This window comes from Impatiens glandulifera, chromosome 8 (assembly GCF_907164915.1).
Source record: "Impatiens glandulifera chromosome 8, dImpGla2.1, whole genome shotgun sequence".
Lineage (NCBI taxonomy): Eukaryota > Viridiplantae > Streptophyta > Magnoliopsida > Ericales > Balsaminaceae > Impatiens > Impatiens glandulifera.
Window position 1 is genome coordinate 19,382,137 of NC_061869.1, and position 72,089 is coordinate 19,454,225.

The window sequence follows — 72,089 nt, forward strand, 5'->3', positions numbered from 1 at the left end:
TTAATGTTGATTGTATATTTTATGGCTTCGATCTGCTTTCCCAAAATATGTTCCACTTGCTGTGTTATAGGAGAGAGAAGAGTGTGGAAAGAGGAAAAAGAAAATTAAATATTAAAATAAAATGTCATATGTATATAATTTTTTAGGGTTTAGAATTTAGGATTTAAGATTTAGGGTTTAAGGTTTAGAATTTAGGGTTTAGGGTTTAGAATTTAGGTTTTATTTCATATATATAATTTTTTATTTGTCTAATTTATCAAAATTATGTTGTTTTGATGAATGATACAACAAGTGGAACATATTTTGGGACAGCAGATCCTTACCCATATTTTATTTAGTTATAAATATTTAATTTTTTATATTATTTAAATATATATATTTGTATTTTAAAATTAATATATAATAAATATTTATTATTTTAATATAATTAAAATTATATTTATAAATATATATATATATATATATATATTAGTAGAGAGAAAATAATTAAGATTGAGAAATTACTTGATAATTAGTGGTATTCATCGGAATGATTTTCGGTTTATTCGAGTTTCTGAATTCGATTTATTCCAAATTTTAAGGAACAATGTAGCCGTACATAACTGATCAAAAAACCGAGAGTGAGTCTCATCATAATTTTATAAAAATATAAAAATATAATTTATCTTGTATAATAATAATAATAAAAATTAATGATTAGTTATAAAAGGAACCAAATTAAAATTTCCAAAGATGGGAATATAAGGAGTCAAAGTTAAACACGTGTTGTAGACTTTGATGAGACTCGGAAATTGCGATGCCGACCAATTACCAAAGAAAGCAAACTAGTCAGTCATCATCATATGATAGCTCTTCTTCTTCTTCGTTCCTTTTCTATTACATTTCTTTATGGGTTTGTAAATTTGTGTGTTTTTGTTAATTAATAGGTGTTTCTTACTTCAGTCGGCTTCAATGGCCGCCGGTTGTGCTGTTCAAGGTGGCTGTCCGACTGATTACATAGCCATCTCAATCTCCATTTTGTCTTTCCTACTGTGAGTTCTTTCCACCCCAACCCATCTCTTGTTTCTTTAAATATCATCAATGATTTCTTCAGGCTTCAATCAATACTAGCTAGGTTCTTCTAGCTAGCTAGTTTGTCGATTCCAAAATGTTTTCTTTGTGATTTGTATGTGTAAGATCTTATTATGCTTCTTTTAATCAAACAGGTGGTTCTTAAGGATCTGTATTAATGGGTTCTTAATTGATTTCTTCTCACAGTCTACTTTCCTGGTCATCTTTACCTTTCCTTATTCACAAGGTTCCTCGTTCCAAGGGCAGCAGCTTTTGGCTCCCAGCAATTCAAGTTCTTGCTAGCTTTAACCTTCTCTTATCCATTGTGGTATGGAAAAGGTTTCCTTTCCTTTCTAGCTTCTTTTTTCTTTCTAAATTCAAGTTAGAGGTATATATGAATGTTACATTCAACACAAGATCCAAAACCTGATCAGTTTGATTACATGTGGGCAAACAATAACTCATCAAATAAACAAAGGATTTAGATCTGGACCCTTAATTCCATTCGAACTAAACATAGCGTAAATGGCATGTAGCGAAAAGAAATGGTTTCATTTATATAGGAAACATCATATAGTCTTATTATTTGCGCAGATGTCCCTAAATTTTGTGAAATTTAAAAGGCATCACTGGTGGCAATCTTGCTATTTGTGGGCAGGTATCTCATGTTATCTTCTGTTTGATGATCACTAGTACTAAGTACTTCTCTGCAATATTTTGGTTTTTAATTGAAGTACAAACATGGTTTCAGGTTGGATTGAAGGTCCTTTTGGATTTGGATTGTTACTTAGTTGTCGCCTTGTGCAGGCCTTCCATTTGTATTATATATTTGTTAGGTAATACCTCTTTGAGTATAAAGAACGTGGTTATTTCAGAAAACAAAAGAATTATTGTTCTAATGAAAAAGAATATCAATTCCAGAGTTTTCGTCTCATTAATTTCTGTTGGATATTTCAGGAGGCGCTTACCGCCTATTAGGTCATATGCTCTTCTTCCATCAATTCTTTTGCCTTGGGTGGTTGTAGCAACATGTAAGAATTAAATAAAGCATTCTTTTATTGAAAACATATTTTGAATACCTTATTACTGATTTGTTCTGTATTATGTTGTCTATGCTTCATTTGGTGTCAGCAAACCAATATCATTTCCATGTTTTCATTAATTCCTAATAAAACTACAATAACATAGTCTATCATTATTTGTCATAATTTTCCTCGTACTTCAAAATTTGTAGTTTGGTACTGCAAAATGATGTGTTTTTTCTAATTACCATTAGATGTAAATTTTAAACCATTTTTTGTATTGATGTGATGACGATTGTTAAAGAAGAAGCTGAGATGGGACATGTTCCTGAGCAAAGTGAAACAAAGTTAAGTCGAGTGATAATGCTGCAAGATAACACAATTGAAAACACCTATAATTTATGTTTATGTTTATGTATCTGGATCCAGATCTTGTGAGAAACAACAAATTGCTCACTAAGTTTAGTTTTCAATTATAATCTCATCCACCACATACGTTTCTGGATCCTGAAATTTTTGTATCCATTTTTTTCCACAATTAGCAGATAAAGATGATGTTTTTGATTCCACTTAGAGGAGTTTAACATAATCTATTAGGGAAATGTTAGGGAACGTCTTCATACATTACGGTGGAAAACATGCAATATATTATTTCCTAATTAGTCTTTCTAAGTTAGTATATTTTGTTCTTTTGTATTTTCTTAATCAGTCTTTCCTTCATGTGCCTATTTAAGCCATAGTTTCTTTACAATGTAAATGTTCAAGAAATATAACACACCTTCTTTGCTAAATTCTACACATATATTGAAACCATCAGCAAATCTGCTACTTTATTTATTTGTCTTCCCTTTTTTTCTGTAGTGATTCATATAAAGAAACCTTTGAATTATCATTGCCACATGAGGAACAGATGGATTATCCCAATTGTTTCTCTTCATGGACTTTACATTGTTGGGCTGATTGCTTTTACAAGAGCCATTCATCATGTAGAATTTAGGTTTCATGAACTCAAAGACCTATGGCGTGGAATACTTGTTTCAGCTTCATCCATCGGTATGCTTCTTTTTTGGACTTTCATATCCATTCGAGTTTAAGTTCTCCAATGTCGGCTGTAATGTTATGTTCTAGGGGATATAGTAGTAAAATAGTTCAAAGGGTAATATTGTAATCAGTATAGAAGGTTAAGATACAAATAGTCGAGTAGTGCATTGCGGTAGATAGAGATACAAATGAAATGATAGGATGTAATGTCACGAGTTTTCGTTTTCTCCTCTATCTGAATTTCTTCATTATATCTTCTCTAAATCCAAGATCTCTAATCTAGGTATGTGACAGTAATATCTTTGGGTTTTTGGTAATTCTTTTCTCATTTGAATTGCTTCACTTTATCTTTTTAAATCCTAAAACAAAATTTTTTTTTCTAAAACAATCTTGTTTGATTTAAAAAGTGGCTTATTTGAACCCACTGGTGTATCTCAAGTGGCAAAAGTTGGTGCCTAAGAGATCAAAAGTCACAAGTTTGTTTCTCATTTAAAACCCCTTAAGTTGATGTGGAGGTAATGACTGTGGGGGGTCATGCTATCTTCTTACAATAAAAAAAGTGTTTTATTTGGTCGATGAATTGAATGATATGATTGTTGTTGTTCGTTCTGCTGGTTGCAGGATTATGGGTTGTTGCTTATGTTTTGAATGAAATTCATGAAGAAATTACATGGCTTCAAGTTGCATCAAGATTTATGTTGTTAGTTATGGTATGCTATGATAGTTGATAGATAGTCAGTTTCTACTAGTTTTTTGTTGTCACTTTTCTTTTTTTCTTTTTTTCAGACAAGTATATTTGTTCTGGCGTTCTTCTCCATATCGATTTCTCAACCTTTACTCTCACAAATGAGCTTGAGGAGAAGGGAACATCCGGAATTGAAGACAATGGGGCAAGTTCTAGGTGTGCCTGATAGTGGCTTATTGGTACCTGTGGAATCGAATCTACAAATTGACCCAAACCAACCTTTGGATAAACTTCTTCTGAATAGAAGTTTCCGCCAATCTTTCATGGCATTTGCTGATAGGTATATTGATTTTCCCTTTTAAATGTTTAAATTTGCTAGGTTCGTCTTTGCCTATTTTATATTCTCCGTTGCAGTTGTTTGGCGGGAGAAAGTCTCCATTTTTATAATGAAGTTCATGAGCTTGATAAAATACCCATTGAAGATATTGTACGAAGAATTTACATGGCGCGTCATATTATTGAGAAATTTGTTGCTGCAGGTATGCCTTGTCAATTTCCTAAACACTGCACATTTAGAAACACTTTTTTTCTGTCAGATTTCTAGTCTAGATCTGAATCCAGAAATAGAAAAGTGCTATGATTTTATTTGATTAGTAACCTTGTAAACATTCTTTTTTTTTTTTTATCAATAGTGTTTCCAAATATGTTATAATGTTTTCCAAATAGACTCGGTTTGGTTTGATTTGATTTGTAATCTAGCAAACAATCGTTTATCTTAAGTAGGTGCCACGATGGAGGTTAATCTTTCGCACAGGATTCGTCAAGAAATCTTAACGACTGCTGATCTGACGGATCCTAACCTTTTCAAAAGTGCAGTAAATGAGTTGGTGCGGCTAATGCAAATGGTAACTTCTTTAATGATTGAAAATGGTAATGATTTCATTAATTAATGCTTACTAAGAATTTCATTTTGTTTTGAAGAACTTATTGAGGGATTATTGGTCATCAATGTATTTCCTAAAATTCAAAGAAGAAGATGTCATGAGAAGGGTTGGTTCCAATTTGGAGCAAATGAACAGTTGGAACTTCTCCCCGAGATTGAGCTCTGTTAGGGGCTCAGATGACCCTTTCCAGATAGAAGTTACCTCCACAGAAGTCATGAAATGAGATAGAAATTGCTTTAACTACCACATGAACTTCACTAGAAAAATCCTAATCCACTGTGACCTTGAGGAGCTCAGATGACCCTTTTCAGCTTAGATTCCCTGTGTTCTTCAAAATCCTTTAAGAAAAATGGTTGGTTCATAGCTATAGCTATAGCTTCTGCTGCTGCTTCTTTAGAGCTCAATCACTAGTGCAAGAATTGGGAAGGCTGGGGTTAAAAAGAAGTGTTAGGAATGGATTCATATGTGCAGGCAAGTAAATGATTTAATATTACTCAATTTTGCTATCTTATGGAGAAATCTTACTATACACTTAAATAGAATTTTATTATACAAAGTATGGTTGCAAAGTTATTCACATGTTTTTTTTTAAAAAAATATTCTGAATGTGAAAAACTCGAACTTTATGACCTTAAGAAAATGATATAATGAGTATTATTGGGAAAACAGTTTTTATGTTTTAACAAAATCTATAGTTCTATTTAGAAATGAAAGCTAGTTAAGTAGCCTTCACCGGTATGCAGTCGATCCACTTGAACTTGGGATTTTTTGTTGATAAATCTTAAAAAATCCACATCTAAGAGCTCTTAATGTTGATAAAAAGAGCTTATTTGTAGGATTTTTTGAAAAAATATTTGATAAAAAAGTATGTTATTTTAAAAATTTAATTAGATGAATTATTATAATATTTTTTTATTTATAATTTAAGAGTTTATTTGATGTTGAGATTTTTTTTTTTATATAAAAAGAAAGAAAGTAGGTTATTTTAAATTGGTTAGAATTATTATATATTTTTTTATTAGGTAGTGTAATGATAAGAATCTGTTTAAGATATCAAAGGCATCATACTGCCGTTCTTTAATTCAATATATATATTTTATAATTTTTAATTGATTAAAATTATTATGATCTTTTATTTATAACTTAAATTTTATGAAAATTAAATAATAATAATATATTAATTGATAAGTTAAATGATTTAGTTTGTTAAAAATAATAAAATATAATACATGTTTTTTTTATAGAAAAATATCAACCAAGTTATAATATAATAAATATGAGAATAATTATAATTTATTAACAATTTAAAAAAAAAATTTATGATGCCTCACATTTATTTTTATTTTTTATAAAAATGTAAATAGTGTAAACATAATATTAAATATGTAATCAATGGTTTTGGGTCATTTCCTAATGTGATTTTACCCATCCATCTCTAGACTTATAACCATTGGACAGGTATCCACAAATAAAGAGGTTAAAGATACATTGTCCTAATGAATTGGTACATAACTCTTAGGATAGTAGAGTAAACAAAATTAATTTGTAATTACCCAAGGTTTAAAAAGTGAGTGTCTATAACCCTTATCGATCGACAATTAATTGAGATGATATGTTTTAGTAAGAATTGACCAAAAAGTAGCAAACATATTTTATTTGATGACGAACAAAAAAAAATGTATCTAAAGCTTCAAAAAAATGTAGCAAAAAAAAACTTCAGTTATTGCTTGTTGCTTGACTGTATATCTGCTGAAATTCCGGCGTGATAAGAAAGTTTTGAATTCGATTGGAACATTTCTTTCGAGATCTGGACCAATGTGAGAAACATAATTGCATCGGGTCAATGTGAAAAATATAATTGTATCTATATCAATTTTTATATTCGCATTCACTAAACAAAATGCTTCATGCATGCAGTTTTCAGTGGGTAATTCCCTCTTTGCCAACCGGGGAGCATGAGAATTAGGTGTGGACAACGAGAAGAGTATAGTCTAAAAACCCTCAGTCAATGCCTTAGTATTATTGATGATATTTGTTGTCTGATCTATCAACACTCAACTAAATTATCATTTGATAGATCACTAAAGAATTTATACATTACATCAATTTCTGGACAATTTTACTGTCAAGACATTACCCGATTTAAAATATCCGAATCCGACCATTGTGTACCAACGGTATCGGGTACTCATTGTCAACACATTCTGCTTTAAACTGCCTCTCTTGTTGTCCTAGTCTCCCCATTTGGTCATTTAATCCATATATCTCAGCTTTGGAAATGAACAAACTGCAGTCTCATCAGCTGCATAATCAAATTTGCTTATATGTTCATTCAAAGTTTTCAGAATACCCAAAATCTCTGTATTTTGTAAGACATAATCATCATAACAAGGAAAAGACCATAACTGTCTCTTATCCTCAATCCAACTACATCCTTTTTCTTTTCTCGCTTTCCTTTCTTCAATCAACATCCTTGTCCTCTCGGCTTCGCACCATCTCCCAGCCTCGACTTGCAAACTCGACAAAAGCACAACATCCGAACCTTTACAAGGTTCAATTTCAGACAACTTTTTAGCAGCAACTTTTCCCAATTCTAAATTCTTATGCAATCGACAACCACTAAGTAAAGAACCCCATATTCCAACACTACCCTCGGTTTTCATTCTTCCCACCATTTCAAAAGCCTCCTCCAATCTTCCTGCTCTTCCAAGCAAGTCGATTACGCATGCATAATGCTCTTCCAATGGTTCCAGCCCGTAATTATTCAACATTGAATTGAATAATTTCAAACCCGAATCGATTAATCCAGAATGATTACATGCAGATAGTAGCCCGAGAAAAGTTACATGATCCGGTTTAACTCCTTCAATCAACATATCTTCTAATAACATTATCGCGTTCTCTCCACACCCGTTTAAAGCATACCCAAAAATCAAACTATTCCACGCTATTACATCGGTGACGGTTGTTCCGATGTCGTGGAACACGTTTCTAGCAGATACAGCCTGTCCACATTTAGCGTACATGGAGATTAACGAGTTGCTAACAAATCGATCGTTCGTATATCCAGTCTTCAAAGAAATCTGATGTAACTGTTTACCAAATTGTAAAAATGCAAGACTCGAGCAAGAACTCAAGGTCGAAACAAACGTGGACTGATCAGGCTTCATGTCATCACGAGCCATCAAAGAAAAGATTCGAAGAGCGTCTTCGCACAAACCGTTGTGGTTAAAACCAGAAATTAAGGAATTCCATGAAACTATATTCTTTCGCCCCATTTTCTCGAAAATTTCTATTGCTTTATTCATTTGCCCGGCTTGTGAATATCCTGCAATAATGGTATTCCATGTAACTATATCTTTACGATACATTTTCTCGAACAGGAAGACAGCTTCATCCATTCTTTTGTAATGAACGTAGCCGGCGATCATTGTGTTCCAACAGACGATATCTCGGGTATTTATGTTGTCAAATGTTTTTCGCGCCTGATCCAACATTCCATGTTGAATATATCCCGATAATAATGTGGTTTGAGCTTCAATATCTTTATATGGCATCATGTCTGATAGTTTCTCTGCTTCACAAATCTTTCCTATGCGAATGTACCCGTTAATCATAGTTGTCCACGAAATGACGTTTCTTTGAGGCATTTCGTCGAACAGACGAACTGCTTCGTCAATTTGGAAGTTATTTACATAGGCCGATAACATTGCATTCCAGGAAACTATGTTTTTACTTCTCATTTGATCGAAAAGCTTACGAGCTTCTGTTGTTTGATTGTTCTTCGCAAATCCACACATCATAGTCACGTAAGAAACCGCATTTGGATTTGGAATATTCTGAAAGAAATCCCAAGCTGAATTCAGGTCCCCGATATCAAGAAATCCATCCACCATTAAATTCCACGAAACAACATCCTTGTGTTGCATTTCATTGAAAAAATTTACAGCAAAGTTCATTTCTCCATTAGAGGTGTATCCAGAAAGCATGGAATTCCATGACATAAAGTCTTTATTAGGCATTTGATAGAGAATTCGTAATGCATCATCGTACATTTTGTTCTTCGAATACCCTGCAATCATCGCATTCCAACAAGCAATATTGTTCTTATCAGGAAGCAAATTGAACAAATCTTTAGCTTTGTTAAGTTCCATATTACGAGTGTAGCATGTGATCATTAAAGTCCAAGTATAGTTATCTCTCTGCGGCATTCTATCGAACAGTTCACGGGCATTGGTAACTTGGTTGTTATGTAAGTATCCTGCAATCATGGTGTTCCATGAAATTAGATTCTTGTGGCGCATTTTGTCAAACAGGTGGCGTGCATCTCCGATTCTGCTGTTCTTTGCGTATGCAGATATCATTGAATTGTAAGTTACAATATTTCTACAAGGCATTTGGATGAATACCTTGATCGCTTCTTCAATTTTACCCAGTTTACCCAGATGGGTTATCTTCGTGTTCTGCTGAAAAATATGGCTTGTTTGAACGCCGCCGATTTCACACAACGATTTAAGCGTTTGATTCATGATCGATCTCAAATTTACTATACAACACTCTCAAATCTCTTTACTGATATTATCAATGTCTTCCAGCCGTAAACAAGAATGCTTCTTTTTTTTCTTCTATCAATTACATATCAAACGAAAATGATCAATGATGAATGAATTTGAAGTTCCTTCACTTTAAATTTTTTTTTATTTTTTTTTTAAGAAATCTTAAAATTTTAATTATAATTAAAATAAAAATTGGAATTTTATAGAAATATAATTATTAAAAAATAAAAGCTTTATTGACATATTTTCAGTTAAATTAAAAAAATTTCTCATTGATTAGGTTCGAAAGTACGGCGTCAACGTCGAAATCCAAATCATCTCGAAAATCATGAGCTCCGAAATCAAAGAAAGTCGCAACGTTATTAAAGAAACAACCTTAAGGGAAACAACTCATACGCTCAACTCCAAACTCAAGTCCAAAAGGGGAAAAATGACAAAGAAAAGCTAGCAAAGACGAAGAAGTCGAAATTTTATCCGAAAATATATCCTTAAACGACCTAAGGATCACAAAAAAGAAAGAAAGAAAGAATAAGGGCAAAGACAAGAGAGACGAGTCCGAGGAGATTAACCTCTATCGTCTTGTTTTAGTTGATTGATTGTTAATTTCATCCTTATTCATTTTTGTACTTCGATTTCATGTTCGTTTGCGTTTCTTAGGTCAACTGTACATTTCTCGTGGGCATCGTGTGTTGACTTTGAACAAATGGTTGTAAACTCAATTTCAACTCTTATACCTTTTTTATCCCATTTATAAAAAAAAAATAATTATATTATATATATTTTTTTTACTAGTTTAACATAGATCCAATTTAGAAAGCTCGGGAATTCAATCTGAGTTTGAGAAATATATATATATATATATATATATATATATTAAATTTAATTAAAAACTGTTCCAAAATTCAAATTCAAAATCAAAATCAAAATCAAACTTAGTTCCACCAGACATTTTCAAACAAGATCTAACTTGTTTTAAATTATGTAAACTCAAGAACCAACTGATGTGTCAAGGCCCAGGGACATCGGGTCAGTTCTTGCTCAAGCTATGATCAAGTCATGATCCGAACCCCATTAATTTTTTTTTCTTTAAATTTGAAGGACTTATTTAATTTAATTAAACATTTAAAAATATTTTTTTACCAATTAAAGTTATCTGTTTTACTTAGAGATTCCAATTTGATAAGAACGTCCCCACCCCACTACCTTCTGACTTGATAATGACAACACCCATAAATATGTGATTTCAACTTGATAAGAACGTCCCTATCCCCACTACCTTCTGACTTGATAATGACAACACCCATACATAGAGATTCCAACTTGATAAGAACGTCCCCACCCCACTACCTTCTAACTTGATAATGACAACACCCATACATAGAGATTCCAACTTGATAAGAACGTCCCCACCCCCATTACCTTCTGACTTCATAATGACCACACCTATATTGAGAGATTTTCAATATAAAAATGGTATGCACATCATATGATTTCTCACTTAAAACTTTTCAACTTTAATCTTCTTCTTCATATCATCATATGAATATTCCCCAGACTCTTTCAATCTCAAAGAGATTCAACAACAATGGGAGTTGGAGCAATCTTTACACAAAAGGGAAAAAGAACTTCTCGAAGAGCTTCAAAGGCGAAACAATCGATCACGTAAAAGAAATTCTATAAACAGGGACCATGGAGCTGCCCATCAGAGCCTCATGGCCGACTATAATTGCCTCGTATTTTTTGTAAAACAATAATTGCCTTGTTTCAAGATGAATACTTAAGACGACCAAATGGGGAAGACTTGCAGAGGTTACTCCAAGTTGGACAAGACTTGATAATGACAACACTCATAAATAGAGATTCCAACTTGATAAGAACGTCCCCACCCCCACTACCTTCTGACTTGATAATGACAACACCATACATAGAGATTTCAACTTGATAAGAACGTCCCTACCCCCACTACCTTCTGACTTGATAATGACAACATCAATACATAGAGATTTCAACTTGATAAGAACGTCCTCACCCCCATTACCTTCTGACTTCATAATGACCACACCTATATTGAGAGATTTTCAATATAAAAATGGTATGCACATCATATGATTTCTCACTTCAAACTTTTCAACTTTAATCTTCTTCTTCATATCATCATATGGATATTCCCTCAGACCCTTTCAATCTCAAAGAGATTAAACAACAATGGGAGTTGGAGGAATCTTTACTCAAAAGGGAAAAAGAACTTCTCGAAGAGCTTCAAAGGCGAAACAATCGATCACGTAAAAGAAATTCTATAAATAGGGACCATGGAGCTGCCCATCAGAGGCTCATAGCCGACTATAATTGCCTCGTATTTTTTGCAAAACAATAATTGCCTTGTTTCAAGATGAATACTTAAGACGACCAAATGGGGAAGACTTACAAAGGTTACTCCAAGTTGGACAAGAGCGCGATTTTCCTGGAATGATTGGAAGTATTGATTGCATGCACTGGGAGTGGAAGAATTATCCTAAGGCTTGGCAAGGACAGTTATTAATGGACACAAGGGCACATCAACAATTATCTTCGAGGCAGTGGCATCTTATGATTTGTGGATATGGCATGCTTTTTTTGGCATGCCCGGAACATTGAACGATATTAATGTATTAGACAGGTCACCAATTTTTGACGACATTGAGTCTAGTGAAGCTCTTGCTGTGAACTTCACTGTGAATGGTCGACAATACAATCTTGCCTACTATCTTGCTAATGAAATCTATCCTAAATGGCCCATATTTGTCCAATCAATTCAAATGCCCCAAGGAGACAAAGCGCAGTTGTTTGCAAAACAACAAGAAGCATGTAGAAAGATGTAGAAAGTGTATCTAGGGTACTCCAAGCACAGTTTGCTATTATTCATACTAGGGCCGATCTACGTGACAAAGCACAACATATTCAATTGAAGAAAGATCTTGTCATGCACATTTGGAATAAATTTGGAACAACTCTCGATTAGAGTTTTAAAAACACTACTTAACAAATTACCAATGTTTAGAGTGTTTGTTTTCTTCTTCGTTTTAAATAATATTTGTATGTTTGATTTACAAAGTGATGAATAATATTATTTGTGGTTTAAAAAAATAAAATTATGTGTGTATATGCTTAAATGATGTGAAAGTGAGAAAAAGTGAAAAAAATAATTTTGATACTTTAAATAACACTCTGCTTAACACTCTGCTGTAAGACATGTCTAAAAGTGAGTGTTAAAATAAGTGTTAAGCTGATGTCATGGTATTAAATGAAAAAATTTAATACCCTATTGTGGAAAATCTTAGATATTTTTCAACTTCCACCTCCACCTCCACCTCCACCTCAACCTCAACCTCAACCTCAACCTCAACCTCAACCTCAACCTCAACCTCAACCTCAACCTCAACCTCAACCTCAACCTCAACCTCAACACTTATAATTTTTTAACTCTTTATGCATGTCTTTTACCACTTTTTATTATCAATGATTGCAAACTTTAGAAAGAAAAAAATTTATATTAAAATTTATAAAATCATGTTCATTTGAATTCCATTACAAAAATCAAATTTCTATTTTCAAACAAAAAGGAATTACCCAAATTCAATTCTCCCTTGGGAGTAAAAAATACATATACAAAAACATGATCCTTCAGAATAATTTTTTTTATTTTGACTGTTTAAATAATAGTTTAATTATTAATTTTGGTTAACACTATTTTTTGTTATGATTAAAGCCCTTTTATTTTATTTTTATCAAACACTACCTATTTAGCTAAATGAGTATAAGATTTAAAACAATCAAAATTAAAATTATTAGAATAGAAAATTAGCATCACCCACAATTATAATTACTTTCACTTCTATTTAAAAATATTAATCATATTATTATTATTATATATAATATAAAAATTATAAATACAAAATCAATTACTTGAATTCATTTAAAATAATAATTTTAAAAAATAAATATAAATTCACTTTATTTATGTAAAATCAAAATATTTTTTAACTAACAAAATTATAAATTCAAAATCATAAATATTTAACTAAGTTTAAAAAAATCACAATTTTAACTAAATTTACCTACCATGTAAAATTAAAATTATATTTATATACTGTGAAGCTACTACTAACTTCCTAAATAAATAAAAATTATGTTTGTCATCCTTCTTTTGGAAAAATAAATCAGATGATTAGAGAAACATTAAAATTAATCATTAAAACATAACAAACATTGCAAGAACATACAAAGCTTTATTTAAATAGTTATTAACTGAAAATTATATTTTCAAGTTTTTTTTTTCTCAAATCCCTCACTCACTTCTGAGATTTGAGTTCTTGCACATAATCTTCTGTTGCCTTCAATGCCTTCCCATAAATACTTATTAACTGAAAATCACATATAATAGAAAATTAGCTTCTTTTTTTTTATTTCCTTACAAATTGCATCAAAACATTACCTCCTCAGTTTCATCAGGAGACATTATGAATGGAGGAGACATCATAATGTTATCGCCAGCTACTCGCACCAACATCCCACGTTTCTGACATTCCGCTCCAAAATATGCACCAATTCCTGTTTTTTATTTACACGAAAATAAGCTTGGAATTCTAATGAAAAGAATGCAAAGACAACTTCTCATTACCCCATTTAGGTGGGAATGGATCGTTAGGGGACTTGTTATCGGTGAATTCTGTTCCAATAATCAAGCCAGTTCCACGGATCTATTAAAAGGAAAGATAATCTTATCACAGTTATCTTGCTGAACATATTGTGATTGTAAATAAATGGTCAAGATCATAAAAGTGTTACCTCCCCTATGATTGGGCTGTTTGAGAAGGCTTTTAACCCTTCTTGAAATCTCGGAGCAATGCTGTTTACTTGCTTGAGAATATTTCTATCCCTGAAATCAGTTAAAAAGACATTCCATTTCTTTGCTTCATATTAAAACTGTAAATCAGCAGACTGATAGACTTTCTATTCGTAGATATGATCTTTCCTCCTTAAAATTTTAAAGATGAAAGGGAACATACTTGTAGATCTTGAGAGCTTCTAGTGCTACTGCACAAGAGACTGGGTGGCCCGAATAGGTAAATCCATGAGAAAATGATCCTACAGAAGAAAACACGAATTAGAATATACAGAAAATAAAATCCAGACCTAAGTACAAGGATCATGGGGATACCAAGATCTTTGCTTTGAGAATTTATGACATCTGCAACTTCAGGGCTCACAAGAACTGCTCCAATAGGCATGTATGCAGAAGAAAGTGCCTTTGAAATTGAAAGATCGTTTACAGCAATCAACAAAACTGGATAATTAGACATTTTAATCCACAATAAGGAAATTCTACCTTTGCCAAGGAAACAAGATCTGGTTTGATATTGTACTTATCGCAGCCAAACATAGTCCCGAGCCTTCCAAAGGCACAAATCACCTTTCACACAAGTTTAAGAGTATCAAATACAGACGAACTTTTAAAGCCAGAAAAGGAAAATAATCAAAAACATACTGCTCAACAACCACCAAGAAAAGGATGCACAATACCTCATCAGCTATGAACAAAATGTCGTATTTCTTTACAACAGCTTGAATCTGAATAATATAAAGAGAAAAAATATCAATAATCCATCATAATCTTTTGATCATTTCTCGTAACAACAGATAATTATTTAATTGATTAGATTGCCTTATCAAAATAAGTTGCAGGTGGAGGTATGACACCTCCTGCCCCCATTACTGGTTCCGCAATGAATGCAGCAATCTGAAAGGGTTGTTAAGTAAAAAAGTTCAGCAAAATGAACCAACTCTGAAACAGAAATCCCCAATTATTTAAGCTACCGTCTCTGGTCCCTCTTTCAAGATAAGTGTCTCCAAATTATTTGCTAGTCTAGTTGAGAACTCCTCCTCTGACTCACCTGCCAACATGCAATAAATTCAATCAATCTTCTGAAAATAAACAAAATTTGACAGCAAATTATAGGCTGAGAATCAAATTTGCTGACCTGGAAGGTGAAATCGCCAGTAGTGAGGGCAGTCAGTATGCAACACAAAAGGAGCTGGGATATCAAATTTTTGGTGAAGTGGTGGAAGCCTGAAAAAAAGGGGAAATTCCCACTTAGCAAGAACTTATCTGAAATCAACGAGTTGAATGAAGTAAAGGTGAATCATATCTTACCCAGAAAGACTTGCTGATATAAGGGTTGAACCATGATATCTTTCACATCAACCAAAATTTTTTTAAGGATAATTATTAGTGAACTTTTAATGGAAAAAAAAAGATGATTAAATAAAAAAAATACTGAAATTTAAACAGAGAATTACGATTTTGATCTAGCAATAAACTTCTTCTTGTCTGGCCTTCCAAGCGCATTGTTATAGTACCAAACAAGCTTCACCTGTTTTGCCATATTAGTGTTCAGTTTTAACTTCCATCTATATTCTTATCTGTGTCAGAATGTAACAGAAAATAGTGAACCTGAGTATCATTGGCTTCAGATCCACTATTAGTGAAGAACACTTTTTCCATCTTGTTTGCTGTAAACATTTCTAGAAGTTCAGCTGCAAGGTCCTGGAACATTACAAACCAAAATCTATATATGTTAATTCAGTTTTATGCAACAGAATAACAGTGTTTATTGGGCTAAGATAAAATGATTAATACCAAAGATGGTTTTGTGGTCCGATTCCAGAAAGAATGATAGAATGGCAAAGTATTTAGTTGTTTCAGTGCGGCAGCAATAAGACGAGGTTCATTTCCTCCTATAGACACATATTTGAACATGTGACACATAAATTAGATAAATATATATATGTATTTTAAGATGCAAAAAGATCGGAGAGTATACTTATCATTTTGCCATTCTACATACCAGATAGTTTAATTCTTATACAGAACAAATTGAGCTGTCCAAATTTAGTTAGCGAATTGTTTAGTAGAATTTATATCTCTCTTCTATAGGTTGCTCTCTTCCCATTCTATCTTCTCATCTCAAACTCAATTCATTGTTCAATTTGAAGTTCTTCATCTAATTCATGTATTGTTTCAGTTCGGTTTAAGCCTAATTCTAGTTAAATGCTTATCATTATGTTGAGTCACGCTATGATCACAGAACCAACCACACATTCATACCAATGGAAAATGTACTTGTTTCTTAAACTGAGTCTATGATCTCAACCACACTTTTATACCAAATGAAAATGTATACATTTTCCAAAATAAATCAGTGATTTCTTAACCGGACCAAGCCACAACTACAAATTTATTGTCCATATCAATACCAATAAAGAATAGTCTGAGTCTGCAAAGGGCACCATACCTAAAGCTGTACACCACAGACCAGCAAGGGAGTCAAGGTACTTTTTTCCATTAGAGTCGTAGACATAGGACCCCTAAGATATAATAGATACAGAAACAAGGTCAAATAAGCTCATCAGGTAAGTACAAGAAATGTAATGTAAAAGGAACAAACAAGCAGACACAACCCATCAAGAGACAGGGGAGGATAACAAGAATACAAGATTACATTTGCTACTTAACAGCATAAAACTCAGCTAAAATTTACCTCAGATCTTTCTATTATTAAGGGATTCGTCGATGACTGCCCACCAGCAGTGAATGGTGCCAACATCCCATGCCCCTTTGACCTGTAATTCAAAAGGGAAAGTATGCAAATTGTAAATGCATCAGATGTAGAAACAACATAAGTAAAGATAGAAAAAACAAATCAAATACTCTTTATCAGTTGAGACATCTCTTTGAGAAGATGCTTGTGAAGTACTACATCTGGTTAGTAAAGGAATCTGGAATAAATCTCTCCTTGAACTCCCAACATTATTCCACGAATTAGCCTGCAATAATTAAAGGAGAAGCATTACAAGTTTAGAACCAAAGTTCACCTGAAAACAACAAAATGCAATCTGAATTCCATTTGTTTCAATAGGTAGAAGCAGAAACCAATATGTTTCGAATTGAACTTAAAAATTCAAGCTTGAGAAAGAACCCATCGAAAATCGAACATAACTATCCAACTCTAATACCCTTTATGGATTAATAGTGCATCGATTTGGCTAGAACTGAAACGGTTACAAAACAAAAAGGATTTGGAACATGATCCAGCAAATTCATTCATTTTATCTAACAGAAAATAAGCAAATCAAAGTGGAGATGAAGGATCTGAATGAAACCTGGTTATATCTACGGAGAGCGGATCGAAGGAGATGACGAGTGACCATTATTGGTTTTATCTTCTTTGAATCCTCGATCAAAAACTGGAATAGTCAGTGAGTGATTATAATGTTTATAAAGGGAAAAATATCAGTCAAATCCATGATTAGGAAAATGGGTCCATCTAGTTCCGTATGATTTTATTAAGGATTTAATAAATATATGCTTATCTTAAAATACTCATTTTTCTTATTATTGTTTTTGGATAAGGGCTTGTTCGGATTGCGGTTTTTTTAAAAACTTAAAGGGAGAAAATAATAATGATGGGTGATGATTTTGAGAAAGTGATGATTATTTTTGGTAAAATAATTTAAAGGGTATTAATATATATAAATAAAATAAAAAACAATAATTTAAAATAGAGGGTATTTTAATATTTTGGTTAATGAAATGAGTGATGTGATTGTTGAGAAGTGATTGATTGGAAAATTGATTTTGTTTGGGTTTTTTAAATAACCTAAGGAGAACAAGGCCTAAGAATAAGTACTTATTTGTTTCAAATTAGGGTTATTTTAATAACTTATATATTGAAAAAAAGTGAAATTTGAATGATTTTGAAAAAGTGATAATTATTTTTTATAAAAAAAATTAAAGAGTATTAATATATATATAAATAAAAATAATAATTTAAAATAAACGGTATTTTAGTATTTTAGTTAATGAATTTAGTTATGTGATTAATGAGAGAGTTAAATGATGTTTGATTTTATTTGGATTATTAAAATAATCCAAACCAAACCAGTATTCCGAACAAAGTTTTCACTTTCGTCTTAAAATATAAATAATATGATAGAGATTACGAAATATAAAATATGATTTCATAATATATTTGAATCGATCGACTACACATGACTTACACTAAAATTGTGGTTATCCCTTTGTGAGATTGAATTGAGAGTGGGTATGAATGTTATTTGATTTGGGGCTTGTTTGAGGAAAGAGTTTTTTGGGTTTTATCCTAAAAACCCTTGTTTGATAAAAACTAGGAAAAAACTAGTTTTTAAAATTTGAAGACTAATTTACTCTTTGACGTTAGAAGATATGGTGTAGGTGAGAGAATAATGGTTCAAAGAGAGAATAAAATTAGAGGACAATTTTGATATTTAAATAATAAAATTATTTGATTTAATGCTTGATAAGATTTGTGAGATTTGAAATAAAACGAATTTTATCTCAAAAACCATTTTATAAAATTGAGGCCTCGGAGAAGAAATGGTTGTAACATTAAATTAAATGAAGGTTTGTGATGATTTTTTTAGTAATGGTAATGATGAGTTTATAATATATTATAAGATGTACAAAGGTGGATGATGATGGTGACGGATAATAATAATAATAATGATAGTATATAATATATTATAAGAATATTTTATATGATATAATCTTGTATAAATTAGATAAAATATTTATAATATATATATATATATATATATATATATATATATATATATATATATATAATTATGCTTAATTTTTAAAGTGTCCAGTCGGTTCGAGAGCTGTGATTAATTTGGATATATATGTATGAGTAAATGGATACTTGGGTCGGATTGTGGATTGACCCGCCCATAAACTTAAAACGGTTAAAAATAAAATTAATTACAACATAACAAAAACAAGTACAACACTTTAACCAACTAGGCTAATAACACTTTATATTTTAAATTCAACATCAAATTTAATGAATGCAGTGGTTTATCAATAGTTTTTAATCGGTCATAATTCTCTTTTGACTCTGCGCTATAGATTTTACTATTATTAGTGAGATATAATGGAAAATTTTCGTCATATTTATAAAGATGGAGGACATAATTTATATGAATATAGTAAGTCTCGCATAGGCTACTTTAATGGTAATCTTTATATTTTCCTTTTCACTCGTAGTATGGGGAAGAAGTGGACTCTAGATGTCAAACTAATTGAGTTGTGGAATCAATCGGTATCAATTATTTTAGGGATCGTTCTATAATGTGAGGGTAATTGGATACTTGGGTCGGATTGTGGGTTGACCCACCCATAAACTTAAAACGGTTAAAAATAAAATTAAAAATGCTATAAGTATGGTTCAAATTTGCAACCTAACAAAACAAGTACAACCCTTTAACCAACTAGGCTAATAACACTTTATATTTTAAATCCAACACCAAATTTAATGAACGTGATGATTCATCAATAATTTTTAATCGGTCATAATTCTCTTTTGACTATGCGTTATAGATTTCACTATTATTAGTGAGATATAATGAAAGAATTTCGTCATATTTATAGAGATAGGGGACATAATTCATATGGATATAGTAAGTCTCGCCTAGGCTACTTTAATGGTAGTCTTTACATTTTCCCTTTCACTCGTAGTATGGGGAAGAGTGGACTCTAAATGTCAAACTAATTGAGTTGAGGAATCAAACTTTATCAATTGTTTTAGGGATCGTTCTATAATGTGAGGGTAAATGGATAATTGGGTCGGATTGTGGGTTGACCCGCCCATAAACTTAAAACGGTTAAAAAAAATTAAAAATGCTACAGGTATGGTTTGAACTTGCAACCTAACAAAACAAGTACAACTTTTTAACAAACTAAACTAATAACACTTTATATTTTAAATTCAACACCAAATTTGATGAAGGTGGTGGTTTATCAATAGTTTTTAATCGGTCATAATTCTCTTTTGACTCTGTGCTATAGATTTCACTATTATTATTGAGATATAATGTAAGAATTTCGTCATATTTATAGAGATGTGAGATATAATTCATATCAATATAATAAGTCTTGCCTAAGCTACTTTAATGATAGTCTTTACATTTTCCTTTTCACTCGTAGTATGAGGAAGAAGTGGACTCTAGATGTCAAACTAATTGAGTTGAGAAATCAAACTGTATCAATTGTTTTAAAGATCGTTCTATAATGTGAAGGTAAATGGATACTTGGGTCGGATTGTGGGTTGACCCGCCCATAAACTTAAAACGGTTAAAAATAAAAATAAAAATGTTATTACATTTTTACCGTAATATTTTTTTCACGGTTTTTTATATTATTACTCGTGTAAATGCACATGATACATACTAGTATATTTAATCTCAATATTAGATATAAAATACCAAATTTTTATTTTTATTATATATATAAAGTAAAATACATGATGATTAATTATAGATTTGGTAGGTTGGTAAATGGTAAGTGAACTATTGTTTTGACATGAGTCTATTGTTGAATAACTTTAATTCCAATTAGGGAAGATCAGTTCAATCTATATTTATAAATCTTTTTTTATTTATTCATATTATAAAAATAAATAAATAATAATATATCAATATATAAATATGTTATATATTATAAAATAAAAAAATTACCGGAAGAGGGAATTTGAGAGAACGATGGTGTAAATGACATGACGTGGCATAATTTGATTAACCGAAAAAATAATAAAATTACTCTATTTTTCCTATTTCTTCATTTTTTATCATTTTTTCAACTAGTGATATAGTGATACATTATTCTCTCGTTCCTTCTCCCAATTTCTCTTTTATATATATATATATTTTAGACTAATTTTTTTTTATAATATTTTCAAGTTTATCTAGTTCATTCATGCATATTTACATTAATTATATTTGAGCCTCAAATTTTATTTTTTTATATTCTACAATATTATAAACGTATGCACTAAAAACAGAATGATACAAAATTAGACACATACTTATGTTTGAATTACTTTTATACGCATATTCTAAGATTTGATAAATAAATAAGGTATAAAATAATATTTTTTTAAATAACCAAAAGTTTAAATAGAGACTGTAATATGACAGACACGTGAGATATAGCGCGTGAGCCCTTTCTCACGTGTAACTAAGCACCGAACCAAAAATATAATATCTAAAATACGTTTGAACACGCAAAATATTTTTCTTTCTTAATTTTTTAATAAGTAATTAGGTGGCGACTCTAAAAAAGTCAAAACTATTCTAAATCGACGTTTTAAATGCGTTCTAGTTAAGGCTATCATTTTGGTTTCCCGTCTCACTCGAGACTCGAGAGAAATTTGAGTTATAAAACACAAATATCGAGTAACGAAAATCCTTTCTCGAAAAGGGTCGATATTTGCGTTACAACTTTCTACTGCTGTGTGTTTGAAGCTTTGAGTGGTAAGATGTTTGAAATGATAATGATAATAATAGTATATAATATATTATAAGAATATTTAATATGGTATAATCTTGTATTAAATTATATAACATTTTATATAAAAATAATATATATATATATATATTTATTGATAATATATTTAATCTCAATATGAGATATAAAAAGCAAAAATTATTTTTTACTTTATTATATATATAAAGTAAAATACATGATTAATTATAGCTTTGGCAGGTTGGTAAATGGCAGTTCAGATCTTCTGCTACCGATTGCCGTGTTCCCCTGTGGCGGACCAATCAGATTGCAGCATTATTATTTTAATAATAAATCAAACTGGGTAGGGAGTATCCGAAATCCGGGTTTCGGCCCGGGTTCACACAAGACGCCGTTAACGGCAGCGCCTGTTAACGCCAGGAAATTATATAATATCCATATGACACCCAAATAAGATATCTTCGCTCAGGGCACCGTGTCAGAGTGAAGGGTGAGATGTGATGGGAGCGAAGATCTACACGCCCGTTGCCATGACCCTCATGTAAACCCCGCATACCCACCCATGAGAAGACCGCCTGCCGTTCATGAAAATACACTTACACGTCTATGTAAAGACCGAATTGACAGGGATATTATATTTACGTTTATTAAATATTAATTTAATTTATTGAAAAACACATGCAGCGATATAATATTCGCTTCAAGTAATTCATTCATTTATTTTCTATGAATTTTTATTTAATTTTTGTATTTAATTTTTTTTGCCTCGAGACTCTCTGGAGCGAAGATATATTTGCTTCAATTAATTTTAATTAAAACCTCATGTAAAACCCCCATACCCACCCATGAGAAGACCGCTTGCCTACCATGTAAAGACACTTACCCGTCTATGTAAAGACCAAAATGACATGGATTTTATATTTCCGTTTATTAAATATTAATTCAATTAATTGAAGATGACATGACATGCAGCAACCGAACAATTCTTCGCCTCAATTACTTTGCTATTTTTATTTATTTTTTATTTTATTTCATTTTTTTTGGCTGGAGACCTTCATGAGCGAAGATATATTTGCTTAAATTAATTCTAATAAAAACCTCATGTAAAACCCCCCTACCCACCCATGAGAAGACCGCTTGCCTACCATGTAAAGACACTTACCCGTCTATGTAAAGACCAAAATGACATGGATTTTATATTTCCGTTTATTAAATATTAATTCAATTAATTGAAGATGACATGACATGCAGCAACCGAACAATTCTTCGCCTCAATTACTTTGCTATTTTTATTTATTTTTTATTTTATTTTATTTTTTTTGGCTGGAGACCCTCATGAGCGAAGATATATTTGCTTAAATTAATTCTAATAAAAACCTCATGTAAAACCCCCCTACCCACCCATGAGAAGACCGCTTGCCTACCATGTAAAGACACTTACCCGTCTATGTAAAGACCAAAATGACATGGATTTTATATTTCCGTTTATTAAATATTAATTCAATTAATTGAAGATGACATGACATGCAGCAACCGAACAATTCTTCGCCTCAATTACTTTGCTATTTTTATTTATTTTTTATTTTATTTTATTTTTTTTGGCTGGAGACCCTCATGAGCGAAGATATATTTGCTTAAATTAATTCTAATAAAAACCTCATGTAAAACCCCCCTACCCACCCATGAGAAGACCGCTTGCCTACCATGTAAAGACACTTACCCGTCTATGTAAAGACCAAAATGACATGGATTTTATATTTCCGTTTATTAAATATTAATTCAATTAATTGAAGATGACATGACATGCAGCAACCGAACAATTCTTCGCCTCAATTACTTGTTTGTTTTTTTCTTTGTTCTTTTATTTCCGTTTAATAATAAATGTTAATTCAATTAATTTAAAATGACATGCAGCGATATAATATTCGCTTCAATTAATTCATGAATATTTTTTTTTATTTAAATTTTTTTGCTGGAAGAGAATATTTGTTCGCCTAGACCATGTTCAATGTAAAATGGATTGAATAGTCGCTTCTCGAAAGAACACTTATTCGCCCCTGGTCCCTGTGTCATGTTACATGGATTGAATAGTCGCTTTTCGAAAGAAGACATGTTCGCCCCGGTTACATGAATATATATACCCCCTAATATGATTATTTTATAATCATTTCCGCCCGATTCATCTCTCTCTCTTCCTGCCTCCTTTTCACGGCGATTCGTAACCGGCTCCCCGTCGACCGAACCTGAATCCACATCTTCACGACTCCACAATGGTACGTATTCCTGAATAGTAACTTTTCATATTTAGGATTATGGAACTACTACACTAGATTCTGTTATGTGATGTTGTTGTCTCTTTAATTTTTAGGAAACCCTACTCTCAAAATGTCACCTTCACTGTAAATCAATGTTATTTAGGAAAAATGACCTAGAGTTATGTTTTGGGATATTATTTCCATGAAACCCTAGTACATACTAACAAAGACCTTTTTTTTTTCATGCACGTGCAGGCATCCGCCTCAGCATCCGTCCAAAACTTTGGCAAAGACTGGATTTTATGCCCAAATCAATTAACAAGTGAAGAGATAGTACTCTTCGTGACATTTCTCCCTTTTTTTTCCATATTGTTTAAGTTTTCATCCTGTTTAACTGAAATATTTATGATTGTTCTTAAACAGCACTTGATGCAACAATATGCTAACACATGTGGTGCCACGGTGACAATGAGGTGGCGAGACGATGTGACCCACGTCATAGCATCCACCGATTCTAATGGTGGATGCGGTCGCACTATCAAAGTATTGAAGGGCATATTGAACGGGAGTTGGGTCCTTACCATTGATTGTGAGACTCTGATATTCTTAACCCTTTACTGTTAACTCAATATTCATTTTCACATATATGAAACTAAAAACACCTATTGCTTTTATACAGGGATAAAATCATCAATCAGATTTAACTGTTACGTGGACGAGGAACCATACGAGGTGCAGCGAGATAATCATGGGACTGTGGGCGGTCCAAGAGCTGGCAGAATGCGGTATTTGAACAATGTAAGTTTTGTCTTATTCCTACTCCTCCATATGATATTCAATTGTCCATGATTACTAATAATGTTTTGTATTTTCTTTCAGCTGCCGAAACTCTTCGACAGTTACACCTTCATATTTGCAGGGGAATTCATCCCGGCTTACAAACTGGATCTTATGGGGTTTGTAATTGCTGGAGGAGGTACAACTAAAGAAATGGAGAATCCATTTGTCGAGCCCGAGGACGACAAAACTATAGTTGTATACGACAAGTCTCGGCACGATGTTAATGAACTTGTTTGGGTATTTGAGGCAGAGAATCCTCTGAAGACATATTTGGATGTGTTTGGTGTTCCTCACACAAGCTTGCTAGAATCCATTGCTGCTTGTGATTTGCAGCCTTTGTTTTTGTAATAGACATGTGTTGGTTTAATTTGTTACCTAATATTTGAATATTTTGCATTCTTGAAAATTCAATGTCATATTTGATTTCAGATTTATCTTTTTTGTTCTTCGAATTGTTTTTTTTTTAAAACATCAGCCTTATATTTAACTAAATCTTGAAACATTAAGAAATAATGTATAACTTGAAGTATAAATTTGATAAATAATTAATATTTTTTAAAACTACTGTCAAAATAATATTTCTAAAACAATTGTCAAAATAATAATGTGAAGAAATCTTCGCTTACTGATTGATTGATTGATTTATTAATTTTATTTCATAATAATTTTTGTCATTTAATTATTAAAATGAAATAATTTTTTTAACAAGTCACCTCACCGCCACCTAACACCTGCCACCTTTTCATTAAATGCTGCATGCAGCAAGCCATGCTGCTAGACAAAGTTTGTACTATTCTCTCTCTCACCTGTACGACCATTTCTTCGCCGGAGTTATACTACATTGTCTACCATCGACCTCTCCTTCGCCGGAGACTTCATTATAATATCAATCCATCTTCCTAAATTATAAAATGGTATGTTTTTGAATGTCATCTATACCTTCTTTACTTTTCGTCCCAACCTTTTCTATGTTTTTTGAATACTCGACATGAAATATTCTGTTCTGTTTGATTATCAGGAAGGAACACATATCAGCGAGAATGATATGGACGAGAATGATATTAATGATTTAAGGTAACATTGTTTAACTTCTCCAATATTTTTAGTGCACATGTAAGCGAAGATCTCTTCACTAATATATTTTTAGATAATATCTTATAAAGCGAAACTATATTCGCCTAATATTACAATCTTCATACTGTTGAAGTGAAGCTTTCTTCGCTTATATTGTTTTCATTTTCCAATAATCTACAAGTTCTGGTTAGTTGAACCTTTATTTTCCACGTGTTCAAACTGAACAGCGAATCTGCTACTTGTCGTCGTCAATTGAATTTCGATGGAAACGGCCAACCTTTGGAGGATATCGAAGCCAACTTAATTCCACTTTTAGGTAGAGAATTTGAGAGTGAAGAAGAAGGCTACGTATTCTACTTAGCATACGCTAAACTAATAGGATTTGGTATAAGGCGCAGTTCAAAACATGTAGACAAGGAGGGTAAAATACTGGATAGAGTTTTTTGTTGTAGTGCACAGGGTGAACGGGGAAAGGACAAACGTGATGTCTATGTGAAACGTAGACGTTCTGTGACTCGGTTCTGTTGTGAAGCGAAATTGAGGATAAAGAGGGCAGACAATGGAAAGTTCCAAGTGGTAAATTTTATTAGTGATCATAGTCATCCTCTTGCAAGTCCAAAGAAAACTCACCTGTATAGATGCCATAGGAATATTTCTGCAGTTGCAGGCTTACATATCGAGATGGCCACTAACGTGGGAATTCCTCCTAAGTCATCACATGCTCTAATGTCTAAACAAATCGGTGGAAGGGAGAATCTAGGTTTTCTTCCTGAGGATTACAAAAATTACCTGCGCACGAAAAGAACCAGAGAGTGTAATTTTGGGGAAACAGGGGGTGTATTAGAGTATTTGCAGAAAAAACAATCCAATGATCCTGGTTTTTATAATGCTTTTCAACTTGATGCGGACGATTTGATAACGAATATTTTTTGGTGTGATTCCAACATGCGGTCCGATTATTCATACTTCGGAGACGTGGTCAGTTTTGACACCACATACAAGAAGAAGAATGAAGGTCGTCCAGTTGCGCTTTTTGTAGGTGTCAATCATCACAAACAATCAATTATTTTTGGAGCAGCTCTATTATACGATGAAACTGCGATGACTTTTGATTGGTTGTTTGAGACTTTCACCAAACCTATGCATGGGAAAAAACCAAAAACCATTCTTACAGATCAAGACGCGGCCATGGCTAAGGCCTTGGCGTCTACATGGCCCGAAACAAATCATCGTCTCTGTATTTGGCACATATTTCAAAATGCAGCCATACATCTTAGCTCGGTGTTCCATAATTTCAGAGATTTTTCTAAGGATTTTTCTTCGTGTATATATGATTTTGAAGAAGAGATAGAGTTTGTTGAAGCTTGGAATCAAATGTTGACAAACTACGGGCTTGAAAACAACGATTGGTTGAAACGCATGTTTAGCATCAGGCGAAAGTGGGCATTAGTCTATGGACGACAAATGTTTTGTGCTGATATGACGACAACACAGAGAAGTGAGAGTATGAACCACTGGTAAAAAAAGGATCTTTACCGACGGTTTTTCCCGAAGGTTTTCTAAACCTCTCCTAAATACTCCCGAGAGGAACAAATCCTTCGGAATTAAAAATAGATTCCGAGTGGGGTGTAAAACCTTCGGGTTTATTAATTATTACCGAAAGTTCTACAAAGAACTTTCGGTTTTTAACTTCCCCAAAAACCCAAAAAAATTCTAAGTCTTGGGTTTGAGTTATATGCGAAGGTTTTAGGAAAAACCTTCGGTTTTGAAATCCCTTGGTTTTTTAAATGCGAAGGTTATTCAAAGACCCTTCGGTTTTGCCTTTTTTGAAAATTTCATTTCCGAAAGTTTTACAAAGAACCTTCGGTTTTGCTAATAAAAAAAAATTCAAATTTTTGAAATTGGTTTTTCCGAAGGGTCTTTAATAAACCCTCGGTTTTGACTAATATCAAAACCGAAAGTTTTATGAAAACCTTCGGCCTCAACCTCTATAAATACAAACCCTAACCCTTCTCTTTTTCATTCCGCTTCTCTCCTTTCTCTCTCTTCCGCCGCCGCCGCCGCCGCCTGCCTCCTCCAAGCCGCGGGTTCTTCTCCTCTCTTCAGGTAATTTGTTTGATTTGGTTTTTTTGTTTTGTTTATTGTAAGATTTAGATTTTTCTTAAGTTTGTATATATATATATATTATAGATCTAGATTTATGTTAGTTTTACGTTATTTTGTTTGATGAATATATATATATATACATATATCTGAAATGCATTTAGGATATGGGTGATGATTCGACATGGAAGAGACTTCGGCGTACACTGGAGAAACTGCATCCGTGTTACCAGAATCTGATAACACAATCTGAAATTGCGGCACGTGAGGAAGAGGTCAGAAAGATGACGCTGGAAATGGAAGAAATCCGACTAAGGGATGCCGAAAGAGGTCGTTTGCTTAGTGAAATCAAAGCGGACTGGGCCGAAATGTCTCAGAGATTAGAGAATCTCGAACAGGAACTTGTCTTGTTGAGGAGTCGACTGAATCAACCACCCCCTCCTTCCACCCCATCTAATAATTAATTTGTAGATTTATTATGGATTTATGACAGTTATGTTTTAATATTTATGAATTATTGTTATTATGTTTGTTTTGTTTGGTTTAATATGTTTTTATTAAATAATTCTGTTTTGTTGACTTTTCACAATTTTTTTAAAAAAAAACCGCATCGCCTAAACCGAGGGGTTTATTTGAAAACCTTCGGTTTTGACCAATTTTTTTTTTTAAATTGGGGTAAAAACCGAAGGTTTTCAAATAAACCTTCGGTTTTTACCTTACATTAAAAAAAATCAGATTTTTTTCTAAGTATGGGGAAGGGTAAAAACCGAAGGTTTTCAAATAAACCTTCGGTTTTTACCTTTCTAAGTATGGGGAAGGGTAAAAACCGAAGGTTTTCAAATAAACCTTCGGTTTTTACCTTTCTAAGTATGGGTAAGGGTAAAAACCGAAGGTTTTCAAATAAACCTTCGGTTTTTACCTTACATTAAAAATTTCAGATTTTTTTCTAAGTATGGGGAAGTGTAAAAACCGAAGGTTTTCAAATAAACCTTCGGTTTTGTCCTTACATTAAAAAAATCAGATTTTTTTCTAAGTATGGGGAAGGGTAAAAACCGAAGGTTTTCAAATAAACCTTCGGTTTTTACCTTACATTAAAAATTTCAGATTTTTTTCTAAGTATGGGGAAGGGTAAAAACCGAAGGTTTTCAAATAAACCTTCGGTTTTTACCTTACATTAAAAATTTCAGATTTTTTTCTAAGTATGGGGAAGGGTAAAAACCGAAGGTTTTCAAATAAACCTTCGGTTTTGTCCTTACATTAAAAAAATCAGATTTTTTTCTAAGTATGGGGAAGGGTAAAAACCGAAGGTTTTCAAATAAACCTTCGGTTTTGTCCTTACATTAAAAAAATCAGATTTTTTTCTAAGTATGGGGAAGGGTAAAAACCGAAGGTTTTCAAATAAACCTTCGGTTTTTACCTTACATTAAAAATTTCAGATTTTTTTCTAAGTATGGGGAAGGGTAAAAACCGAAGGTTTTCAAATAAACCTTCAGTTTTTACCTTACATTAAAAATTTCAGATTTTTTTCTAAGTATGGGGAAGGGTAAAAACCGAAGGTTTTCAAATAAACCTTCGGTTTTGTCCTTACATTAAAAAAATCAGATTTTTTTCTAAGTATGGGGAAGGGTAAAAACCGAAGGTTTTCAAATAAACCTTCGGTTTTGTCCTTACATTAAAAAAATCAGATTTTTTTCTAAGTATGGGGAAGGGTAAAAACCGAAGGTTTTCAAATAAACCTTCGGTTTTGTCCTTGGTAAAACCGAAGGTTTTCAAATAAACCTTCGGTTTTGTCCTTTCATTAAAAAAATCAGATTTTTTTCTAAGTATGGGGAAGTGTAAAAACCGAAGGTTTTCAAATAAACCTTCGGTTTTAACATTACAAAAACCGAGAGATATATTTAAAACCTTCGCAAATACACATCAAAAACGAAAGTTCATTTTATAACTTTCGGTTTTAACACTACCTAGTTTGTTCAATTATTTTGTTTTTAACCCACTAATCTTAACTTCTAACTAATATAATCATTTTCGTGTTCTATTTTAAAAATTAATATTGTGTTTCATGTTCAAATATTTATGATTGTGTTTGATTATTATAGAGAAGTCTATATGAATGTTCATGCATGTTTGATTATCTTATGAATGTAGGTAATGTTTGATCATATGGATTGTGCAATTTTTTAAAGACATCAAATGTGGTAAATTAATATTGTTATAGGTCATTAGAAGGTGAAAAACCAAAGAATTTAACAATTTGTCAAGTGCTAATTCCGAAAGTTATATAATTAACTTTCGGAAATAACCATCAAAACCGAAAGTTTTCTATAAACTTTCGGATTTTACATTTCTCAAGAACGAGGGTTTTAAATAAACCCTTCGGTTTTGATGTATATTTCCGAAAGTTAATTATATAACTTTCGGAATTAGCAAAATAAACCCTTGACAAATTGTTAAATTCTTTGGTTTTCTACCTTCCAATCTAGACTCCTAAGTGATATAATCAAGTGTGTGTTTTTATTTTAAAAATTTAAATTGTTTTTAATGTTAAAATGTTTATGAATGTGTTTGATTATATATAGAAGTGTATATGAATGTTTATGTTTAATCCTATGTATTTGTGTAATGTTTGATCATATGGATTGAGAAATGTTTTAAGGATATCAAATGTGCTAAATTAATGTTGTTCAACGTTATTAGAAAGTGAGAATTCAAATAATTTAACAAGTTCTCATGTTGTAAAACCGAAAGTTAAATATATAACTTTCAGAAATATGCATAAAAAACGAAAGATTTACCAAAGCCTCTCGTTTTTGTGTATTTAAATTTAATTGTAAAAATGTACTTAAACATTACAAACCGAGAGTTATATTAAAACTCTCGGAATTTGAATATTATAAAAACCGAGAGTTATAGCAAAACTCTCGGTTTTTGAATATAATAAAAACCGAGAGTTTTCATATAACTCTCGGTTTTTATTATATTCAAAAACCGAGAGTTTTGCTATAACTCTCGGTAACCAAGTATTTAATTAAAAAAACCCTCTTTCTCTTTTCCCCGTTTCTTCTCTGCTTTCTTCCTCTCCAGCCGCGCGCCCTCTCCAGCCACTCCTCTTCTCCAGCGCCGCCAAGACTCCGTCCGGTTGAAGAAGACGACGCCGCCCGGTTGTAGAAGACTACGCCGCCAAGACCCCGGCGCCCCTGTTGAAGCCTCGAAGACTCCCTCCGGTTGAAGATCTGCCGCGGATCCGGTTGAAGAACTGCCGCCGCACCTCCGCCGCTCTCAGCCGTGCCTCCGCCGTCCACCTGATTGAAGGTAAGTTTCTTAATTTAGGGTTAGTTATTAGTATTTGTTAGATGTAGGGTTAGTTTTTAGGATTTGTTAGATTTAGGGTTAGTTCTTACAATAATAAATTGATTCAAAATATTTGAAGCCTGCCAAGTGTTTGACAAAATGTCTGTGAGAGCATTTGGTTATGTATATGTTAGATTCATGTTATATATGTTATATTTGGTTTGTAATTGTTAGATTTAGGTTGAATTATGTTAGATTTTGTTTAGATTGTTATTTATTAGTTTAGATTGGCTTGATTTTGGTTATTTTGAGGTTTGATTGAGGTTTGATTTTGGTTTGATTAATGTGAAAAATTGGTTTACATTGGATTTGATTTAGGTTTGGTTAATTGTTTTGATTGATGTTTATTGATTTTGATTTAGGTTTGGTTATTAGGTTTGATTGATGTTTATTGATTTTGATTTAGGTTTGGTTATTAGGTTTGATTGATGTTTATTGATTTTGATTTAGGTTTGGTTATTAGGTTTGATTGATGTTTATTGATTTTGATTTAGGTTTGGTTATTAGGTTTGATTAATGTACAAAATTGGTTTATATTGAGTTTGTTTTTAGGTTTGGATATTTGGTTTCATTGATATTTATTGAGATTATGTTAGAATTGAATTGTTTGGATTAGATTGGGATTTTGGTTATTAGATTTGGTTTGAAATTGTTTGATTAATGTTAGATTTAGGTTATATGTTCAATATTTTGGTTAGATTTGGTTTTTATATAGGTTTGTTAGATTATATTTTGTTTGGTCTATGATTTAGTTTGAACTTTGGTGGATTTAGTTTGAACTTTGGTGGATTTATGTCAAATTTAAGTTTGACATTATGGTTTGATTTTGTCTGATTTTGGATTAGGACCGTACGTCTCTTGAAGATCGCCGAGGTTATTCCACCTTCAGCTGCCTCCTCCACCGTCGCCGCCACAACTGCTGAAAAAGGTCAGTTTTTAAGGATTTTCATGTTGTTAGGATTATATTGGATTTTAGGTATGAATTGAATTGTTTGAATTAGATTTTATTATGTTAGATTTGGTTTATGTATGAATAAATTAGATTTTAAGTTAGAATTGCATTGTTTGCAATATATTGAATTTTAGGTATGAATTGGTTATTTGAATTAGGCAAGATTGAAGAATGCCGTGCTAGATTGGTTAGATTAGTTATTTGAATTGTTTATGATGAAAAATTGTTTGTTTAGGTGGAATTTGGCTTGGATAATGTTAGATATTGTTGAAATGTATATGAATGAAATATTGTTTGTTTAGGTTGAATTGGGCTTCGATAATGTTAGATGAAATTGATTATTGGTTGGATAATGATAGATTAGATATAAATTATGTTAGCATTATGTAAGCCTAATTAATTTAGTGAAATATAAGTAAATAATAATGCGGGTTGTGTTCCATTTTATTAGAAATATGGAAGTACCCGATAAAAGCTGGATGACCTTACGTCGAGATCATCCAGATTACGAGGAAGGCGTTGACAAATTCCTCGAGTATGCTGTTAGGAGTACATCCCGACAAACCGTGAAATGTCCCTACGTGAAATGCTTGAACACGCCGTTCATGGAAATAGACGAAGTGAAGACTCACCTCATTGTTTATAGAATAAATGTGCATTATCAGTATTGGTATTTTCATGGAGAAAAAAGACGTACTACTCAAGTGGTGAATGACGATGTCGATGAAGATGCCGATGACTTCGATGATGATGATGATGACGATGATCAGTCGGAGGATGCCGTGCCGGAATTCAACGATGCGAGACCGGAGATGAATAATACAGTTAATGAAGAGGTCAACGAAGAACGTTATATGCACGAATTTATAAACGATATGTTCCCCAACGTTAATGACGGTCCGGATAACGATGAACCAGTCGAAGATGCGCATAGATTTTATAAATTGCTTGATGATTGCAAACGGCCATTGTATGAAGGTGCTCGAATAACGAAATCATCGGCACTACTGAAACTACTTCACATAAAAAATGTATGTCAATGGACGAATTCTTCGTTCGATATGTTGCTGCGTCTGCTTAAAGACTACATATTACCGATTGACGCTCAATTGCCAAACTCGTACTACGAAAGTAAAAAATTCATTACTGATATCGGGCTAAAATATGACAAGATAGACGCATGTAAGAACAACTGTATGCTATTTTGGAAGGACGACATAAATGAAGATTCTTGCAGAGTTTGCGGTCTTTCAAGATGGAAAGTCGACCAAACAAGTGGGACAGTTCGGGAGAAGCAAAACGGGAAATTCATTCCAAAAAAGGTGTTGAGATATTTCCCTTTAATACCAAGACTGCAAAGACTATACATGTCCTCAAAAACGGCTCCAATGATGAGATGGCATAAAGAAGGAAGAGTTGACAGTGATACGTTGAGACACCCCGCTGATTCCTTAACTTGGAAGACGTTTGATGAAAATTATACAGATTTTGCTTCAGAATCCCGAAACGTAAGACTTGGTTTATCAAGCGATGGATTTCAACCATTTGCAAATGGGAAAAAATCATACAGTGTTTGGCCGGTAATTCTCGTCCCTTATAATGTGTCACCCACGACTTGCATGGATTCTAGCAATTTCATTTTATCTATGTTAATTCCGGGTCCAAAGAGTCCGGGAGATGCAATTGACATATTTGTCCAGCCATTGATCGATGAGTTGCATGAACTGTGGCAAACAGGTGTGAAAACGTTTGATGCACACACCTCGCAATACTTTAACATGCGAGCGGCATTGTTGTGGACCATTAACGACTTTCCCGCATACGCGAATTTATCAGGCTGGAGTACGAAAGGTAAATTTGCTTGTCCTTGTTGTAACAACGACACGGTATCCCTTCGATTGGTCCATGGTTCCAAACAATGTTACTTAGGTCACAGACGTTTCCTTCCACCGAAGCACAAATACAGAAGGGATAAAGAGTCGTTTGATGGTCGAACTGATTATAGGGATCCCCCTAGATTGTTAACGGGCCAAGAAAGTTATGAGCAAGCACGAGACCTAGAAGACATTATTCTTAGTGCGGATATGAGCAAGAGAACCAAGATATATCATGAAACGCGGGGCGACAATTGGAACAAACTAAGCATTTTCTTCCGTCTACCTTATTGGAAATCGCTATTATTGAGACATAATTTGGATGTGATGCATATTGAGAAAAATATCTGTGATAGCGTGTTGGGAACAATAATGAATGTGAAAGAGAAGACTAAGGATGGTCCTAAAGCTCGTAAAGACTTAGAACTCTTGGGCATAAAATCATGGTTACATCCTATAAATGATGAAGGAGTTGTTCATTATCCAGAAGCGCCTTTCACTTTGACATCCGAAAATAAAATACGTCTTTGTAACTTCTTGAAAGATCTCAAGTTGCCTGATAGGTTTTGCTCAAATATCGGGGGTTGTGTAAATTTGGAAGAGAAAAAACTTTCGGGATTAAAGAGTCATGATTGTCACATTTTGTTGGAATATCTAATTCCTTTAGCAACTCGTGGATTGCTTCCAGAGTATGTGTATGATGCGTTAGTAAATTTGTCTCGTTTCTTTCGGTTGTTGTGCTTCAAAGAGTTGATTCAAGAGGACCTGGAACAATTGTACATGGATATTACATTGACACTTTGCAAATTTGAAATGATTTTTCCGCCTTCAATCTTCGACATCATGATGCATCTCCCGGTTCACTTGTCATTTGAGGCTTTGCTTGGAGGACCTGTTCAGTATCGATGGATGTATCCCTTTGAACATTACATGGGTACAATGAAAAGATATTTGCGGAATAATAACCACCCCGAAGCCTCTATAAGCGAGAGTTATCTTGTTAACGAAAGTATTAGCTTATGTGCCAGGTATATGGAGGAACAAGATCAAGAAAATGCACAACCTGAAATCTCGGGGATTTCAATATTTGCATCATTGGAAGACCTATCCAACGGAAAAGTATACAACTTGGATTATATAGATCGAGTGACAGCTCATTCTTACATTTTGAAAAATTGTCCCGAAGCAGAACCTTTTTACATGTAAGTTTCAAAGTTGCTGTTACTAATTAGCATTAAAGAGTGTTACTAATTAGCATTCGATCTATTTGCAGAGATTATAACAACGAGTCCAGTGGAGAAACGTTTGCCGCATATTTCAAGCATCGAGTGAGTAAATTACAAACCATATATCCTAACTCTTTTTATTCATATTAACAACTACATTTCGGATACATATATAGGTCGCCCATTTAGCAGAAAGTAACGACATATCAAGAGACCTCAAGATCTTAGGAGAAGGTCCAAGTATGTACTCGTCTATGTATGTTTGGTGTAAAGTAAATGGATTCAAATTCTGTACAGAAAAACACGACGAAGGTTTGACAACTCAAAATAGTGGGGTGGTTGTTGAGGGATACAACGGATCTGAAACTATGTCATACTACGGAGTTTTGACGGATATAATCGAATTACAATACTATTCTCACAAACGAGTTGTTTTATTCAAGTGTAAGTGGTTTGATACACACTCGGGGGAACTAGGAGTGAAAGTGGATAAACATGGCTTCGTAAGTGTAAATGTAAACCGAATATTGAAAACGCAAAGTCAGGACCCGTATATATTGGCGAGTCAAGCAAAACAAGTATTCTACGCCCCTGATATGTCAGCCCGACCCGGTTGGAAGATTGTGACAAAAATAAAACCGCGGTTTACAAACATGTAGTTCAGATTAATTAATTAGGTAGATTTAATTATGTTTTTAACTTTATATTCATTTTTATTACTACTTTATTTCAAGTATTCACTCATTTTTATTAATGGTGTGAATTAAGAATGTCTGAAGGTCCTAAAACAACTTGGAAGAGTATGAGGAAGACACCCAAGAAATTGGATAAGAGTTACCAAAACCTACTTGCCCAATCCGAGTCGTTAAAGCAACGAGGATCGTCTTCGAGAGACCAACCACCGATTCCTGTGGTCCCGATAGCTACTGCACCTCCCCGAACATACGAGACTGAAGACGATATTGATGACATCGCAGAGTATATAGAGAGCACATTCGCTGATAACCTGCCTAGCGATGAGGCTGAAGACGAGGGTCTTGAGGAGCCTATCGAGGAGCAGGATGACGAGGAGGAGCACGGGACCACTCCCGACCCATCATCGACAGGTATTTCGTTTACAAATTAGTTAGTGTTTCAATTGATTGACATATTTAATTAAGATTTTGATAATTTTGAAGAATCTTCTGCCCGCAAGAGACGGGGGAAGAACAAGAATATTGCGCTGTCTAAGAGGCTAGCGGGGACGAGGATCCCTCTAACGTTTAGAGAGAAGGATGGGAGGCCAGGCGGTACAGACGTGGGAAGGACACGGTGGTCTAGACATGTGGGGTCGATTATCCAGAGCCCCGCAGCCGTCTCACACCGTCTTCTCAAGTGGAAGGCTTTAAGTGAAGACCAATTGGATTCACTGTGGACTGCTATCAAGGTTAATAATTATTACTTGATTATACATTACGTCATTAAATAATTATTTTTCACATTTGGATGTTATTTTTTTCAGGATCCGTTCGAAGCGACTAATGGTGACATTGAGTCTTTTCGAACGACGGGGTTGGGACACGCCAATCAGATATGGGATAGATGGCGGTCGGATTTGAACAAGAATTATATCCGCGTCCACAAAGGAGACGAGGCGGCGGTACTGGCTAATCCTCCACCGGACTACGATCGAGATGATTGGGAGTTTGTGTGTCGCAACCATTTCTTCACAGAAACGTTTAAGGTACGGTTTCATAATTCAAATAAGAGTTGATATTAATTAATCTAACTTCATTTGTTATTTCAAATACAGAGACACAGTACTACAAATATGAAGAATCGGAAGAATCTGAAATTCCCGCATCGAACGGGAAGTAGACCGTTTGCACAAATTGAAGACGAGTTGGTAAGTACATTATTTGTAATAACTTAATATAAAGATTGTTATTAATTATATAAATCATTTATTTCAACAGGCGATTGAAATGGGACGGCCACCGTCTGTAATTGAAGTATTCAAGAGGACCCGTACACCAAAACCGACACAAGAAAACCCAACACCCGTCCCGGACGAACACGTGCAAGAGAAAATTGTAAGTGAATTGAATATGCCTAGTTTTTTTATTATAGAAATGATATTTTATTTGAATTTTGCAGGCTGAGATGGAGGAGGTTGTTAGTAACGAACCGGGAATATCTGATTTTGAATTGACGGAGAGGGTGTTCGGACAACAAAAACACGGGGTCGTCTTCGGAATGGGATCAGGCGTCCGACCCACACACTTTCGTGAGGATCGTCGTTGTGGAAACAGTTCACAGCGAAACAATGAGCGATTGTTAGAAGAGAATCAAATGATGAAGCTCAAGCTGGAGGAACTGGAGAAGAGGGATGAAGAAAGAAGGCGCAGAATGGATGAAATGAAAGCGGAAAATGAAGAAATTGTGGAAAGAATGGAGAGGGAGAAGTCAGAGATGAACGCAAGAATGGAGAGAATAGAATTGTATATGAGGCAAGGACCACCTCCTCCCCCCACAAGCTAAGGTAGTTTCGATTAAAAACATTTTTTCATTAGTGGTTGGATTTAGAACAGATTGTTCGGAATATTAGTTTGGTGTCGAATTTTGTAATGTTCATGATCAATTAATGTGATCGTTTAATGTATGTTGAATTTCTTTTATCATTGATATATTGGTTTGGTGGCTGAACAGGTTTTGGTTGCAAAAAAAATAATCGGCACATTTTTAAAAATTTACATGAAAAAACCGAAAGTAAAAATGAAATCTCTCGGGTTTTCTCTTTGTGGAAAAACCGAGAGATATTAGAAAACTCTCGGTTTTTAGCCGAAGAGAAAACCGAGAGTTCTTTGTAAAACCCTCGGTTTTTCCACAAAGAGAAAAACCGAAAGTTCTTTATAAAACCCTCGGTTTTTCCACAAAGAGAAAAACCGAAGGTTCTTTGTAAAACCCTCGGTTTTTCCACAAAGAGAAAAACCGAAGGTTCTTTGTAAAACCCTCATTTTTTCCACAAAGAGAAAAACCGAAGGTTCTTTGTAAAACCCTCGGTTTTTCCACAAAGAGAAAAACCGAAAGTTCTTTGTAAAACCCTCGGTTTTTCCAAAAGAGAAAAACCGAAGGTTCTTTGTAAAACCCTCGGTTTTTCAACTAAAGAGAAAACCGAAAGTTCTACGTAAAACCCTCGGTTTTTCCAAAAGAGAAAAATCCGAAAGTTTTCATATAACTCTCGGTTTTTCTCTTTGTGGAAATCCCGAGAGAGTCAATACCGAGGGATGGCGAGAGTTACTAAAACCTTCGGTAAGGTCTCTTTACCGAGAGTTATATGCTCAAAACCGAGAGTTTTAACTCTCGGTTTTGACCACTTTTTCACCAGTGAACAGTATGTTGAAAAGGTACTGCTCCTACAAACACAAGTATTTAGAATTTTTCAAACACTTTGAAAGACTACTCGATGAAAGAAGGTATGATGTGTTGAAGGCTGATTTCAAATCAATTACCAGCCAACCAAGTCTTAACTATCCAGTTTTGATCTTAAAGGATGCCTGCAAAGTTTACACCCCAGAGGTCTTTAAGTGCTTTGAACAACAATGGTTTATGTCGCATGATTGTGGTGTTGAAATGTTAGAGGATGTCGACACACACAGAAAATACAAGGTAACACCCCACACTAGGAGATGCTCTCATACAGTTACAGTTCATAAGAATGACGATAAGAATATCGAGTGTAGCTGATGTAAATATGAATTTGGAGGGATTTTGTGTGCTCACATCCTAAAGATTTTCACAACGATTGACGTGTTGAAGATTCCTCCGGCGTTGATATTGAAGAGGTGGACAAGAACAGCCAAAGATGGAATATTTGGAACTGATCCAATCGTGGACAATACTAATGTTGATCCGAGTGAGCTTCATAACATAAGATACAGAGATTTGTGTGGGTTGTCCATGCATTTATTTACCAAGGCAGCCGAAAGAGATGACACTTACAATCATGTCAAAGAAATCATGCTGAGCCAGTGCACGTTTGTGGATAAAAAATTACAGGAGAGTATAAATATGCAAACTCCACCAACCGGTGTATCACGTTCTGCCGAGGGTGCCCCTGTTCAAGCAAAATGAATGAAAACTAAGAAGCCCACAAAGTCTGGTAAGAGAAGGAAAGGTGGACTGGAGAAGAACTCAAGAAAACGAAAATCAACAAGAATAACTAGTGAATCACATATTCCGGTATGAAATTGCTGACTTACCTTCTTTACTAATAATTGTGTTATTAATATTCATATAATAACATACTTTTAAATAAATTTAATATTCCTTTCCAGCCATCAAGTGCAATGCCAACGACAACTCCTCAGTTCTCAACTCCTCAACAATGGGACGAAAGTTTCAGCATGGACGCCAATACTCCGTTCACTGTTCTTTTGTCATCTCAACTATCGAACTCCAGTTTCATGTGAAATCTGATATGTATATAGTATTGTATGTATGTTGTATTTGAAACCAAGAATAAGGTCGAATGTATGCATGCGAAGTTTTATGAAATACCAAATGAATGACCACACTAATTCATTTCTAAAAAATTAAAAACACCCAACTCAATCGAATATTTATTCGCCCCCAGTCAACTAATATTAAGTATCCTTTTAGTTACAAATGGAGAAAATGAAACATACAAAAGAGGCGAATATGTGTTCGCTTGAACCTCACCACGTGTCTCGGGCGAATATTTATTCTCCTTATATTTGTTTGATGAAATTGATATTTATGTTGAAACTGGTATTTACATGTCGGGGTAAGTGCAGTGACATGACAAGTCATCCCGCTTCTCATGGATGAGATGGTGGCTTTACATCATCATTTAAGCTGAGGCGAATATGTATTCGCTTCAGCTTAAATGAGGCGAATATTTATTCTCTTCATATTTCTTTCATGAAATTCGAGGCTTCACATATTCTCTTCATAATTGAACAAGTGTTTGAAAATCAAATTTCATAAAAAACAATCTGAATGTACACATCTTCATTAGTGTGAAGATGTGAAGTACAAATTTTTGAGAATTGAAATTACACAACATATTCTTTATTGTAACAATAAATCATTACAATTATAGGAATAGTTTAATTACCCCATCTGTCTATGATTACATTATTGTACTCATGTGAACTAAAATTCTTTGTAAAATTTAATTACACAATATGTAAACAGTTCCTAATTCATTGACTTATCCATTTACGGCAGGAATTGTAGACCTTGCTCCTGGCCTTGTTGAGCTCCGATCCAATGACACGCCAACAATATTCCATCCTCAATGTCTTTATTTGGTTCCTTACATTTCTTTTAACGCCAAAGCCAGTTTTCCACCCCTTCACCTCACCTTCATACGTCTCCATGTGTCTCATGTAAAAAATGCCGCAGTCAGTGTAATTCTTTGAATCTTGCCATGGCAATTTCAAACAAATCTTCTCCAAACCGCCATACTTTTTAGCAAGAACGGGGTCTACGTCGTTCATATATTGTTGAATGTAGTCATCCTGATACATCATTACAAACAACATTATGTAATGTATTTTATTGCTACTAGAATTCCAAAATTGAACTATTTTAAATTTTAATTGTAGTGTCATACCAAGATTTGTGCATTCTTATATCTTCTTTCGAAGGGCGATTGCATAGGTGACTGCCGGTTATCAATTACTTGAAATTGCATTTGTATGAAGTTATAGCAAACCAGGTAGAAATGTCTGTCATCAATGATTGGGAAAAACAACTGTGGATAGAATTAAAAAAGATTAGATTTGAACTGAGTGGTAAATGATATTATAAGGTATCACACCCAGAGATGTACTTACGAGGTCCACTTCCAAGAGGTCCATTTTGGAAATTTGGAAAGCCCGAGCTTCTAGACAGAACCTGTCATTGAATTTGTCTCGGGTAGTTATCCCACCTTCACGAAAAATCTGTTTACAGCAGTCTTTAGTCTCACAAGAATAACATAATTGATAAATAACAGTGCTAGTACAACTTACTGTGAGCACGGTTGTGTAGAAAATCTTATTGTAACGACGTTTTACATTTTTCCTAGAAAGGTCGTGCAACATGTATGACCAAACGTCAATAATCATACTGTCTACCCATGTTTGATCAGCCATTGTAAGCATGTCCCCGTGCGTCACGTGTAGACATAGGTTATCCGCAATAAATAACATTTCACTGCATGAAAACAGCAAAACATGTTTCAAAATGGTGTACAATTCCTATTTTTTAGGAATAATTAAGCATTTGCAGGAAACATTACCTTGGATCAAGTCCTCCAGCAAATACGAAACCCACAAAAATCTTCTGAAAGTTTGTTAGTTTCTTTTCATCCCTAAACATTTTATTGAAATGTGGGGTTTTCAAAGCTGGAGGCAAGTCCAATGCTTTAAGCCATTCTTTCGTTTGCATGTTTGGACGAGAAGAGCCAGTTTGAAGTGGCGGTAGTAGACTGGAGATGCCTTCTTCAGGTTCATTCTTTACTATCTCCAAAGAAGAGGCGGTTTGAAGTGGCGGTGGTAGACTGGAGATGCATTCTTCAGGTTCATTTTTAACTATCGCCAAAGAAGGGGAGTTTTTGTTGGTTTCGGTTTTGATGACATCGGTTAACCAATCAGTTTTCAAATTTCGTGGGGCTTTTCTTTGGACATTTAAGGCCTTTGAAGGTCCTGCTTCCTCTTTTTTTGGGATAATTAGGGTAGGAGGCAAGGCTGGGGTGGTTGGAGTGCTGGTGTTCGTGTTGGTTTCTGTTTTGGGAGTAATTGGGTTGGCTTTGGGTTTGGCTTGTGCCATTCGAGGGGCTGTTGTTTTGAGTGGAGGAATGGGGTCTGCTTTGGCTTGTGCCATTGGAGGGGGGGTGGTTTTAACTGCTAGGCGCGCCCTTGCCCTGCCCAGCCCAAAACCACCGGCACGAACTTCTAAGTTGGTGAACTCTAAAACGGTTACGTCATCCCAACAGGAGATAATTGGAAATTTTCTTTCGTAGGGGATACGTTCACCTTCCACAAAAACACCATCTAGGTAGCAAATCTGGAGTAAAGGAGTGGGAAACATGTTAGAAAATATTACATATCTAAAAATCATATATAAGAGAGGCAACAATACTTACCGATAAAAGGGTTATAGGTCCATCGAAATATGGATTTTTATCTTTACTTGCTTTTTCTTTCCAACTTCTTACACTGTCAAGCAATCGTTGTAGTGTGAAGTGGCACCAGTTCAGTTCCTTTATGTTATCAACATTCATTAAGGATTTGAGAATTTTGAACCTGAAATGAAAAAAATACATGTGTTAGTATTCACAAATACAATTACATATATAATAGGTTTGAATACATGTTTACCTTGCTCGTGAATTTTGAACTGGACATAAAAAACTTGAGACAACAAAGACAACAAAGTCGATTTTGAAATCGTTGTCTGCACTTGTGTTACTTAACATCTTGGGGATCATAGAAAGTGTTTCGGGAGGTTTTGAGTCATCCCCGGTTCATCTGGTCTTCCAATCCCTCAAGAAATTAAAATAATCAGGGTCCTTAGTCTTGTCCAACCCAACGGACTCGACTACGTTCATTGCCCCTCTAGGGAGGTTCATCACGAGCTGTACGAGATCTTCATCGATACGGATCTCATCACCGTTGGACAATACCAGAGAACTCTTATCCGGGTCAAAACATTGGACTACGTGTCTGGAAAAATGAGCCAGGCACTTGGAGACGCCCATTGTAAGAAGAGAACCAAACCCGATTTCCTTCACGGCTTCCCTCTGTTCTACGCTCAATTTAGGAATGAGTTGAGCGAGGCCATGAGGTGATGATCTGGTTAGAAATGTCAGTTTACGTTTCTTGATGGTTTTGGTTTTTTGGGGAGATGGGGGAAACTCTTCATCGAATGGGGTAGTAGACGGAGAAATATTAGTGGTTTCTGGGGGTGGTTCTGGTAACTCTTCATCGACTGTTGGAGTGGAGGTAGGAATAACATTTGGTTTTTTTTTAGGGGGAAAAGGTGGTGGTAAAATCTCATCAGTACCTGCAGCAACATCAGTAGCTTCGACAGCAACTGTGGAAACTGATTCAGTAGTCGATGACGACTTAGTATTCGTCTTCGGATTTCTCTTCCTCTTCCTTTCATATGTCCTCGAAGTCATTAATTTTGGTGGGATAGCATAAATCAGTATTATACGAAATAAATTGAATAAACATGTGTAAAATTAGTATAAACACAATAAGATTAACATACCTCGCTGGTTTATTGCTGGGATTGACGTTGGATGCCGGAGTGGGTGCAATTTCGTTTTCGTTTATGCTCCTACAAACTTGCAAGACGACCTCTCGGGAGTCGATGGGATGATCCACTTCCATGTTGTTGCCTTGGTTACCCGACATGTTCAGACGAAATCCTTGTAGTATAAACGAAATATCTAGGGTTTCGACGTTCAGTGTTTGGATTATCGCCGGGAGATAGAGAGAGAAGAATATGAACAGTGGCTTATGAAAATGAAATTGAGGGAGAGTCGGCTTGTAGCGGGAAATTGAAATTATATCAACTAGTCATGGAAGCGAATAAATATTCGTTCGATATCGTAAATTAAAAAAAAAAAATTAAATGGAAAATAAAAACTATTCATAGAAGCGAAGATTTATTCGCTGAATGTAAATGCACGGGTAAGTGAATTTACATGACAGGACAGTGGGCTTCTCATGGGAGGTGTGGTGGTTTTACATGAACGTCAGGCTAAAAATATTTGAAAAGAAGAAATCTTCGCTTTCAATCGTCTACTCGAAAAACAAAATTAAAGCGAATATTTGGTCGTTTACTGATTGTCATTTTAAATTAATCAAATTAACATTTATTAATAAACGGAAAAAAAAAATAGGAAAAAAAATCTAGCCGGTAATTGAGGCGAAGAATTGTTCGGTTGCTGCATGTCATGTCATCTTCAATTAATTGAAATAATATTTAATAAACGAAAATATAAAATCCATGTCATTTTGGTCTTTACATAGACGGGTAAGTGTCTTTACATGGTAGGCAAGCGGTCTTCTCATGGGTGGGTAGGGGGGTTTTACATGAGGTTTTTATTAGAATTAATTTAAGCAAATATATCTTCGCTCATGAGGGTCTCCAGCCAAAAAAAATGAAATAAAAAAAAAGGAAAAAAATAGAAAAGTAATTGAGGCGAAGATTTGTTCGGTTGCTGCATGTCATCTTCAATTAATTGAATTAATATTTAATAAATGGAAATATAAAATCCATGTCATTTTGGTCTTCACATAAACGGGTTAGTGTCTTTCCATGGCAGGCAGGCGGTCTTCTCATGGGTGGGTTGGGGGGTTTACATGAGGTTTTAATTAAAATTAATTGAAACAAATATATCTTCGCTCCAGAGAGTCTCGAGGCAAAAAAAATTAAATACAAAAATTAAATAAAAATTCATAGAAAATAAATGAATGAATTAATTGAAGCGAATATTATATCGCTGCATGTGTTTTTTAATAAATTAATATTTAATAAACGTAAATATAATATCCCTGTCAATTCGGTCTTTACATAGACGTGTAAGTGTATTTTCATGAACGGCAGGCGGTCTTCTCATGGGTGGGTATGCGGGGTTTACATGAGGGTCATGGCAACGGGCGTGTAGATCTTCGCTCCCATCGTATCTCACCCTCCCCTCTTCGCTCATGAGGGTCTCCAGCCAAAAAAAATGAAATAAAAAAAAAGGAAAAAAATAGAAAAGTAATTGAGGCGAAGATTTGTTCGGTTGCTGCATGTCATCTTCAATTAATTGAATTAATATTTAATAAATGGAAATATAAAATCCATGTCATTTTGGTCTTCACATAAACGGGTTAGTGTCTTTCCATGGCAGGCAGGCGGTCTTCTCATGGGTGGGTTGGGGGGTTTACATGAGGTTTTAATTAAAATTAATTGAAACAAATATATCTTCGCTCCAGAGAGTCTCGAGGCAAAAAAAATTAAATACAAAAATTAAATAAAAATTCATAGAAAAAAAATGAATGAATTAATTGAAGCGAATATTATATCGCTGCATGTGTTTTTTAATAAATTAAATTAATATTTAATAAACGTAAATATAATATCCCTGTCAATTCGGTCTTTACATAGACGTGTAAGTGTATTTTCATGAACGGCAGGCGGTCTTCTCATGGGTGGGTATGCGGGGTTTACATGAGGGTCATGGCAACGGGCGTGTAGATCTTCGCTCCCATCGTATCTCACCCTCCCCTCTGACACGATGCCCGGAGCGAAGATATCTTATATGTTTAGCATCTGAATATTATATTATTTCCTGGCGTTAACAGGCGCTTCCGTTAACGGCGTCTGGTGTGAACCCGGGCCTAAACCCGGAATCCGGATTCTCCCTCCCTCCGTCTCCTGCCCAGATTGATTTATTATTAAAATAATAATGCTGCAATCTGATTGGTCCGTCACAGGGAAACACGGCAATCGGTAGCAGAAGATCTGATTAGGGAATATCAGTTCAATACTTTTAATTCCGATTAGGGAATACATGATTAATTATAGCTTTGCAGGTTGGTAAATGGTAAGGGAACCTATTGTTTTGACATGAGCCTATTGTTGAATAATTTTAATTCCGATTAGGGAATATCAGTTCAATCTATATTTATATTTTTTTTTATTTATTCTTATTATAAAAATAAATAAATAAATAAATAAATAATATATCGATATATATATATAAATAAATAAATGATTATTTAGATTTTAATTATATTTTAGAATTTGTCTTATATAATTTTTAATATTTTTGTAATTTATGTATACTTTTTATCTTTTAAATTTATTTATTTTCTTTATATTCAAATCATATTTTATAATAAAAAATTATTTTATTTAAATAATAAATATTAAAGTAATATATTCTAATTTTTCAAAAATAACCATATTAATATTATTTACATTAAACCTGCTTACTTTTTTTAAATTATATCTTATGATTTTTTTAGTTACATATTTTTTATTTTTTAATTTTATTTTGTCCTAAATATTATTTTACATTTTTCTATTAATTAGTATTAGAAAGATTTTTATTATTATGTTGTTACAGATTGAATTTAAAATATTTTATTATATTTAATTATATAGAAACTTAATTAAAATTTTATTTTATTAAATTTATTTTGATTTCATAATATATATTTTTTAATATTTCCATATATATAAGAATAACTCTTTTGGAGTGAATCTATGCTATAATAAAATATAATATTTTGTTATGGTAGAAAAGGGTCGTGGCTCCTTATTTTTATTCATTATTTTCTTTTATAAATCTAAAAAAAGGACTAAACTCATGTTCATACTTAGTTAAATTTATAATTTTTTCATTATATTATTCGATCTCATCCAAAAAAATTTAAACCCATTTTTTTTTCAAGCCCACTCTTAAATTCCTGGGTCCGTCTATATATATATATATAAATATAAATATATATTTCTCCTAAGTTTTATTTTAATCTCATTATTTAAACTAATATATTTTAAAAAAAAAAATATTTTCAGGTTTATCTATTACATGTATCATATTTGAGTTTCAATTTTTTTTATATGGTACAATAATATAGACGTATGCCTAAAAACAAAATGATACAAAGTTAGACACATGCTTAGGTTTGAATTACTTTTAGACGCATATTCTAAGAATTGATAAATAAATAAGGTATATAATAATATTATTATAAATGACCAGAAGTTTAAAATAGAGACTATAATATGATAGACACATAGACACGTGAGATATAGCGCGTGAGCCATTTCTTACACAGTTACACTAGTAAAAAAGAGGGTTTTACCGAAAGAATTGCCCGACAGATTTATACATCTATCGGTAGAGGTGCCGAAAGGAAAAAATCTGTCGCAAATAAGAAAAGATACCGACAGGCTTTACATATTTTTCGGTATTAGAACATAATACCGAAAGATATGACATATATCTTTCGGCTTTGATCTCTTTCAAAAAAAATTTCGAAAACGGCTAAGTTTTGAGTTTTCTTTAAGGGATATACCGAAAGATATAGACTATATCTTTCGGCTTTGATCCCTTTCAAAAAAATTCAAAAAACGACTAAGTGTTGGGTTTTCTTTAATGAATATACCGAAAGATATAGACTATATCTTTCGATTTTGATCCCTTCCAAAAAAAAAAAAAAAAAATGATAAGTGTTGGTTTTCTATAAGGGTAAAACCGAAAGATTTATTACGTGTAACTAAGCACCAACCCAAAAATAGAATATCTACGTTTGAACACGCAAAATATTTTTATTTCTTAATTTATTAGTAAATAAATCAGGTGACGACTCTAAAAAAAATCAATTCTAGTCTAAATCGACGTTTTAAATGCGCTATAGTAAAGACTATCATTTTGGTTTCTCGTCTCACACGAGACTCAAGAGGATTGTGAGTTATGAAGCACAACTATCGAGTAACAAAAACCCTTTCTCGGAAAGGATCGATTTTTGACGTTACAACTTTTCTGGAGACTCAGCTGGGGAGTAATCAATGCTTAACTTAAAATAAAATTTTGTCCATTTTTAAGAATAATGTTTTACACCTTCAACTAAAAAAATCAAAAAAGTAAAAAAAATCAAAAAAACAAAAATAATAAATAAAGGAAAAAAATGGTACATCACTCAATTTCGCCTTTCTTTTTTCTATACGAAATAGTTCTAATCTTGGGCACATCGCCTTTTTGTTTTGAGGTAGTACACGATGTGCGTTGTGCGACGTCATCTGTACACCTATAGTATTATGTGCAAAGATTAGTCAATGAGGAATGATGATTTGTTCCAAATTTGAGCGAAGATGCGAGAGAATTAACCTAGGTACACGGATCGATCCTTCTCCCTGACGACGAGATCCCTTTCGAGAGATATACATCGTGGAGATGAGGAGAAATTCCCAATTGAACCGACACTTTCTCTTGTCGGCGATTTATGCTCTCCGGCCGGGGTAAGTGAACTATCTCTTATGATTTTTTCATAGAAATAAAATCCCAGTTACGACTCTCAAGATCTAACTATTCGTCGTCAAGTCATGTCGAAAGCCTTCTCGTGTCTACTATAATTGTATTTGCTAGAAAATTTTAATGATTTAAATAATTTATTTATAATTTTACGATTTTTTAAAATTCAAGAAAAAATAAGATTGAAAAAAAGGAACGGATATTAATGGGTCATGTCACACTAATTTAAAATTAAATCATGCCAAGTTAGTCATGATTTATGGAGGGAGGAAAGAAAATGACAAATCAAAATTGTAAATGAAAAAATTGAATGAGGCGTGATATTAAAAGTGTTTATCAGATAATAAAGTTTACGGTACATTTATAAAATTAAATAAAAAAACAATAACACACTTAATAACTCTAATTTTAAAGAGATTAAATGTAGTAATTTTTAATTAATAAATTTTTAATAATTGATACATTATTAAATTAGTTATACAAGTATATAAATAAATAAAATAAATAAATAAAAATAAATTGAATGGAAACGTGACTTTGATTTTGATTACTTAAAGGATGTCAATATTTTCTTTAATATTATTTAACTATTTCTTGGGCGTGATAATTTTCAAAACATTGATTTAAAATGACCACTTCATGAATGTCAATTTAATCTTATCTTAATCTTAGAAGCTTCTTCATTGATAATGATATTTATCTATTTATATATGAGGTTTCCCAAATTTTATAAAAATAATAGGCTTACTACAATTTATCTATTTTTTCATGATATAAGTATTAAAACTTAAGTTCATTATTTTAATTATCATTTGAATTATATTATATTATATTAATATAAAATATTAATATTAAAAATAATCATGATAGGATTTATCATCATATAATAATTTTCAATTCATAAAAAAATATTATATAATTAATATTAATCAATTCAATTCAACATAACTCAAACATTAAGACATCCCACCATCAAGGTAGCTTAATGGTAAGAGTCGACTTAAGAGACCAAAAAGTCATGAATTCGATTTCATCTCAAAGCGTTTTGAGTTTAAGCAGGAAGCCATCATTGTGGGTGTCAAACTAGTTCTCTTTTAATTAATTTTTTTTTTCCAAACACATTTACATAATATCAAGTCACTCAACAAATACCATCTTCATTCATTTTAGGCAAATATGAACATCAATTCACAACCTACTTTTTATATTTAAAAAGAAAATGACTCAAATTCAATTTTATTTTTACTTATGACTTTGCAAGGGTAAGAATATGAATCAATACAAGATCCTTTCATTTATCTATTTTATCCTTCATTTTTTTTAACATCTCTCCCATTATTGAAAAACAATAAACACTACAAAATTAGAACCCAAAATCTGAAAAGGAACCCAAACACAATAGCTTGTTTGATATAGGGTTATCTAAAAATAATCTAGATTATTTGAATTAAATATTATTTAATAAAAAAAGAATTATTCGGAGTTATATGGATTTAATTATTAAAATATTATTTTATTTAATATTTTAATATATTATAAAAATAAATTAAAAATATTTGAATTAAATTCAATTATTCAAATCTTCTAAAACAAAGTTAATTGCTATACTCACCGTAACTAATAAGGAAATTATAATCAGATATATTTTGAATTTAAAATATAATTTTCTCTATTACTTTAATGATATATAGTTTAAACGTTTTCTGTTCTCATTAATATATTTTGTTTGTCTATCTTTTTTTTTTATCATATTTTTCTAATCTATTTTTACAATTTAATTTATCATAAAAAATATAACTTTTTTTATTTTAATTATATATATTTACAAATTATTTAATTATATAAAATTATTATAATAAAATATATTTATATTTTAATATAAATAAATATTATATATATTTTAATGCTATTAAAAAAATGTATTATCTATGTCCCTTTTATTATGATATTTTTTTAATTTATAAAATATATATTTTTTGAAAATATAATAATTAATATTTAGAAATATCCAAACACTGTAAAATATATATATATATATATATATATATATTAATTATTATTATATAAAGATATCTCTTAAAAATTGAAAGGTCATATTCTTGTTACGAACGATGTTCTTTTTTTTCACTGCTTTAAGTATTGTATTTTATTTTGTATACGAAATTATATTTATAATTGTAAGTACTAACATTTTAGAATCTTAATTTATAATTATTAAATAATTATTTTTGAATGAAGAAATTTAAATAATTAAATTAAGACAAAACAAAACAATTAATTAAGCTAATTATTATAATAATTAATCTCAATTAATTAAGATTAAGTTAAGGCGAAAATAAATAATTTGAGATAAATTTTGTACTCATTTTATCCAAATTAATTTTAATCGACACAAATAAATAAAATAAATAATTTAGAATAAATGTTGTATCTATTTAAATTCTAAATTAATTATTTATAAAGTTAAAAAAAATAATAAAAAAAAGACAAAATAAGTATTTATATATATTATAATAATTATGTATATTTTGTTAAATAAAATAAAATTAATAGAATGAAAAAAAATTCAAGTAAGATTCAAATTAGAAAAAATAGTTTCAGTAGACCAAACCACCATTAGATAAACGCGCATGAATCATCCAATGAACAACCATACGCCCGAACAACAATAAATATTTATGTCTATTAAAATAACTAGGAAAATTTTCGTACGATGCACACGGATAAGGATAAAAATAAAATAAATTAAAAAAATTATAATAATATTTATTCGATGTTTAAAATTATTAAAATAAACCACATTTTATTCACTTCGATAAAACAACTTATTTTCTCAAATGTTTCATCACATATTTTTTTCGAATAATCTCTCATTTCGTGACTTTACACTTTCACTTTGTCAATCAAATATTTGATTCATATTTTTAATAATTAGCATCGTGACCTCACACTTTGGTCAATTAAATATTTGATTCATATTTCTTTAACCACTTTCAAATGATACCAGTCTATTATCCCTCGAAAAATTACATCTCAATCACATTTGGTTAAAAGTTGTATTTGTTATGTTAGGTTGCAAGTTCGAAACCTACAAATAACATTTTTAAATTTAATTTTAACCGTTTTAAGTTTATGGGCGGGTCAACCCACAATCTGACCCAAGTATCCATTTACTCTCACATAAATATCCAAATTAACCACAGCTCTCGACCCGGCAATCCGAACACTTTAAAAATTAAACATCATTATATATATATAGATAGGGGGTTCCGTGTACGATTGTATATTGTATAGATAAAAATAAATCAAATACATAATTTTATTATTGACAACTTATTCCAAACACTCAAGTTTAGATAAATATATCAAATAAAAAATATAAAAAATTATGATAAATAAAAACTATTCAAAAATTCAATATTTTATAAAAAAAAAAATTCAACTTATGTTAGTTAATAATAAATTAAATATATTTTCTTTTAAATAAGTAGTCATAATCCGTTGATAATTATAATAATATAATCTTAATTAAAAATATTATAGGAATATACACAAATCTTTGAACATCTCACCAAACATGATTAGATATTATATTATATTTTATATATATATATATATATATATATATATATATATATATATTTATGGTTAACAAATAATATTTAATAACATTGTATAACTTCAACCTTAAAATAGATAAAATATTATAATTTCTTTTATGTAATGTTACATATTATAATGAGACGATAATATGTCACACTACATAAAAAAAAATTATATGATGATAATATGTCGTATTAGATAAAAATTTTTTATATTATTTTATCTATTTTAAGTTTGAAGCTATACGATGTTATTAATTATTATCCATTAACCTATACAACTTATATTACCCTATATTATTTAATGTGATATATTGTTAATAAACACAAACTCAAAGAGAATTTTTTTATGTACAAATTAATCTTTCTCTAAAGGATAAATGTTATCAAATTTATTAACAACTTTGTTTGTTTAGTTTAATAAATAAAATAAATTATAATAAAAAAATTTTATAAAAGAATTTTATACCTGCATATATAAGGGAATAAATATTCACACACAAATAGTTGACATTAGTTTTTCATATTAAAAGTATTTCACTCTTTCTAATAAAATATTAAATTGTTTACAATACCTTAATATCAAAAATAAACTTTATACAAATTAATATCATTCTTTCAAATACCAATCAAACATACAAATAGTTGATTATTATTAATTTCATACTTCCCTGCTATGTATATAATATATTATTTATTTATAAATATTTTAAATAAAATTAAGTTTAATCTTAAACTTAATATATATATATATATATATATATATATATATATATATATATTATCTCTTCGTCATCTATTTAACTATTATGTGACTCACACTATTTTATATGCATTTTTTATCCCTTCAATAAATCATCACCAATTTTAGTCGACTTCAATTAATAACACACCTCAAACTCAACCACTAATCCTCCAATTGACCATCATTTTGTGACTCACTTTTTTATATGTCTCTTTATCCTCTCGACAAAACACCCACTGAACTTAATTTTGTGACTCACACTCTTTCATATGTCTCTATCCCTCGACAATCCACTCACCATTCTTAGTCAACATCTCTTTTACTCCCACTACAACAAATCAACAACCAATCCTAATTGATCACAGACCTCTTATCCAACGTCAAACCAACCACTAACCACCACCCGAAATTCATATTGTGACCTCACACTTTCAAATGCTCTTCAAACCAATCATTATTTCCAACTTACACTCGACAAACCACCCACCACTTGATCTCCATCTCGTGATCTCACACTTTCAAATGATCGCCAAACCAACCACTAATTCCGACCTCACACTCAACAAACCACCCACCACCCGACCTCCACATCTCGTGATCTCACATTTTCAATTGTTCGTCATACAAACCACTAATTCTGACCCCACACTCGATAAACCACCTACCACCCGACCTCCATCTAGCGACCTCACACTTTTAAATGCTCGTCAAACCAACCATTAATTCTAACCTCACACTCGACAAATCACCCACTACCCGACTTCCATCTTGTGACCTCACACTTTCAAATGATGCTCACTAAATCAACCACTAATGCCGACCTCACACTCGACAAACTACCCACCACCCGACCACCATCTCGTGACCTTACATTTTCAAATGTTTGTCAAACCAAACACTAATTCCGACCTCACACTCGACAAACCACCCACTACCTAACCTTCATATCGTGACCTCACATTTTCAAATGCTCGTCATACCAACCACTAATTCCGACCTCACACACTAGACAATCCACCCACCACCCGACCTCCATCTCGTGACCTCACACTTTAAAATGTTCGTCAAAGCAACCACTAATTCCGACCTCACACTCGACAAACCACCCACCACCCGACCTCCATCTCGAGACCTCAGACTTTCAAATGTTCGCCAAACCAACAACTAATTCCAACCTCACGCTCGACAAAACACCCACCACCGACCTTTATCTCGTGACCTCACATTTTCTAATGCTCGTCATACCAAGCACTAATTCCAACCTCACACACTCGACAAACCACCCACCACTCGACCTCCATCTCGTGACCTCACACTTTTAAATGCTCGTCAAACCAACCATCACACTCGATAAACCACCCACCACCCGACCTCCATCTCTTAACCTCACATTTTCAAATGCTCTTCATACCAACCACTAATTCCGACCTCACACTCGATAAACCACCCATCACCCGACCTCACATTTTCAAATGCTCGTCATACCAACCACTAATTCCGACCTCAAACTCGATAAACCACCCATCACCCGACCTCACATTTTCAAATGCTCGTCATACCAACCACTAATTCCGACCTCACACTCGACAAACCACCCACCACCCGACCTCACATTTTCAAATGCTCGTCATATCAATCACAAATTCCGACCTCACATTCGACAAACCACCCACGACCCGACCTTCATTTCGAGAGCTCAAACTTTCAAATATTCACCAAACCAACACTAATTTCGCCCTCATATTTCTAGATGTTATAATTTGTTTAAAAGTTGCGCCACATTAAAAATATAAATTTGAATGTGTTGGGATTTGAACACTGGTCTTCAACATGAGATATAAACACTTAACTGCTAGACCACTTATGATTGTTGAAATAATTTTAGTATTTTGTGTATGTATATATATTTTGTATTTAATATTTATTAATATATATATAGTTTATATATGTATATATAAAAATATAAAAATTTATGAAGTTAAGTGTGTTTATAACAAAATTATTTATATCTTGAATTAATATTAATATATATAATATTTTAGATAATATATGGTAATGAAATATATATATATATATATATATTTATATATATGATAATAGAAAACAAAATTTAATTAAGAAAGTGAGAATGAAAAAAAACTGATGTACATTAATGTTGTGCTAGTTGTTTTTAAGCATTATTATATAGAGATATATATTGTTATTATATATATATATAAATTAATATGTTATGTAATATTATATATTTTAATATAAAAGTTATTGTTAAAAAAATATTTTATATTATTAGTGTGAAAAATATATAAATATCTATATATGGTAAGGGAGAGAAAAAATACTTAATACTTAAATAATTAAATTAGGAGAGAAAAAATAATTAAGATAATTAAATTAGGAAAGAGACTTTTATTTGTAGATGATTGTGGAGAGAGCGTGTTGTTCACCTCCAACCTTATAAATTAAACGTTATTATATATATATATATATATAGATTATTTGTTACAACTACAAACTCAATCAAATGGAAACTATATAAAATCAATCAACCAAATAGAAAATGATACATTTACTAGAAATGTTATTTAAGGTGTAAAGAATAAATCACAGAAAAATTCAATTAATATTTTACTCATTGAAAATAATTTTTTTCTATTAAATTCATTTTCAATTCCTATACATATATCATCTATATTTTATTCCTTTATTTTGAGTACTCCCAATAAATTAACATTACTAATCCTTATGCATTTTGGTGAGGGCTATCTCTTTTATTATTAATTATTAGGTTATATTTTAATGTTCAGTATCCTCATGTATCCACATTATGTAATCAGGTATATTCTTTCTCCTATTCTCTTTTTAATTAAATTTTATTTTTCATTAATATATATATATATATATATATATATATATATATATACATATTTTCTTATTCTATATCATTTTAAAAATTATCTATATTAATATTAATTTAAAATATAAATATTAATTCAAAATATAAATATTTAAAATATAAATATTAATTCAAGATATAAATATTTTTTTTTTATAAATGCAGTATGTTTTATAATTTTTATATTTATTATATATATATATAAACAATTTTTTTTATATAAATGCACTTACCTTTATAATTTTTATATTTATTATATATATATATATATATATATATATATATATATATATATATATATATATATAAACAATTTTTTTTTTTATAAATGAACTTTCTTTTATAAATGCACGTACTTTCATAAATTTTATATTTATATATAATATTTCATATTTATTTTATATATAAACAATTATATATAAAATAAATATATTTATTATCAATAAATAATAATAATATATATATATATATATATTAAATGTTGTTACCTTGTATATATATTATATTATTTTTAATCATTAATTTTATATAAATACATTTTATCTTTTATCATACAATTTTTCTCTAATCAAATATAAATATAAATATAAATATATATATATATATATATAATATTTTCTTTATGACTATAAATATTTTTTTTGATTAATATAAAAATTAATTAATTAATAATAAAATACAAAATATATATATACATACACAAAATAATAAAATTATTTCAACCATTATAAGTGGTCTAGCGGTTTAAGTGTTCACATTTCATTCTTAAGATTTTCAAGAATGCATTCTTGACTATAATATATGGTGACAAAACTTTTAAACAAATGATAGACATTTAAAAGTGTGAGGTCACGAGATAAAGGTCGAGTGGTGGGTAGTTTGTTGAGTGTGAGGTCGGAATTAGTGGTTGGTATGACGAACATTTGAAAGTGTGAGGTCACGAGATAGTGGTCGAGTGGTGCGTGGTTTGTCGAGTGTTAGGTCAGAATTAGTGGTTGGTTTGACGAGTATTTGAAAGTGTGAGGTCACGAGATGTGGAGGTCGGGTGGTGGGTGGTTTGTTGAGTGTGAGGTCGAAATTAGTGGTTGGTATGACGAACATTTGAAAGTATGAGGTCACGAGATAGAGGTTGGGTGGTGGGTGGTTTGTCGAGTGTGAAGTCAAAATTAGTAGTTAGTTTGACGGGTATTTTAAAGTGTGAGGTCACGAGATGGAGGTCGGGTGGTGGGTAGTTTGTCGAATGTGAGGTTGGAATTAATGGTTGGTTGACGAGCATTTGAAAGTGTGATGTCACGAGATGGATGTCGGGTGGTGGTTATTGGTTGATTTGACGTTAAATAAGAGGTCTGTGATCAATTGGGATTGGTTGTTGATTTGTTGAAGTATTAGTGAAAGAGAGGTTGACTAAGATTGGTGAGTCACCCGATCTCATCTTGTGACCTCACACTTTCAAATGCTCGTCAAACCAACCAATAATTATGACCTCACACTTTCAGATGTCTCGTATCCTTTGTTTAAAAGTTGCACCATCATACATTATAGTCAAGAATGCGTACTTGAAAAACTAAATTTGCATGTTTTGGGATTCGAACCTTAGTCTTAAGCATGAAATGTGAACACTTTAACCGCTAAGCGATTGAGATTGTTGAAATAATTTCATTATTTTGTGTATGTATATATATATATTTAATATTTATTACCAATTAGTTAATTTTTATATTAACCCAAAATTTATTTATACTCATAATTTTAGACCCTGAATCACCCTCCGTGGATGAACCCTTAAGTTTCACTAATGTTTGTTTTACTTAAGCCGATTTTCCTAACATTCGATTACACATTTTGGTATTATCTTAGGCCCTAAATCACCCTCCCTGGACGAACCCATATATTTTTATCAACAATGTTTGCGTTACTCAAGCCAATATTTCCTCGTGGACAAACCCTCATGCTTCTCACAAATGTTTGTGTTACTCAAACCGACATTTTCGTTTCTACTTCATCTACCAATGTTCTCGCACTCACATATAATAATTACTTTTAAAGAGATCGAACCATGACACTTTAACCGCTAGACCACTTATAGATGTTGAAATAATTTTATTATTTTGTGTATGTATATATATTTTGTAACTTACATTTTGAATAACTATAATTTTCCTATACTTATACCAAACAAAATATAATAAAAATAATTATATCTCTTATTTTAATATTAAATACAAATATTTTGTTAATATAAATATATATATATATATATATATATATATATATATATATATAAAACACATTATATATAATAAAAATAATTAAATTTATTTTATAAATTTTTCTCAATACTATAAATTTATTAATATTTTTAATTTTTATTTTTTTTTATCTTATATATATATTTTAAAATTATAAGAGACATTAAATACATATTTTAAAATTATTTTGTTTCTATTTTTTTTTCGTGTTCATCCCACGTGAATTTATCTAGTATTTATTAAAAATGATTAATAGTCTTGAACATTTTTAGTTTTGACTTACCTTTTGTGAAAACTTTGCTGTTTTCAATAGTGCATTTTTAAATATTAGATTACACCTTTAGGTGTGATCTTAGGCCCTAAAACAACAACCTTAGTGGACGATATTTGCGTTACTTAAACCGACATTCTCGTTTCCACTTCATTTATCAATGTTTGCGCACCCATATATAATCATCACTATTTGAGGTATTCGAATAGGAGTCTTAAGTATAAAATGTTAACACTTTAACTGCTAGACCACTTATGATTGTTAAATAATTTTATAATTATATATATATATATATATATATATTATAAATTAATTTTGAATAACTATATATTATATAAAATTTTCATACTCATACAAAATAAAATTTAATAAAAATAATTATATACCTTATTCTAATATTAAAAAAATATTGTTTTTTTTTTGTTAATAATGATATATGTAATATTATATATAATAAAACTAATTAAAATTTTTCATCTTATTTTTTCTCAATATATAATGTAAATTTATTAATAAAAATAATTTTTATTTTTTTCTTTTATATATATATATATATATATTATTCTAATTAAAAATGATTTGTTATTTATTAAGTATAAGACAAATTGAATACATATTTTTAAATTATTATAATTTATATTTGAATTTATTTTGTTTTTATATTTTTAGTGTGTATTGCACGTGAATATACCTAGTATTTATTAAAAATGTTTAACAGTCTTGAACCCTTGTGAATAACTTTGTAGTTTTTAAAGGTGCATTTTTAAATATTAGATTACATATTTATGCATGATTTTAGATCCTAAATTACCTTGGATTAATTCTTAAATTTCTCACTAATTTTCATATATAATATTAATTTTGGAGGGATTCGAACACTAATCTTAAGTATGGAATGTTAACACTATAACCGTTAGACGGCTTATGATTGTTAAAATAATTTTATAATTTTGTATATTTATATATATTTTGTAAGTTACATTTTGAATAACTATATATATTATATAAATTTTTCATAGTCATATAAAAACAAATATAATAAAAATAATTATATCTCTTATCTTAATATTAAATAAAAATATTTCATTAATAATATATAGACCCAAGTATCCATTTACTCTCACATATACATCCAAATTAAGCATTATTATATATGTATATATTATATTATTATTAATGTCGCACGTTTATCAAAATTTGTGTAGAATTTAAAATATAAAATCTTATTAATTAGTTGATTAAAATGTTTTAATTATTAGGTTGCAAATTTGAAACATACATATAACATTTTAAATTTTATTTATAAACGTTTCAAGTTTATGGGTAGGTCAACCCCCACGATCCGAATCCAAGTATTCATTTAGTCTCACATATATTTCAAATTAACCACAACTCTTGACCTAACAAATTCAAATTAAGCATTATATATATATAACTAATTATTCTCTTTACTTTATATAAATATTTTCTCTATCATTATATATAAATATATTATATTTAATTTTTTATATCTTTTAATTATTATTCTCTCTCATTATATATATTCTTTTTTTATTATTAAGAGATAAAATATATTTAAGAAAAATAAAAATTTATATATACATATAAATAATGAGAGATAAAATATAAAAAATAATATATTATTATTATTATATTTTGTAGAAGAGAGAAAATAAAAAACAAAAAAAAATAGTTAGGAGAGAAAAATGAATAATTATTCAAAAGAGATAGTTAATATTTTGGAAGAGAGAATGAATGATTCGTGTATTAAACCTTCAAAATCTTAAATTAAGTATTATTATATAAAGATAACTAATTTGAAAGGATCGATGACACCAATAAAGACAAAGGTCTGACTATAGATGACAACTTCTGGAAAACGATTTGATAGAAAACCTGTTAGGGATTATTATCACTTTTTATTCTTCACAAACTTTTGCAAACTCTTGAAGCGATTCAAGTGCGGAAACGTTTGATTGGGTTTGAATCTAAGAACGAATGAAAGAATGAAGGACATAATGTAAAAGACACAGAGAGTTGTTTATGGATGTTCGGAGTAAAACTCTCCTACGTCACCCCTTCTTCCAACCACTGGAAGAATTCACTATACATTTCTTTGAACCAAATACAGTTTCATTGCTAGCTAACTGTTAAACATAACAGACTCTGTTCAACTTATATAAGGTTTAAGAATATAACTTAGCTAGACAAAGTTTTGATTCTATATCTCTCTTGATGTATAAAATTAGTAAGTAAACAAGTGAGCAATTCGAAAGATTGATTGTAAGTCCGACAGCTCGTCCGTTGTCCTTAAAGATCTTTAAATAGAGAACAGGTACCAACGGTTGAATCTTCTGCGTTGACACGTAGCAAGCACCCATTAGACAACCTCCATAGTACACAGGTATAACAGACACTATGCACAAAGATCGTGGCTGTACCAATCTAGTAGTGCGCCGGATATTCTTCTAGAATTGTCTTGCAAGAAATAATTAGTGGGAAGAATATTTGCTTACGTGACATTCATTCATTAGATGCAACTGACTATCGTACTGATCTACACGGATTAGAGGAGCAGGAGTAGCATACAACTAGTTGATCTTGGGTAGACGGATGCTAACTTCAAGCAACTACTGAAGCGAGGCGTTAGACGTGCTCTATTAGAATGCCACGTCTAATGAAGTTAGACGCCCGCGTCTAATATTAGGATCCATTAGACTACCGAGTCTAATGGAGTTAGACGGCACGTCTAACCACGTGTCCCTTTAGACTAGTCTGAAGGAGTTAGACTCACTGCGTCTAACTTTCATCTGTTAGACGACACGTCTAACTACGTCTGTTAGACTGCACGTCTAACTACGTCTCTGTTAGATTGCACGTCTAACTACGTATCTGTTAGATTGCACGTCTAACTACGTATCTATTAGACTGCACGTCTAACTACGTCTGTTAGACTGCACATCTAACTACGTCTCTGTTAGACTGCATGTCTAACTACGTCTCTGTTAGGTTGCACGTCTAACTACGTTTCTGTTAGACTGCACGTCTAATTACGTCGGTTAGACTGCACGTCTAACTACGTCTGTTAGACTACACGTCTAACTAAATATTTGTTAGACGACACGTCTAACTATGTCTATTAGACTGCATGTCTAACTACGTCTCTGTTAGACTGCATGTCTAACTACGTCTCTGTTAGACTGCATGTCTAATTACTTCTGTTAGACTGCATGTCTAACTACGCCTGTTAGACTGCACGTCTAACTACGTCTCTGTTAGACTGTACGTCTAACTACGTATCTGTTAGATTGCACGTCTAACTACGTACATCTAATAACCAACATGTCTAATGAACCTAATTCAAGTTAAGTTTAACTTAGCACGTTTTGATGCACCTGCACAAAAACAATTAAACGACTTAGTTTCATTCTTATTTAAGTTCTACACAAGTTCATCATCAAAATACCGTTAGTCAAAATAATTTGACCCAACAATTTCCCCCTTTTTGATGATGTTAAAACTTTTCATAATTAATTAGATAAGACAAGCACCCATCAAATTAAAGAAAGAGTGATACTTGTTCGCAAACTACATAAATAAGTTCCAAAAACTAATATTCCAAAACCCAAGTTTAAATACCCACAAAAGATAGTTTAAAAGAAGAGAGATTATTGATCTTCCCTTTTCACGATTGGGTAGTTGAATCCTTCACCGCTAAGAAGGTTTCTAAATGGAGGGAGAGCACGGCTACCACGACCTCCACCTCTTCCACCACCACGGTCATCGCTGCGACATCCACCTCTTTTGGTTGGTTTGCAACTTCTTTCATCATCTGGTTTCCTCTTGGATCTGGTGCCGGTCGAAACACCTCCTCTACTGCTTTCACCTTCTCCTTTTGAAGTTCCTTCCCCTTTTTAACATTATCAATGTCAAGGGAAGAGAGGTTTTTCTCTTTTTCAGCGTCTGCTTTAGCATTTTCAGCGTCTTGAAGTTATTTTGCAAAGGAATCAGCTTGTTCCATTAGCTCGGCATCGACTCTATTCATATAACCTTGAACCTCAACTATTTGACCTTGAATCAAGCTTACTCCAGCCATAACTTCTTGATGAAGTTCAATGTTGAATTCCCTTTCGCAATCAAACATATCAGACTACCGTTTGAACAAGTTCTTTTCGAATTTGGAGTAGGTTTTATTGAGGACGTTGATCTCATACGTGTTCCTCTACATAGTCTTCTCCATTTCTTTATGAGTTTCAACGAGAGAGACAAATTCCTTATTGTTTGATCTTTGATTCTTTTCGACTTTCATCATTTTGGATTGCAAGTCCAAAACAGTCTTCTGAAGAGTGCTCATCATTTCTGCCATAGACTTTAAAAGCTTTGCACCTCCAACGGATATTCCTTCATTTGATGAGACTTCTTGAGAGTCGGCGGGAGCGGTCCGAATAGGACTGACATGAGTGTACGTGAACCTGCAAGGATAGCTCTAGTTCATCCTCCTCAAAAACATCTTTAGAATTTTCTTTATCTCTTAGAATATCTTCACACACCTTGTGAATCTGATTAGAGGGACCGTCAGAGTGAAGAGGAAGGTAAACAACATTCTCATGAATGTTTGCAGCTGTAATTACCGGAGTTGGTCGAGGAATATCTTCAGAACTTTCAGATGACGTATTATTGTTGTCTTGTTCCCCCTCAACGGAAGAACTCTTGACAAATTCCTTTTCTTTTGAGGGTTCTCCCTCAGAATGTGCTTTAATAGGCTGACTGTCTTCAGCCTCCTTCACTAGAGATGCCTCTGATTTGAGAATAAAGGATTCCAGCGCTTCTTCTTTTTGGGTTGCAATTGGTTGAACTCGTTCGATATTGATTTCTTCTTCTTCTTCTTCAATGATCGGATTAGGTTGAACTGGTTCTGGAGTCTGTTCAATTATGGGTTGAGCTATAAGGCGTTTTTCTTCAACAGACAAACTTCCCAGTTCAATGAGATGAGCAACGACTTGCTCATCTTCCAAAAGAATTAGATCAAAATCATCAGAAAGTTGCATCGGATCATCTTCATCTGAAGAATTTCCGAATGGATTTACCCTTGATCAGTCTGCTTCATGAACATACCTAAGTACGATAGAGATATAATCCTACATAATTTCATCAAGTCTCTTCAGAGCCTTCTCCTCTACATCAGCATTCTTTTCCAAAGGATTGAAGTTTGCTTTTCTTTCTTGGAGCACCAGAAAAAGAGCCCGACCTCTCAGATTGGCTTCAACTAGCTCCTTTCTCTTTAGGGCTTCATAAACCTCAGAAATTTTAGCCCATTTCAGGACTCGCTTTTCAATGTTGACTAATTTCAACCATTTCTCGTTTATTCCTATTCCTTTGATGACTTGATCATACCTATTGTACATTCTGTTCATAACCCAGGCATCGAAGATATTGATCTTCGCAGCAACTTTTACGTTGGTCTGATCCATCATTATGTTTACGATACACGTTGCCTCTGAGACCTCCTCATTAGAATTGATTGCAATTGCCTTGCCTTTTCCAATAACCTCCGATAGTTATGCCAACAACTCTTCTGGTGGCTCCATTATCTCATGAGGAGTAAGGGGTTTTGCAAAGAGCCCACACAGAGCGTTAGACTTGACTAACTTTCCTGTCACTACGGACTCTACTTGAGCTTGTTTGGGTACTAGAGGCTCTTCATTTAACAAAGAAAGAGCTTGTTCAGACATGACAACAACATCAGGGGTATGAACATCACTATGCTCTATTTCGGTAATAACGGTAGCTTCAACATCTACTGGATCAGGTTGACGGACAGGAGATAAAATCCTGTCAAAATTTTCAATATTTGGACTAACTAGCTCAACGTTGGCCCGACAACATGTTCCACTAACGGAACAGAAACAGACACATATTGTTCTAACATAGGAACATTAAACTTAGGCACTTCAGCTTGAGATTGAGTAAAGGTTACCTTGAACGAAGCCTTCAAAGACGTAGATTCCCTGAGCGCCTTAGACTTTTCTCCTCTTAAAACGAAGGACTTTGCTGGTTTTCGCAACTGGCTTGCGGGGGGAGACATGGGAGACATCGGGATAACAACAAGTGTAGAAGGACCTTGCTTTACTCTGGAATCAATTACCCTAGAATCTTTCTTCGAAAAGCTTTTTTGACTAGTAGAGCTAGCCTCTGATTCGATCATTGTTTTTGCTCTTTTGGCTCCCGTCGAAAGAATAGAAGCAGCCGGTTGCTTAGAACGAGTGATGGATCTTCCACCCGTCTGTTGGCTCGACGCGCCAGATAGAGACTCCTTGGAGTTCTTCATTCGAATGAGAGTGTTGATGATGGTGAAGACATTGTACACTCGGCTAAAGTTAATAGCCTCTTCATCCCCCATAGGAACCCCTAAGTGTTTCAGCAATCGGTTGAGTTGAGCGACAAAGCTCACACTCTCTTTATTTTTGGATTCAATCGTCGCACACAAGTTTAAGAAGAGCGTTGAAGCCCAGTTAACCTGAATACCCTTGGAGATGGCCGTCATATAGTCAAAATAATCCTGACTATAGAGATGAAAGGATCCCACTCTTCCTTGAAGAGCCTTTGCAACAACATCATTCAACAAGATGAAATGGGGTTTGAGAATCTTCTTACTCCCATTTAATCTGATTTCTGAACCGCCGGCTGAGAAAACAGTCTTGATTTCCGCAATGATATCTGATGGAAGATTCAGATTGAACGTGTGGACCTTTGATAGAAGTTTGAAAAACTCCGCATAGGACGCCTAATTGAAAGAAATAACCGTATTGTTCATCGTTTCCGTGATAAAATCGCCAACCATGGTTGCCGATTTAAAGAACTCCCGGACTTCCTTCTCGTAGAAGATGAACGGCCCGCCGAGATACTTCCCGAGACCAGAGTATTCCAGAGATCTGAACGTGTCGACCACCTCCTGTTGATCAAACGTATACACATAAGGAAAGTCCAACTACAAGGTACAATGTCTGAGGGTGATTTTCTTGTTGCCCATTTTGAGAGAAGATGAACAGACACAAGATGAACAAAGATTTTTAGAGAGAAGTTAGAGGAAATCTAGGGTTCTTGAGATATTTGTGAGTGAAAAACTTTTCAATCACATGCAAGATGTCCTTAAATAGAATTCTAAGAGGCGCATGGCTTAACCGTCTTTTATAAGGGTATGACCCATTAATTAGACGTATTTCCCCACAGAGTCATAATTAATTTTGGGGGTATATAAGTCATTCTCTCTTAACTTGAAAGACACGTGTCTTCATGTCATTTGAAGATGACTATTTTTACGTTTGAGCGGGAAAATTAGATGACACGGCATGTGGGACAACTGTCCTTAATCAGTCTAATACACACGCAGTTAGACGTTTTTATTACTTCTACAATCTATGAGATCTAAACGTCTTTTAGACGCATGAGTCTATTAGACGCAAGCGTCTAATCACGTTTCTTATAGACGTCTCACGTCTATTAGAAATCGACGTCTAATTACGCATGAACAACACGTATTAGACGTGTGTTTGGTTAGACGTGATCATCCAATTGCTCTTGTCTTATAAATGTCTAACCGTTTATTAGACGTCATCGTCTAACCGCACATTAACCAAGACACATTGACTTAGATGCATAGAGTGTGTAAGTAAAAATACGTCTAAGAACATGCTTTTTCTTCTTAGACGACCCTCGTCTAATAGACCGATTAAAGCATTTTGTCAGCGGGCATCTTTATTTTCGCAATAAATTTTTCCTCTCAATTTATGCATGTACAAAATGAATAGATAAATGTTTTGAGGTCCTTAAGACCAAAAATATTCTTAAAACATAAAACACTTAGTCCTCAGGAATGGCAAGGGCCATTGCTGATCTTCTAAAATGTATACTCAGAAGAGTATGCTCCATGCTTCCTTCCTCCAGCTTCTCTTTATCACCTACACAAGAAAATATTTACAAACTTTGGTACCCACATTCACTTGGGTCCTCGATCACTCAGTCCCTTAGGAAACCATATTTGAGTTATTTTGATGGATTTCCTGTTTTGTGTTGTAATTAGTGCGTATGATTTTGACTTAGCAGACGCCTTCCTGCTAGCCACTGATCCCTTAGATTTTGAGGATGATTTTCTTTTTAAACTCCTTGACTTTGAGTTAGGTTTTAGAATGCCAGACTTGCTGGCTGCATCTAACTTAATTTTCAGCCAGCTAACAGTCTACGGAACATAAGTTATTTCATTCTTCAAAGTTAACTCTTCATGAATTGGATCAGATTCAATGTTAGTTAAACTCCCTTTGACAAAACTTATTGGTTTAAGCTTGTCAGTTGCTGAGTTTAACTTTTTTCAGGACTGGTTTGGGTCATCGCTATTAAATCTTAAATCGGATTTAGATCAGCAGGCTTCAACAGACTACTCTGATATTTGACAGCTTCTCCAAACCTTGTCCAAGCACTAACAACATAGTTTAACCTTTTGTTTTCAGAAGAAAGAGTTTGAATCTGTTCCTTGAGCATCTCATTCTCAGATGAGATCTCGATCTTGTCATTTTCAAGAGTTTTTAATTCTAGAGTTTGAGACAAAACAGGTTGAGACACTTTAGATGAAGACTTTATTTCATTTAGGGATTCTGCCAGCTTTCTGTACTCTATGACCATGTCATCTAGTGCAACTATCAGTTGTTTCCTTCAAAATTTTTCAGAAGAGAAGTCAAATACCTCAGATTCTTGAGTTTTTTCTTCTTCTCTTGCCATGAAGCAAGCAACCTCGTCTTCATCACCGTCGCTGGATGAAGAGTAAGAATCATTATAGTTCTATTTGTTCTTCCCGTCCCCTACCACAAGAGCCTTCAACTCCTTTTCTTCGTCCTTCTTCTTCTTATCACGCTTCGACTTCCGACATTCCGATTGGTAATGACCTAGAATGACACAATTAAAACACTTAATATTAGCTTTGGATTTATTATTATCATTTGAATTTGAAGAGATTGAGTTAAAGTTGCTCTTCTTCATGAAGTCGCCAAACTTCTTCATGAAGAGAGACATAGTATCGCTGCTGAGCTGCTGGGCAACTGTCTTCACATCAGAAACAGCCGGTGACTCTTCACTAGTCACCAAAGCTTTGGCAATGATGATGGATGAGGGTTGATCTCCTTCAATCCTTGAGTTCAACTTGAACTCGTAGGTATTGAGATCATCAAACAAATCGAAGAGCGAGATCTTGTTGAGGTCTTTAGATTCCCTCATAGCCATCGTCTTTATGTCCCATTCCCTTGGCAAAGCACGCATGACCTTGACAGCAATCTCCCTATTGCTATAAGTTTTGCCGAGAATAGAAAGAGTGGAGATAACTCTGCTGAACCTTGTGTCAAATTCAGTCATTGTTTCTCCAGGACGCATTTTGAAACTGTCAAACTGTTGAGTAGAAACCATGATCTTGTTCTCATTTGTTTTCTCATTTACCTCACATAGTTGTGTAAGTCTGTCCCAGATTTCTTTGGCAGTATCACACTCGATGATGTAGTTGAACATACTATCATCAAGAGATCTGTACAAAACGTCTAATTCCATGTTGTTGAGGTTGTTTCTCCTCTTGTCTTCACTGGTCCATTCGGATTTCTCTTTTTCAATCTTGATGGGACTATCTGTGATAACACTTCACATGTCACCATGAAGAGAAGAAAGATGAGGAACTCTTTTCTTATATACAATATAATTTTCTCTTGACAATATGGGGATTGCGGTAGCATTGACATCTTTGGTTATGGTAGGCATTCTTAGATATAGCTTAAGAATAAAAACAGGGCTCTGATACCAAGTGAAAGGATCGGTGACACCAATAAAGACAGGGGCCTGACTATTGATGACAACTTCTAGAATACGGTTTGATAGAAATCCTGTTAGGGATTAATATCACTTTCTATTCTTCACAAACCTTTGAAAACTCTTGAAGTAATTCAAGTGCGGAAACGTTTGTTTGAGTTTGAAGCTAAAAACGAATGAAAGAATGAATGACATAATGTAAAAGACATAGAGAGTTGTTTATGGATTTTCGGAGCAAAACTCTCCTACGTCACCCCTTCTTCTAACCACCAGAAGGATTCACTATACTTTTATTTGAATCAAATACAGTTTTAGTGCTAGCTAACTGTTGAATAGAACAGATTCTGTGCAACTTACAGAAGGTTTAAGAATATAACTCAGTTAGACAAGATTTTGATCTATCTCTCTCTTGATGTACAAACTTAGTAAGTAAACAAGTGAGCAATTCGAAAGATTGATTGTAAGTCCGTCAGCTCGTCCGTTGTCCTTGAAGATCTTTAAATAGAGAACATGTACCAACGGTTGAATCTTCTGCGTTGACACGTAGCAAGCACCCATTGGACAACCTCTATAGTACACAGGTACAACATACACTGTGCACAAAGATCGTGGCCGTACCAATCTAGTAATGCGCCGAATATTCTTCTAGAATTGTCTTGCAAAAAACAAGTAGTGGAAAGAATATTTTCTTACGTGGCATTCATTCATTAGATGCAACTGGCTGTCATACTGATCTGCACGGATTAGATGAGTAGGAGTAGCGTACAACTAGTTGATCGTGGGTAGACGGATGCTAACTTCAAGCATCTGCTAAAGCGAGACATTAGACGTGCTCCATTAGACTGCCAAGTCTAATGAAGTTAGATGCTGCCGTCTAATATTAAGATCCATTAGACCACCAAGTCTAATGGTGTTAGACGACACGTCTAACCACGTGTCCCTTCAGACTAGTCTGAAGGAGTTAGACTCCCTGCGTCTAACTTTCATCTGTTAGACGACACGTTTAACTATGTCTGTTAGACCGCACGTCTAACTACGTCTGTTAGACTTTACGTCTAACTACGTCTCTGTTAGACTGAACGTCTAACTACGTATCTGTTAAACTGCACGTCTAACTACGTATCTGTTAGACTGCACGTCTAACTACGTCTGTTAGAGTGCATGTCTAACTACGTCTCTGTTAGACTGTACGTCTAACTATGTATCTGTTAGACTGCACGTCTAACTACGTATATTAGACTGCACGTCTAATTACGTATGTTAGATTGCACATCTAACTACGTCTCTATTAGACTACACGTCTAACTACGTATATGTTAGACGACATGTCTAACTACGTCTCTGTTAGACTGCACGTCTAACTATGTCTCTGTTAGACTGCACGTCTAACTAAGTATCTGTTAGACGACACGTCTAACTACGTCTGTTTGACTGCACGTCTAACTATGTCTCTGTTAGACTGCACGTCTAACTACGTACATCTAATAACCAACACGTCTAATGAACCTGATTCAAGCTAAGTCTAACTTAGCACGTTTTGATGCACCTGCACAAAAACAATTAGACTGCTTAGTTTCATTCTTATTTAAATTTTACACAAGTTCATCAATAAAATACCGTTAGTCAAAATAATTTGACCCTTAGTCAAAATAATTTGACCCAACATAATTTTTCCCTTTAATTAATTTAAATACTTTTTCTCTTACTATATATATATATATTATATTTAATTTTTTATATCTCTTAACTAATTTTTTTCTCTTATTATATATAAATTATATATATATTTTTATTATTATTAAGAGATAAAATATATTTAAGAAAAATAATTTATATATATATATATATATAAATAATTAGAGATAAAATATAAAAAGTAATATATTATTATTATTATTATTATGGAAGAGATAAATAAAAAACAATATAAAATTAATTAAGAAAGAGATGAATAATTTTTTTTTAAGAGAGAATAATTTTTATTTTGAGAGAGAATGGGTGATTGAATATGGAGTGTGTAGTAAATATCCAAAATCTTAGATTAAACATTATATATATATATATATATATATAAATAACATATATAGTAAAATTGGAAAAAGAATAAATATTAGTCAAAACCAATGTGGTCAATATATTCACAAGGAAATATGATACATTGAATATCAAGTAAATATTGACTTGATAATAAATTATTAGATTGCTATAGTTGATGACTAATATTTTTGGGGTCAATTTTAAAGTATATATTTATCGAATTTGTCTCGACTATTATCTATAAATACAGTTCTTATTTATTGAAGTGGAGACACATAGTAAACTTCTTTGAATCTTGAGAGATAATGGAAAACGTCCCTAGCAACTCTAGAGCAAAGAAGCGTTCAAAAGGCCGTCAGAGAATTCCCATGGACCGACGTCGGGAGAGGGAAGAAGATCGACAAGTCACTTTCTCCAAACGCCGCAGTGGATTGTACAAAAAGGTCAGCGAATTGAGCATCGTTTGTGCTATCGATTTTATTGTCATGATCTTATCTGCATCAGGGAAGCTCTTCTCTTTTGCTTCTCCGAACATGGAGTTTATTGCAATGAAACTACTTGATAACAAGAAATTCGAGAGCAACATGGTAACCAATTTTCCTATGGAGGCATCATTTAGAGTAAATCTGGCTAGACTAACTAGCCAACTTGTTGAGGTGATGAATCTTTTGAATAAGGAGAAAGAAAGAGAAAAACAAATAGATAAAATGGTTAGAGCACGTAAAATAAAATCAATTATTGATACTCCTGTTTCGAATCTCAATGAGGGTGATGCTCAAATGTTAGAGGATTGACTTAAGAAAGTTCAAAGTGTTTTGCATGTAAGGATGAACCAACTTAGTGAAAACTAATGTACATTATTGTGGAAGGTGTTTGGTTCTATTTAAAGAAAAAGAGATATCCGATTAAGTTTTAATTAAATGATATTATTAAAAAACAAGAAGACAACTTTAACGTGTTAAAAATGAAAATGCGTTATGAGTGAAACATATATTATTTTTTCTTGTTACCAATACTTATAATGCATTTTTCAATGAACAATTTTTTATTGCAAATAACATTCAAGTAACAAGTTCATTTATTTTATTTTTTGTGCTTAAATTGACATTTGCTAGTATGAAAATTAATATATCAAAAGTTCATTTTTATATTTAACATAATATAAATAAAAAATATTTTCAATATATAATTTACTATGTTAGTTCAATTGTAAAAATTTATAATTATAAACTTTAAGTTGAACAACAAAAGTAATTACTAATAATTGTGTGCGCGATTGGGTTAACTTTCAAAAATAAAAAATTCATTTTTTTTTGTTTTGAAGTATGAGGAATAGAAAAGGAAAACCTATTCTGGTGCAAAATAATAATGAAAAAGAACACGGCGGCATGATAGGCACAAGCGGCACGACACGATCGGCACTGGCGACCCAATTTTGTCTTGTACTGTAAGTTATTAAATTATTGTCAGAATCACCATTTATTAAAGGAAGTGTGATCGGCACAATCGGCACGGGAAACATGATAGGAACAGGTGGCACGCCACGATCGACACTAGCAACACGATATAGTCTGCGCCGTAAGTCAACCATTTAGTGTTGTTAGTCTAGGATTTCTTGTGTATTTGTAAGTACCGCTGGAATTTACTCTCGATTGTAGTTTATCTGTGATCATCTCTTAGGATTTTTGTAATTATCATATTATATTACTTTTTTTTTCCATCATGGGAAGGGAAAAGAACAAAATTAATAAATCTATGGAAGTAAGAGAGTTCATTCTGAAAAAAATTAAGAATATTACAGGAAAATAGATTGAGAGGATAGTTGATGAAGTTATCCAAGAAAAGCAGGAGGAAAGTAATATTAAATCAACAGATCCTACAGAAATTCCTATAGAAAAGAATGCAAGAAAACAAGGCGGAGTATGAAAGGTTGGTTATAATGAAAAAGTCAACCTGTTTGGTTTTAAAAACCAGATTACCAAACTCCTGATACATGTTAAGAAGGGAGAAATCACAATCAGTAAAGAGAAAGCTCAACAAGTAACATTCCAACTCAATATTCATTATCTC

The 72,089-nt window shown here is 32.6% G+C and overlaps 5 protein-coding genes across 6 annotated transcripts; 3 read left to right on the plus strand and 2 right to left on the minus strand.

The window, feature by feature from the left end:
• The first annotated feature begins 742 nt into the window (after nt 1-742).
• Nucleotides 743-5,313, plus strand: LOC124911108 (regulator of G-protein signaling 1). 2 transcript variants are annotated; one of them, XM_047451552.1, is made up of 12 exons: nt 743-827; nt 927-1,031; nt 1,258-1,378; nt 1,645-1,708; nt 1,802-1,886; nt 2,008-2,081; nt 2,934-3,125; nt 3,735-3,823; nt 3,900-4,138; nt 4,213-4,337; nt 4,582-4,703; nt 4,780-5,313. In XM_047451552.1, the coding sequence occupies exons 2-12, from the start codon at nt 952-954 to the stop codon at nt 4,963-4,965; spliced, it is 1,377 nt and encodes a 458-aa protein (XP_047307508.1). In that variant the 5' UTR covers nt 743-827; nt 927-951; the 3' UTR covers nt 4,966-5,313. The 2 variants fall into 2 exon arrangements, with proteins under 2 accessions (XP_047307508.1, XP_047307509.1); XM_047451553.1 differs by having other exon boundaries at nt 762-1,031; nt 1,206-1,389.
• Nucleotides 5,314-6,755: 1,442 nt separating this feature from the next.
• LOC124911106 (pentatricopeptide repeat-containing protein At2g35030, mitochondrial-like) lies at nt 6,756-9,359 on the minus strand. Its single transcript, XM_047451550.1, has one exon. The coding sequence runs from the start codon at nt 9,269-9,271 to the stop codon at nt 6,995-6,997; it is 2,277 nt and encodes a 758-aa protein (XP_047307506.1). The 5' UTR covers nt 9,272-9,359; the 3' UTR covers nt 6,756-6,994.
• Nucleotides 9,360-11,456: 2,097 nt separating this feature from the next.
• Nucleotides 11,457-12,156, plus strand: LOC124913146. The gene is made up of 3 exons (XM_047453758.1): nt 11,457-11,580; nt 11,688-11,774; nt 11,816-12,156. The coding sequence occupies exons 1-3, from the start codon at nt 11,457-11,459 to the stop codon at nt 12,154-12,156; spliced, it is 552 nt and encodes a 183-aa protein (XP_047309714.1).
• A 1,346-nt stretch (nt 12,157-13,502) lies between these two features.
• Nucleotides 13,503-17,640, minus strand: LOC124911107 (vanillin aminotransferase). Its single transcript, XM_047451551.1, has 19 exons — nt 17,498-17,640; nt 17,046-17,161; nt 16,876-16,957; nt 16,630-16,702; nt 15,975-16,072; nt 15,789-15,881; nt 15,635-15,708; nt 15,489-15,527; nt 15,316-15,404; nt 15,152-15,228; nt 15,000-15,074; nt 14,858-14,905; nt 14,664-14,747; nt 14,496-14,583; nt 14,344-14,422; nt 14,123-14,213; nt 13,956-14,034; nt 13,770-13,885; nt 13,503-13,698 (listed from the first exon to the last, which is right to left on the minus strand). The coding sequence occupies exons 1-19, from the start codon at nt 17,543-17,545 to the stop codon at nt 13,627-13,629; spliced, it is 1,521 nt and encodes a 506-aa protein (XP_047307507.1). The 5' UTR covers nt 17,546-17,640; the 3' UTR covers nt 13,503-13,626.
• A 52,684-nt stretch (nt 17,641-70,324) lies between these two features.
• Nucleotides 70,325-70,813, plus strand: LOC124913147 (agamous-like MADS-box protein AGL62). The gene has a single exon (XM_047453759.1). It carries the CDS (start codon nt 70,325-70,327, stop codon nt 70,811-70,813), a length of 489 nt encoding a protein of 162 aa, XP_047309715.1.
• Nucleotides 70,814-72,089: the final 1,276 nt, after the last annotated feature.

Excerpts from the sequence above, each read along its gene's own strand:
- LOC124911108 (XM_047451552.1), top strand. The coding sequence starts at position 952 with ATGGCCGCCGGTTGTGCTGTTCAAGGTGGCTGTCCGACTGATTACATA. Across the intron at positions 1,032-1,257 it reads TCCATTTTGTCTTTCCTACT|TCTACTTTCCTGGTCATCTT; the intron begins GTGAGTTCTTTC and ends TTCTTCTCACAG. Across the intron at positions 4,704-4,779 it reads TGGTGCGGCTAATGCAAATG|AACTTATTGAGGGATTATTG; the intron begins GTAACTTCTTTA and ends TTTGTTTTGAAG.
- LOC124911106 (XM_047451550.1), bottom strand. The coding sequence starts at position 9,271 with ATGAATCAAACGCTTAAATCGTTGTGTGAAATCGGCGGCGTTCAAACA.
- LOC124913146 (XM_047453758.1), top strand. The coding sequence starts at position 11,457 with ATGGATATTCCCTCAGACCCTTTCAATCTCAAAGAGATTAAACAACAA. Across the intron at positions 11,581-11,687 it reads AAGGCGAAACAATCGATCAC|ATGAATACTTAAGACGACCA; the intron begins GTAAAAGAAATT and ends CCTTGTTTCAAG. Across the intron at positions 11,775-11,815 it reads TTTTCCTGGAATGATTGGAA|GCTTGGCAAGGACAGTTATT; the intron begins GTATTGATTGCA and ends AATTATCCTAAG.
- LOC124911107 (XM_047451551.1), bottom strand. The coding sequence starts at position 17,545 with ATGGTCACTCGTCATCTCCTTCGATCCGCTCTCCGTAGATATAACCAG. Across the intron at positions 17,162-17,497 it reads CTCTCCGTAGATATAACCAG|GCTAATTCGTGGAATAATGT; the intron begins GTTTCATTCAGA and ends TAATTATTGCAG. Across the intron at positions 14,906-14,999 it reads CTGCAACTTATTTTGATAAG|ATTCAAGCTGTTGTAAAGAA; the intron begins GCAATCTAATCA and ends TATATTATTCAG.
- LOC124913147 (XM_047453759.1), top strand. The coding sequence starts at position 70,325 with ATGGAAAACGTCCCTAGCAACTCTAGAGCAAAGAAGCGTTCAAAAGGC.